This window comes from Charadrius vociferus, unplaced genomic scaffold (genome assembly GCF_000708025.1).
Source record: "Charadrius vociferus isolate BGI_N301 unplaced genomic scaffold, ASM70802v2 scaffold337, whole genome shotgun sequence".
Taxonomy (NCBI): Eukaryota; Metazoa; Chordata; class Aves; order Charadriiformes; family Charadriidae; genus Charadrius; species Charadrius vociferus.
In genome coordinates this window covers 457,016-526,970 of record NW_009649049.1, presented here as the reverse complement: position 1 = coordinate 526,970, position 69,955 = coordinate 457,016, and the positions used below count along the sequence as shown (strand labels likewise).

Below are 69,955 nucleotides of genomic sequence, written 5' to 3'. Positions count from 1 at the left end.
GCTGCTGCCCGGGCGAGAGGTGCGATGTGTGAGTACCGGGGGTGGCGGCGGGGGTGGGGAGGGAGCAGAGGGCCGGGGGAGCTCTGTGTTGGCTGTGGGGTTGATGGGGGGTCGCTCCGGCTCTGGCAGAGGGGGCCGCCTAGGGAGGGGAGTGGGGCAGGCCCGGCCTAGAGGGGTTGTAGCCCGGTGTCTTGCCTTGGGGCAGGCATATATTTTGGTTTGCGTTGTGAGCATCCTTTATTGCTGGAATGATACCTGAACTTTGTTATCCCGCTAAATTCAAGCTTTGTTAGAGCAGGTGCTCTGTTGCAGATATGTAGCTATCGCGCTGTCTCTGTATGCCTGCCAGAAGCATTTGCAGTGCTGAAGTGTGGCTTTGGGTACAGAGTTGCTTGGTTACCTTCCTTATAACATACAGCTAGAAACTGTCCTAGTGAGAGCATGCATGAATGTGGCGATAAACGTTTGGTAGCCTAAAAAGAGTGGGACTGATAGTGTGAAACAAGTCTTAACAGTACAATGAAATATGAGGTATTTAAAAGTAAACATTCATCATTACAAGCAGGGTAGTTCACATGCAAACAAATTATATTAAGAACTGTTCAGTGGTGCTTACTAACTTCAACTTGAAAAAGTTTATGAACTTTAGATAAAAGTGGCATTGATGATTAAAGCTTATATTTCAATACACTTTATTGATAGGGGTTTGATAACAATGGTCTCATTAGAGTAAGAAATTTTCCTTTTCACCTTCTGTCCCACCACTTCTGAAGTGCAGCTTTAAAGAGTTTTGTAGAACAGATGAGTTCTGGGGAGTGGCCTGTGAGAGAAGAAGATTGAAGTTTGATGGACTTTGTTTTCAGCATGAGTTCCTGGGGCTGCTTTTCTTACATCTCTGCTGGTTATTTCTGTTCTTTTGTCATTTGTTACTTCTTTCAGTCAAGCCTCAATTACTATATTAAGCTAACTGACTGTTTCGCTGAAATGATAGATCCTAGTCTAAATAACACTTAAGACTTAAAAAAATTGTTTAGTAGTTTTGCTGAACTTTGAAATTATCTCACCAGTTAGTACTGCAATATTTGGAATGAATATTGCAGGTTCTTCGGGGCAATGCAGAGTGGCTTTGTAACTTCTTACCTTGGAAAACAGATTGCTATCCTGAAGTCTCTCCTGTTAAAGGCAACTGTATTTTTTTTTTTAGTCCTTGCTTTACCTCAGTTGAACTAGCAGTAAAAGGCAACTGCATTTGCATCACCACATGTGTTTCACTATTCACTGATTTTTTTGTGTGTGTGTGTGTGTAAATTTTGTTAAATAGGCACTACGTTCTAGCATTGTCAATTTGGAACAAGTAATTGGTTTTATCCAAACTAGGTTAGTCTGTTACCTGAGTCACTGTGACCAAGCTTCAGGTAACTTCTAGCCCATATGTCCAAGAATGTCACATGCTTGAAGAGATGTCAGGTAATGTTTGAAGAGATGTCAGGTAATGTTTGAAGAGATGTCAGGTAATGCTTGAAGAGATGTCAGGTAATGCTTGAAGAGATGTCAGGTAATGCATCTTAATTTATGCAGGGCTGTGATATCCAGTACAAAGAATAACAATGGCCGCTATCCTATAAATACATCTCCAAGTTGTGTACAGGGTTACTAAGACTTGTAGTTAACTTTATCTAGGTAAAATTAAGGTATTTTTCCACTTTATTGCATAAAGACAAAATTCATAAGATATCTAGAATCAGATTTAAATTTGGTCGGATTCAACTTAAATTGATAGAATTCTTTTTAACATCTGGTAATCATCTTCCCTGAACTCTGCCACCAGATGGTGTCATAAGATTTGAGATGTCATCTGACTCAACCTGATTATAGCAAATAGAGGATACTATGCATTACAAATAACTTCTTTGTTTTTGTAAAAATGTTTTTCATATTTGTAGTGTAAGGGATTTTTCTCATTTAGTCCTAGACTATTTAACATTTTAATCCCAAGTTGACAGAGCCCCTAAAGTTCGGCCCTGGGACAAACTGCCTGTCTTACAGAGGTATAAGAATTCATACAGACCCCTGTATTTCTATTGCCTGGTCATTAATGACTGGTGCCTTAATGTTTGGGATCCTTAATTTGAATTTACTTGGCATCAAAGCTCCGAATACTGACATGTGACCTGACTACCTTGGTTTGAGTGCCTCAAATCACTCTCCAGTGATTGTTAATGCTCTGTAGTGACTGTATAAATAGAAAAACCCTGATGACTGAATGCTCTCCTACGTGCTCTCTTGCATCTACGTAGATCCTTCTTTGGGAATCTGCGTCATCTTGCCAAGGCCAGATACCTGCTTCTGTGGAACTGCAGTAGATGGGATGTATAGAGTAGTCTGTTTTGTTTTGGTTTCTGAGTTGTTCTTAACTTCCAATAAAGAGACATAGTATGCATACCTGTGAAGGGTATTATGAGCTTAAATACCCTAGGAAGGGGAAAAAAGTTACAGCCAAATTTTACAGAAAAAAGTGTAAAATTAAGTGGGGGGGATTTCTGTCGTTCTTATAAGGGTCTGTTTGTTGAAGGGTCTGTTTGTTAAAGTGACACAAGGTTATCAGGATGACCTGACGTGAATTCTTTTCTAAGTCACACAGAAATGTCTAAATTGGGTAGGTTATCTGTCCCACATATTGTGGATTACTATGTTGCTTCTTAATAACACTTAATTGTCTTAAGACTTTGTAAGTCTTAATGAGACTTATTTAATGACTTAATAAGTCTCAATCACTAGCAATTATGTTTGAGGCTGTAACAGTAGAGGAGCACCCCTCTCCAAAGGGTGCTGATAGGTATCTTAGTTGGAGTACTGTGTCCAGTTTTGGACATTTTTTTAAGAGCATTGTGAGCAATTTGTAAAGAGGAACGGGAATTTTGAGGAAAACATCCAAAGAAAGAGTTTGCATATGTCTAAAACCAAACTGGGAATATAGGGGAAAACAAAAGCTTTCCAGGTGTGTGGATTTTAGGTGTCTTAAATGACAGCATACAGCTATGGTGCTGAGCTGAGCTGTAACTCCATTCCAACTAGGACAGTGTATATTCCTGAATATTCCGGTGCATAAAAAGCTATTACAAGCAAGATAACAATAAGGCATTTACTTTCACTAGGGAGGAATTATCATCTCGGTTTACAGTAAGGAAAACTTAGTTTGGATATTAGGAAATTATTAGCATTGCTTATGTATAGGGAATTAGAAGATGCAGTTTGATTGTGACTTAAGGTGTATATATTATTCTGGTCTGTACCCCATTCTTAGACTTACTTGCAGTAAAAATAGATATCAATGAAAAGTCTGTGTTCATGCCAGGTGTTCCTGTGCCTGCACTGGTCTGTTTGTTTAAGGTATTTCTCTACAGTCTCCTTATCTCCAATATACCTTCCCTGTATATTGTAAAAAGCCATCTGTACTCATGGGATAGCATGCAAACAGTTTCTGCAAGATGTCTTCTAGGCTAGTTAGTGGAGTTAACTTTATTGCTTTTAACAGGAACTTAAAGAACTTTGATCTATGAAAAAACTCTTCTCCTCTTCTGGCTCAATGTCAAAATAGTTGAGCACTAATGAAAGTGAAAAAGGCATTTGCTGCACAGTTATAACATTTGCTGCGCAGTGGTGCCCTTTCAGTGCTGAGGGGTCTGGAATACTCAGTCTGTCATGAGGATGAAGTTAAATCTTGGAAAGCAGGGAGGAATTTACCTTAAAAGTCTTACTTCTGGTACAAGTATTTTAAATATTGGGCTGTAATACAGTTATCTCCTTTGCTATGTTAAAAAAAACCCCTGTGACTACAAAGTAGTTTGTACACTGCATGGTAGTATGCTACAGGACAATAGTGCTGTTAGTCATGACTTAACTTTAGTAAGTCCTTAAGTTTCTGGCTGTTGATCAAGTTAGGTTGCACAGATCAGCATCTCAGTAGAAAAGTTAAAGTGCTTCCCACATATGCCCGTAAGTAATGTTGAGGTAATTGGTGAAGTTACAGTCTAGCAAGGGGATGCATACTGAATTTGGATGTCTCAGGGGCAATGAATCTGAGAAGGAAAGATAGTCTTTGAAGGGAGGTGCTTTATTCCGCATAAATTCTGCTCGAGGTGATGAAATTTGGGCATAGGCCTCAGTCTTGTTACGATGAATTGTTTTTGTACAGCATTCTCACAGCGGTACAGGGCTTTGATGTAATACAGGGAAATGGTTTTACTATAGTCATAAAACTTTTCCCTAAGAAAATCTCGCTATTACTAGGCTTTACTAAGTCATTATTCGATTAGATTAGCAATCATTATTGCTTTGTAACATCTGTTTATCACAGCAGTTGGTTGAATACAGCTTTCAAAGGCCTATGCGGGGTTCTCCAGGTTTTCCTGTGAAAAGGCCAGGCTTCGTGGCAGATTAGCAAAATAAGATAGGCTGATAATCACACTGCTTATGGTCTAGTCTAGCAGTGGTTGTTGAAGTGCTTTCCAGGGCCAAAATACACTGCCATTCCCGATTCTTCTGAGCAAGAGGCTTTTCTCCAAGTCAAAGTGACTTTGTGTCCACCACTTCCTCCCATCAACCAACTAAAGATTTCATGAACGTACTTTGTGGTGAGTTTCTTCTTTCCTTTCTGCTCTCCTCTCCTTTCCCATGTCTGTGGCAGCTGTATTGCTGTTCTACAGCTCAACTAGGATGTGTGCAATCAGTTGCTGCAGGAGATAATTCACTAAAGCAAAAGGAATGGCATCCCTGTGAGGAGCTGAGGAACATGTTGCTGCAGAGCGTTCTGCCACAGCAAACTTCTAGACTCCCGTTCTTGTCAAGTGTAGAGTTTCCACTGCTGTCTGTAGGGATGCGCAGCATTTAGGCAGGCCTTTACACAGACCAGCACTGCTGAGCTCTTTGAGGCCTCCAGAGGATTTCTAGGCAGCTGGAATGCTGGGCTGCCCGCCCCACTGCATGGCACTTGTGGCTTTATATAGTCAGAGTGTTCAGTCACTGATCTGTAACAGATTTAACCTTGACATACATTTTTAATGTATGTTATCCGGTAAGGTTGAATAACTGTGGACAAATGGATGTTGTAGCAGGAAGTAGTCTAATGCCTTATTTTCTTTGTAGACTATTTTTACTTGTGAGAAGTGTTCTGCAAAATCTCTGTAGGAGAATTGCTTAAGTTAATTAAAACTCTGGTGTTTCCAAGCTCTGGGCAGGTGCAGCCTATGGGCAAGTTGCATTTACATCACGTACTTGTAAAATGCATCTCTTCACTTTAAAACAAAGACTAAAAATCACCCACTGAACAGTTATATTCCCTCAAAATATAAAGTTGTAACATCTTATTTGGTTTGAAGTCTTTACGTTTTGGTGTTGACATATGTTTCTCTTTTATATGGTAGTGGGTTCTTTTTGGCAAAACCTTATCTTTGCTTGCAGTTTGCTCATTTTTTTTTTTACCATTAATCCCCCATAAGAGATAATTTTCTATGCTATGCAGCAAGCTGGTGATTTCAAAAGCACAGACTGTTAAATCTGAAGGTTGTTTGGTGTTGAAACTATAGGAATTTTTTTGTTAAGAATTCAAATATGCCTGCATTTATGTAGAGAAAGCTGTGTTTCTGAAGTTTCTTGGTATGAGAGTTTTGTGATTGAACAGACCGGTGTGTGATGAAATGAAATGCTATTACTGACTGCATGCCTCAAAAGCTGTCTGGTTCTTGTCATTGTTGCATAGTGAATACCTTGAATTTATAATGCTTTTCGAAGTACTTCATGAAAGTTCTGTTAGAGTCAAATTGAAGTACTTCAATACAGTGAGCCTTGGGTTTCCTAGCAGGATTTGGGAGAAAGCTAAGGATGAAGGAAAGTGTTTTATCTCTGTGTAGGCAGTAAGTCAAGTGGTGATCTGGAAATAGAACATGTTTCTGTCTTCTCCCTGTCCCTGTATCATCTACTAAATCTCTGTTCTTCTGAGTCCTTGCCTCTAAAGGCTTCTCTCTCTGGAGGTGAAAGTTTCACTTTTCATAGTGACATCCAATAGCATTTTCATTCCATTAGTATTTTTAGTACTCTGTCATAATTAATGAGCAGTGGGTTGGGCAGTTAGCCTAAAACTCTTCCTGTAATCGTGTATAGTTACTATATGTTTTAATTAGCCAAAACAGGTGTAATGTTAGCTTTACTAGTGAGAGCTCTTTAATGTTATGTGCTAACTGGTGTGAGCAAGTCCCATACTTTACTGGCCTGCTTTTCCTGATTTAAGTCCCATGCTGCTGTTTCACTCTTGTGCAGAATGAATTCTCTAAATAGTTGAGTAATCTTGAACAAGATCCTGAACACATGTAGGGAATATTCTGCTAAACTACAAAGTAGTGCTCATGAAGAATGTTGGGGGAGTAGAGAATATTTTAATACGAAGGAAATACTGAAATTGGAGCAAGGATTAGCACCCTTGCTTTTGAGGAGTAACTTCATACTAATCACATTAAAACAACTCTCATATTGGGGAGGCATCTAAACTTTTGTCACTTGTGTATAATCATAAATAATTCTCTCGGCTCTATTGTGTTGCTGCTGCACAGATCTGTTTATAAACAGTATGTTGATGATGTGCTTCTATACTCGCCTAATAACCTACTGGAAAACCATGAGGCTGAAATATCTCATTTTCTCTCTCTACTCATAGAATCATAGAATGGTTTGGTTTGGAAGGGACCTTGAAGATCATCAGGTTCCAACTCCCCTGCCCTGGGCAGGGACACCTCCCACTAGACCAGGTTGCTCAAAGCCCCATCCAGCCTGGCCTTAAACACTTCCAGGGATGGAGCTTCCACAGCTTCTCTAGGCAACATGTTCCAGTGCCTTACCACCCTCAAAGTAAAAAAATTTCTTCCTAGTATCTAATCTAAATCTATCCTTTACCAGTTTAAAGCCATTCACCTCATCCTATCATTACATGCCCTTGTAAAAAGTCCCTCCCCAGCTCTCCTGTAGGCCTCCTTTAGATACTGGAAGGCTGCTATAAGGTCTCCCCAGAGCCTTCTCTTCTCCAGGCTGACCAAGCTCACCTGTCTCAGCCTGTCTTTATAGGAGAGGTGCTCCATCCCTCTGATCATCTTCATGGCCTTCCTCTGGACCTGCTCCAACAGGTCTGTGTCTTTCCTATGTTGGGGGCTCCAGAGCTGGATGCAGTACTCCAGGTGAGGTCTCACCAGAGTAGAGGCTAAGAATCGCCTCTCTTGAACTACTGGCCACACTTCTTCTGATGCAGCCCAGGATATGGTTGGCCTTCTGGTCTGCAATCACACATTGCTGGCTCGTGTTGAGCTTCTCATCAATCAGCACCCCCAGGTCCTTCTCCTCAGGGCTGCTCTCAATCCATTCTCTGCCGAGCCTGTATTTGTGCTTGGGATTGCCCCGACACAGATGTAGGACCTTGCAGTTGGCCTTGTTGAACTTCATGAGGTTGGCTTGGGCCACCTCTCCAGCCTGTCCAGGTCCCTCTGGGTGGCATCCCTCCCCTCCAGCATGTCTACCTCACCACACAGCTTGGTATCATTGGCAAACTTGCTGAGGGTGCACTCGACCCCACTGTCCATGTCACCAACAAAGATGTTGAACAGCACCGGTCCCAGTACTGACTGGCTTAAATTTTCCGTAGCTGCTCTCTCAGTTTAAATATGTTTAAAAATAAGTTATACTCTTTATATATGGTTTCAAATGATTGCAAAACACTTTGTTCCAAAACTTCTGTGTTCTGACCTTCCATGAAGGCAGGTGCTTTTGCACTTACATCACTGATATCATACAGATGTATATGCTCTGTATGACCTAAGCTAGTGCAAAGTTCTGAATGATCTTGTACCTTTGTGGGGAATGCTTTGTCAAAATAAATAGCTGTTACTAATGATTCGAGTACATCAGGTGCCCATCTGATAAAGCTAGAGAACGTGTATTTAAACAATATCAGGTATTTCTATGAGATCAAGAATGGCACCCTAGGAATGCTAGATGGGGAACGTAAGAAGATGATTGAATCTACTGTTGTGTGTTAAGTGTGTTTGTTTCAGTATGTTGATGTGGATTTTTTTAGGGAAGAAACTAAAGGCGAATGGGCTATTGCAGCTCTCAGTTCCTTCCCCGTTAGGCTGGACAGATGCTGGTGCATATGTTAACTGTAAATGGACATGCAAATCTGGAGGAAAAGAGTTATTGTCAAAAAAACACATTTTGGAAATAGAGCAGGTGTGGTTATAAGTGTTTATTTTTGTTTGTTTACAGTTGGACAGTGTTATGGCTTGAAGAACCCACAACAATTTATTGGCAGTCGGACAATTATTCTATCACCAGATGACCTCTCCTCACCCAGGAAGGGGAATGGGGAAAAAACAAGGAAACCTGAGGGTTGAAATATAAACAGATTTAATAGAATAAGACTAAATAATTGACATTAATAATACTAAGGAACCAATATTGACTGCGATACCAATATAAAATATACAAGGATTATACTTGGCCAATTCTATCAGTAGGAAGCTGTGTACTCCCGGCAGCGGACATCAAATGTCCGACACTGCGAGCACTACGGCTTTGGGAGGAAGGGAGGCCTTGGGGGTCCGGCACCGGGGCAAGAAGTTCTCTGGATTGCACCTGTCATAGAAGAGAAGAGAAACTCTGCAGCAAAGGTTCTAATTTATATTGAATGTGATGTTCATGGTAAGAAATAATCCTGTTGGCCAGCTTGGGTCAAGTGCCCAGGTCTCATTCCTCTTAATCCTTGCACCTGGCTAACTCGCAAACACTGAGACCTTGAAACCCACATACCATAGCTGTCTATAAAGTAAATATTTTCACAAATTCAGACACTATAGTCTTCTAAAAGTGCACTTCCTAGCATTAGAAGAGACCTTAGCAGAAAGTAAAATTACTGAAAGGGACATTAATCCTGTGTCACTCAAACCAGGACACACAGTACCATTGAACGTCAGAGCTGCTTTAACTCTAGGTAATCTGGACTTGGTAAAAATCCAGTTCTTGCCCTTTGCTCACAGCTTCTAGTACTGATCAGTACCAGATTTGGAGGGTTCGATGCCTCTGATACAGAAGGTTGATGGTAAATAATTAAAATTAACTTTGTAGAGTAAGCTGTGGAGATGCTCTGTTGAAGAAGGCTCGTGTAGGTTAAGTTTGATGGTATTAGCTAAGTTATCTCTGAAGCTGACTAATCTAAGATAGCGAAGCTTGGAAGGATTTGTCTTTTTGTGTGGAGATATAAAAATGCCTAGTAGTAAAAAGATACATTTCTTTCCTCTTTAGGGTAAGGAACAGCCTCTGCTGAGTCAGTAAAATGTTACTATAATGCTTGATCATTCTGCATTTTAGTGTCTTTTAAGAGAAAGAAAAGGGCAAAGATTATACTTATGCAGACATGTCTGTCTTTGTATTGTAGCCTAGACTGTTATGTACCTCTCTAATTTAATTGTTCTCCTAATGAATCTAACTATGAGAAAACACAGCATTTAATTTGACCTGCTGCTGCTTTCATTGGCTTATATGCCAATCTTAAGTAGATCAGTGTTAAAATGTCTAATCTTCCAGTGCAAAGTTTTGAATAATCTTGTACTGTTGGGAATAATTAATGAAAATTAATAGCTTTTATTAATGATTCACATACATAAGGTGCCCATGTACAGCATGGTGTTAGAGAATGTATCTTAAAATGCTGTCTAAATTGCGTATTTCAGTACATGCATATGTGCAGTTCTTACGGAGGTTAATGGGAAAAATGCTGAGTTTAAATCACCTTAGGCTTTATTTTATGGTGACTAAATGGACCAATAAACCTTGAAGACTGACAGTCTTTGTGATGAGTGGCCTTAGTTTCATTTTACGAGAGCCTTATAAATCTCTTAATTGAGCTGACCTGTATACCAACATAAAGATCTGAGTTTGCCCTGCTTGGTTTCCCCAATTTCTTCTCTCCCTCTCATCATCCTAGTTGAAAAGTATTTTGTTAATCTGATTTGAGTAGCTGAGGGAATTCCTACAAGACTCTGCTTGTAGAATGAGTGCCATGTCTCGGAGGACAAGGTAAAAAAATGAAAGAAAGGGAAGGCTACTTTTTATTATAGCTGGTTTAGATGACTATTCAAAACTACCATATCTTTTCTTGAAGAATACTGATTATGCACAAGAGGTATGTATTCTCTTAAAGAAACTCAGCACATGTGTTTTCATGAATAATAACTTACTTTCACTTTCCTTACTAAAACAGATTAATGAAAAAAAAAAAAAGTAATCCTGAATGTTGGTTCTTTATAAAATATTTTTATTTGCAGGTATGGGATAAGATCTTTCCAGAGTAATAAGCATGGTTCGAGAACGAAAATGTATATTATGTCACATTGTGTACAACTCAAAAAAGGTAAATAATTAATGCTTTACATCTATCGGTAGATACTAATATGAAATGTGTGTAAGAAATGCTTCCATTTTAAAATTGTGCAAAGTATGAGGATTTTTTCCCTCTAACAGAAATATTACTGATGTAGGTCTATCACAAATCAAATAATGTATTTGCATTTGTTTTAGAGTATCTTTCTTGAAATGAGCTGTGCAGTATGCTTGATTTCGGAATGTTAAGAATATTGAAGTCTGAGTTTTTAATGTTGTATAAAGATAATAAAGTGACAAGTGCTCAGACTCATTTGGCTATAAATTGTGCTATGTTAAGAGTACTGTAATACACATTTTTTTTATTCCTTTTGGGGCATCTGTGTTTCCGTATGGAAGGAGAATGTGGAGTTACACAGCACAGCACGTGTTTTCATGAATGCGTAAATTTGGTGTGTATCTTCTGTATGCTACATAACATGCAAAGCCTGCACCGAAACTGGGTGTTTCTTAATGGACCTTTGTATATTGCTTAGCCACATGGCACATGGATATCTTGCGAATACCAATGTGTTAATTCACACAACTCTTCAAGGTTGATGTTGCTTTCCCTTCGCAGATGGGATTGCGAGGACTGAGGAGGATAGTGATTAGTATCTGTTCTTTGAAGATTTTCAAATGCTTTGGCTCAAACACCAAAAGACAGTTAAATCTTCTGAACTGCTTCCTTTTGCTGAATTATGAACATTCTTTCTATTCCAGCAGCTGTCTTTCATTAGCAATTGATTACAGTACCTCTGCTGTTCATGGATCAAGGTTGCTGTAAACAACAAACTGACATGTTATGTACATCTCAGTTGCTGAAGTGCATCTGTAGCAGAGTAAAATAGTATGCGGTGATGAAATTACAGCTGTGTCATAATACAAATACAGAGGGACTGCTCAGATTAAACAGGAAAACAGTGTTTTAAGTACAGTGATTCTGGAAAGTGGTATCAATGAGACTTTTAATAAAAATTATGATCAACAGTAATTTGTCAGAAATCAGTCTAAAGCTTTGCTACATGCACTCCTGTTTGTCTGTCTCCTGGAGTTCTGCTCCCCTACTGTTGAATTCTACTGACTTGTGTGTGTCCTTTCTCAGGAAAGGTAATGTTATATGGCTTCCTGAGTGTGTGACTACTTGTGCTTTCATGGTCATAGGAACAGGAATTGCAACTGCTACAGCCCTACAGGAGTAGAGTACACCTTCCTGCAAGGCAGGAGAGTTCTCAGAAGTTAGCTTTTCGAATATGTTACACTATTTTTGTTTTGTTTTGACCAATTCTACTTTTTTCCCCATGTTGAAGGAGATGGAAGAACACATGAGAAGCATGCTTCACCACAGAGAACTTGAAAACCTGAAAGGAAGGTATGAGAACAATCTTGCGTCCTTCCTCTCTGTGCAGTTTGTATTTCACTCTCTGGAAGAACTCATGTCCTATTTCCCATACAAACTGAATTGCGCAATTTAGTTTTATGCATCACTTAGTTGCATGCCTCGTGATAAAGCTCGCAATGAACATGTTCTCTTAATGTCCGACTCAGGAGGCAAACAGTGATGTGGAAGAAAGCTCTCCTGTATTTCTTGGACTGCAGCAAAATAAAATCAAAAAACATGTTTTTGAGGTCTTGGCAGTTTTAGACTTGGTTTTTTGGAAGTACTAGAATTCTGCCTTTGGCAGAATTATGAACACTGATATTTTCCTATTTGAAATGTTTTTTTTTTAAAAAGTTCTCAATGATGTAGAAACATTTGTTGATCTTTTAAACCACTGTGAGAATACTGATACCTTGGATGTAAAGTCTGCATCTGCTTGAGTGACTGCCTTGTCCTCTGGCCACCTTAGTCCAGTTGTTTGGTTAAGGGACCTAACTGTGGTGGATGGTGTTTTCCTTCTGGTTTCCTTGGTTTTATTTGCAACCTTTGAATACCCCTTAACTCCCTCCTCCTGCTTTCCAAATATCATTCTCATAATATGGAATCAGGGTGTAACCAGAGTGCACTTAGAAGTGCTTTTAGGTGTATGGGTTTTGAGGTAGCCAGAGAGATCAGGTAGTCTGCACTTAAGTATTTGACCTACAGACTAATTTTTAATCATCTTGCCGCACAAACTTTTTATGGAAATAGGAAATCTCTTTTAAACATCTTTTAAAGGACTAAGAAGTGATCCTCTTTCAACTCAATCAATGTGGGATACTATTGCCAATGTAGTTAAGTTGTGCCAGGTTGAATTCTAGTAAAACTCTTAAACTGATTTAATTTATAGTGTTTCAAACCTAGAGGAACTTTGCAATTTATTTCTCTTCAGTAACTTTTTATATGCAAAGCATACATATAGCTGCAGAAAAGTGTCTGCATTTGGAGTAGAAGCTTCTATTACATGTGCCACAGCTGAAGACATTTGTTTGAGCCAGCTGTATAGTATTTTATACTACTGTTGTGTACAATTGCGAAGTATTGCTGTAGTTCATCTAAATCAGCAACCTAAATAAGCTTTTAGGTTAAGACTTCCAGAAAATCTGTAGCATATGTGTATGCTCACTTACCTCTGCTAACATTTCAAATTGTCCCTCTAAAATAGAAAATAACCCTTATTGCAGGACAATAAGTAAAAATATACTGCTTACCTCAAAGTGCATATTAACTGTCAGTAAATAACCTCTGTTGTCTGATTTCTACTTCCATTTAATATTTGATTAATTTGTCTGGGGCTTCACAACAGGTTAGTAATCTGGGATAAGAACTTCTGCTTTCAGAATCTCTGTCATCAGCCTATCTTTAGGCAGCAGCTGTGTGGACTGTTGAAGTGTTAAAATATATTGGAAAGAAAATTCAATAATCTTTCCCTCTTGAAATTAAATTTGTTTTAGTGGGATTCAGAAAATCTTCAAATTATCCAGATTAACAAAGTTGTTGTGTTACATTGAGAAAATGTATGAAAGCAGCTTCTTGGAAGCTATTTCATTTTTTTCAAATAAAAATTGCTTTGTGGTAATGATGGAGGACATAAAAATGTTGAATTCCTCACATTCCCCACCCTCTTCTTTTTTTCCTTTACCATCACCTTCCCTTGCTCAGCCCTATGCTTCTTGGGATTTTTTTGTTGTTATTGTTGTTCTGAATTCAGCTACTTACTTGAAAAGAAAAGAAAACAAAAAACCCGCACACCATTTTGTTTTCTTCTCTGCAGTGCCCCACACAACTGGGTCTTGGGAGCTAGGAACATTCTGAAAATGCGCCCGGAATCAAGCGCATCGTGCTATTCAATATCTGTCCTGTTGGTCGTGAAAAGGATTTGTTCTGTTACTGAACAGCTGGGAAGGGATTGCTCAGAAACCAGAATGTCCTCAGCACTAGGTGCTGATTTAGGGATTCTGGTCAGCTAACTTGTAGAGCGTTCCTGTTCTGGACTTTTTTCTTCTGACAACGGTTCTGAGGTTCTTGCCATAGAAAGTGGTGAGAATTACAGCTTAAAATTTAACATATTTTGGCATCTTATGTCTGGCCTTCTAAGTTAATATTTTTTTTAGTTCATCACTCTTGAAGGTAACAGTAATTTCTAGAAGTTATATATCTGACAATTCTTGGTTTTCCATTTCCTTAAGACTGAAATGAAATTAAATTTGTTTCATCAGCATTACATGTTCTGTTATTAAGGTAACTTTCTTAATTCTTTCAAAAGAATGCATGGAAGATGTTTGTCCTCAAAATGAATAATGAACTTCATTTTTCACTGTGCATCAGCAGCCTTGTTCTCTTCCCCTGTGCTGCTTCTTCCTCCCATTTAAGTTTAGTAGAAGTCTTTTAGGAGTCTTACAGCCTTGTAAAGCAAAAGGTGCTCCAAGTTAAAAATATGAAGCACAAGCAACAGCCTTGTGAGTATGGTTGAATTCTGTAACAGAGGATAATACCACTAAAGCATGTAGTGTCAGAGTCTTACTGCCTTCAAATTTGACATCCAACTAGAAGTTACTTTTTAGACTTTCCATAGGATAGAGGTAAAGGAAATGCACACATTACTTCATACTTTTCTCCTTTTAAAGTTAAGTTATTAATCTCAAGGGCTAGAATAATTTTCTGAAACGTTTTAAGGCTCTTCTCTTCTTGAAGTCTTACTCCATGTGATATAACGAGTCAAGTACAAAGCTTTAGTGATTGTTTTTGTTTTGTGTTTTAAATTGGAAGTGAAGTATTGCTCTTGTACAAGGGACATTGAGTCTGCTATCTGAAGCACACATCCAGTAAATAAAACTCTTGGGTATTTTAATACGGAGAATACTTTTGTCCTGTTTATTTTGAACTGCTTTTGGCCTTCTTGTTGAACAACTAAGGTTGTATGGTGTTCCTGTATGGTGGGGAAATGTGTAGACATGATCAGTGTGTGTCCTGAAGCGTGCCCAGTTCTGGGTGATACTAATGAGGGTAGGGGAAAGAAAGAAGTGGAAGGAGTCAAAATTCCCTGAAGTGTAACTATGTGAACTCCCAGCTAATTAATCTTCATTTAAAGCAGTTGTTTGTATAGGAAAAAATGGTATTGTTTATTTCTTTAGGTTCTTATAGGAGCAGGACAGAGAATTGTAGTTACTACCCACTCAAGTCTTTTCTTTCCAGACTATCTGTTGGTACAAGAACCTTAGCTTAGTAACTAGTAACTCACAAGTTAGAAGTGATAGAAACAAGTTCTTTGTTCTTAGGCCAGCTGTTAACTCACTGGCTTTGTCCAAAGTAAGTAAAACTTTGCATTTATTTATTATAAAGTCTACAAATGAGGATGATGAAAGTTTCATGAAAGAACTGAAACATGAGTCTTATGAAGGATTTGGATTGTTCTCTTAAAACTTAATTAGTACCACTGAGGTACGTTTCTTGTTAAGTGTCCCTATGACTCAAGTGGAACATTATGTAAAAAGAGCACCTTTTTCAGCAAGAAGCTGGCTTCCTATTTGCAGTTTGCCTTGCATGATGACATAAGTTAAAAATAAGTTCTATTGGCAATGCATAGCTGTGCCATTTATGAATGTGGAGAGGATTCTTCTGACAGCGTTAGGAAAAATTGCTCATTGTATTTGGTTATCTTTGTTGGGTTAATGAGATAGCCAATATATAGTATCTGAGCTTTGAATATTTATTAGTGAGTGTGAAGTGTGCAAAATGAAGTACAGCCCTCTCTGGAAAACACAGGCTAAATTTGTAAGCTACTGATTTTGTAAATGAAATTAATCCAAATGTTTCATCTGAAATTAGGCTGAAAAAAAAAAGTAAAAAGTGTAATTTTTATGAATTACTCTGTTTAAAATAAAACCTTCTCTACCTGTGCCTGAATGACTGTATTGGTTAAATATGTCAACTATGGTAGTAGGAAACCCACAGATTTCCACTGAGCACTCCAGTAAGGATGTTGGCATAATGTCTTGAGTGAAGGTGCATCTTTTGATCTTTTTCTTGTTTAATTTTTAACTTTTTCTAAAGAACAGGGATTCATGTTTGCCTTTTTCCTTTATGGATCCCATTTTTTTGACCCCAGTCATGAACTGTGTGTTGGTATTATAATGCTGCTGTTACAAGACTTTGGTCTCAAGTGCGCCACGGGGGTATGCAGATCTGCTTTTATGAATTAAATGGCAAAATTGAAGAAAGCCTTATGGAGGCAGGCAGTGAGTCCTAACTTGGTCCCGCTGAGTTATTTGCAGTGGACTATGCTCCCATTAAGTTTTTCCTCACTTTTTTTAACTGGTGAACATATTTTCCTTGTTTGTTATTAACAACATTTCATTAACAGTGGAGTATTGAAAGGATTTGTGAGGAGAACAAATAAGGTATTTTTAGAAATCTGAATTTCTTTAAAAAAAAAAAAGGTAAAAAAATGTCGTAACCTTAATCCAGTATTTGCTGAAACATGAGTAAAGCCATTTGTCTGACACAGCTGTCCACTTCCTCCAGCTGAAATAATTTCTGTATTTTTTAAGATAAGGCCTCTAAAGTAGAAAGCAGACCTCATGCACACTTGAACCAAATAAAGTGCAGTGAACTGAAGACACCCTCCCATCACTCGCTGTGCTGTGGAGTCTTCGGATTCCAGGCCGCAGTCTCAGCTGTCCCAGTTTAGGTTCTGTTGTGTCAGGATTGGCTGTATCCATGTACTGCCTCCTCCCTTTTCTAAATTTCACTGGGGGAAGGCTCAAGGCAAGGATTAAATGTAGAAGCTGTCACCAGGCTTCCCCAGTGCAGCTGGCACCATGGATGGGCTTCAGAGCAGCTCCTGCTAGCTCTGTAAGCCTTCCACTCTGCCTCCTCGCTCACTATGTTTCCTCTGAAAAGATTTTGAGTACAACAATTCAAGAAGAATTCCTCCCCCAGTTAATGCAGCTTTATTACCAAGTCTTTTACCTCTTGATTGTTGGAAAAAAATCTTTTAAAAACTGACCATCAAAAAACTAGACCTTGAAAGAAAAAGCCAGAGAATTCAAGTAACTTAAACATACTGAGCAAAACCTAGTTGCCTTGAACGCGAGCACATTCAGAGGAAACAAAGTTAAGACCAGAGATACCTGCCATGCCTGTTGGCAGAGTTGAAAGTCCACCCTCTGCCTCTCTTCCTAGGGACAGCAACCATGAATGCCAGGTGTGCAGGGTGACACTGGTGGGTTTGTCAGCATATGCCAAGCACATCTCCAGCCAGCTGCACAAAGACAATGTTGATGCCCACGACAGAAAAGAGGAAGAGAAAGAAGAGGCAGAAGAAGAATACCTTGACAAAGAACTCATTCAACTAATCAAGCAAAGGAAGGAACAGAATCGGTGAGTTTTCCTTTCTCCTCATAGTTCATAGAATTGCTTTTAACACAGTTGGGATACGCTTCTAAGGCGTAGGTACTCATGAAATGTAAACTGCCTGTAGTCAGTGTGCTTATTATGAGAACAATCTAAGACATCTATGTAGATATTGTAGTTTCAACATGTAAATGGGATTCTGCTGAACGTTCTTGTTGTGTTGATCTACTACAAGTAAGAAAGTATAACTATTCTCCATTATGGATAAAAACATTCCCCAGTGTGGAATCTTGTGTTTTGAGAGCACTAGTTTATTTTAGTATTTGATACCCATTTAACTGAAAGGCTTAATAAATGTGACAGTAGTGCTAATACTGTTTGGGGCAGGGGGTGTCTGTAGGAACCTGGCCTTTTAGAAACTATTGCTGAACATGCTTTGTTATAAAACTTTAATCCGTCTGTTTTTAAGATGAATTGGATTGTTCTGTCAATGTCACACTGATATCCCATAATCCTTGAATGAAATTTCTTACCTCTTTTATCTTACTGCTTACCGCTAGCTAAACATAATTCTAGTGAAATGGAAGGCTGCAGAGAGTAATAAGTACTGCCTTTTATCTTCCATGTGACTCTGCAAGTATGTATTGCTAATATAATGTTCCAGTTGGGAATATATTGTTTGAATATATTTATGGCATGGCAATGTTATTAAATATGCATATGATTTTTGAAAGAAGCTCTTGCTTGCTGTGGCTAGAAATTTCAGTTAGCATCTCCAACTGCACAAATCTGTGGAGATTATCTGATTTTGACACCATTCTGTCATACTAGGGTGCCCCTGTACTGCACGATTGTTGTGTTTTCACATTGGTCAACGTAGCAACAATGCCACTTTTTCTGCTTTTGAGGTAAAGGAGTGATGCTGTGAGTACAGTGGTATTCTGAGGCATCTGAAATCTTAGAAAATCTCTTTCAGCTGGATGCTGGTTTGGAAGTGAAGGAAAAAAAAAAAAAGTACATGGATTGAGTTACTAATACAGAAAATTGTTTCCGTTAGATCATAATCTAGTTGAGTCAGCTCATAGAACTTACAGTATCACTTGGACGTTGTTTCTTTGAATTCTTGTCTTAAGCTCACTTTGTCTTACGCAGGAGGCCATTTCCCATTAGAGAGTAATTATTTGTGCATTCTTTAGCAAAACTGGAATGTGTTGAAAACTTAAAGGGTGGTACAATATGAATTTTCAATTTACTCAAATCAATTTTTTTTGAGCAGTAGTGTGAAAGTTTCCTGTCTTGCTTGCCCGGGGATCTAAACTGAATGTATTCCTGTAATGTCAGAAAGAAGCATTTCTGTAATCAGTTTTTGGGAAAACTTTTATTAAAACTCATTTGGTAGAATAAATACTTAAAACATTTAGACTGCTGACCGTGGGAATAGCTGTCGGTGTTAAGGTAGCATTTATCTTTAAATGTACATGCGGTAATTTACCACGTGTTCGTGATTAGTTGCCAAGCGCAAGTACTATCCAAAGGGCAGTAGATAGTGCTTCTGAGAGGCTCATACAGACTCAGCATTGCATGCTGTGGATTGTTGGAATCTGTTGGTTAAAATAAGATAAAATATTTTTGTATTCGAGGTACAACTTCTGTGGATCTTTTACATCTGTGTTTTAACTTAAGCTTTATAAACTGAGACATGATCTCAGTTGTTTTCTCCGATAAGTAGAATAACCATCTAACACCAAAAGAATAGTCTTCAGAAAAAATAATTATCTGTCTATTAATGAATTTTTCATCTATTAAGATCACTCAAATTACAAAGATTATACAACAGAAAGAAGCTTTCTTTTCATTTATTTCTTATTAGGCCAAAAACTAGTAAATAGAAAGGAATATTCTTTTCTGAGTTAAACAGAAATTTTTAAGAATTAGTCTATTGAACTGTCCCTGCACCAAATCAGTTGTTCTTGTAAGAGCCATTTTGAAATATCATATTTAAGTAAAGGTACAATATTAGTTTTGAAAGTCAAACACTACAGAAGCCTGAACAGTGAAGCAGCTAAATAAGTTATCTCTATTTCTTTTTATTTAAAAAAATAAATGTTTTCTTCCCAATGCAAATAAAATGCATGAGGCTTGCGTGCTGTTTGATTTCAGCAGATTGGCATCAGAATCTAGGTTTTTCTCAATTGTTTTATAGGCAAGCTGAACCAAGCTGTGTAAATCAAGAATTAGAATGTGATGATAGGAGATCACAGAGAAGGAGAGAAGAAAGAGCTACTTACAAAGAAAGAGAAGCTTATGACCAGTCATCGTGGCATCATCATAATGCATCACAAAGGGACTGGAAGTGGGAAAAGGATGATTATATTAGTCCTAGACAAGGCAAATTTTCACACTCTCAGAGGAACCTTAATATAAACAGACATTCAGGTGGCCCAAGGGGACGCTCTGGATGGCACCAAAATGTTTCAGGAGGCTCTTCAAATCGTCATAACTATGGGAATTCTGGAAATGTTTGGCATCCAAGTGGGCGGGGAGGAGGAACGTCAAATTGGCATCACAGTGCCAGGGAGAGAAATTCTACTTGGCACTCAGAAGGAACAGGTCATTTTTCCAGCTGGAATTCCAAGAGTTACGGAGGAAACTGGAAATCTGGTCCTCATGGTACAAATGGCTGGAATTTTGGAAGCTCAGGAGATACATATTCGTTAGAGCCAATTAAATATAATAAGGAAAGATATGCATGGCAGCGGCAAGAGAAAGACATTGATGTTCTGCCATACAGAGATCGAAAAAATAGGAGTGACTCACTTGATTTTACTAGTGATAAACTTCCTTCTGAGGGGGCATTGGATTTTTGTACATCAAAGCAACCAGAAAGCAAACCTTCAAGAGCCAGTGGAAAAAGTGGCAGTCCTTCCAGAGATAAAATATATCGCTGGACTCCCTACCCATCCCAGAAAGCTGTAGAGCAGCAGCCGCGGTCTGAAGATAAAGTTTCTAAAACTCCAGATAAAGTGGATTTTGTATTTATGCCTCTTACTGATTCATCAATGAAAGGAAAAACTTGTGAACCCCATGTTAGCCTTTCAAAACTTAAAAAACAGGAATCATCTTCCCCTTCTAATGTAACCTCAGATCACCTTGATTCTTGCAAGGTAATGAAAGATTGTTCCAGAGGTGAAAAGCCCGACAAAGATGATGGCAGAAGTAGTAGGATGCCATCACTGAAATCCCCTCTTCTGAATATCACTGATAGGAAGTTATCTTCCCCAAAGCAAGACACAAACAGTCTCTTAAAAAATGTCAAGCTGCTTTTATCCTCAACTAGTGGTAAAGAGCAGAATTATTTGAATGCACTGAACTTGGAAACAAACAGTTTCTCCTCCTATTCATCAAAGCTGCATGGTGCATGTGCTGGTAACTTACAAGACAACAAAGATGTGCTTGGTAGCAGTCTTGGAGAGCCTGTTAATAACTTAAGTGAAGCAGAGCAAAACCCCAAAGATGTTCAATCCAACCATTCCTTGCAAAATGCTCCCTTGAGATCTTGCAAGGACAGAAGTGACCAGAATAAGGAAGAAACTGGGAAAGCATTGCCAAAGAACGAGTTTAGATTAGATTCATTAGAAGATGTGAGTGATGATGATTTAACGGAAAGTGAGAAGTCAGAAGCAAAAGCTGAAAAGTTGGGTTCTTCTATTAGTTCTTGTTTACGCTGTGACACTCCAGAAGGTAAACCTGCCACCTCTGAAAAGGAAGATGCTGAAAAGCCAGCTGCTTCAAGTACTGCTTCTGCTGATCTAAAAGATTACGCATTTCAGAGGGAATCTGCAGTTTCTCCATCGAGCAGCCAGGACCATTTGCATGTGGATTTGAAAACCTCCTCACAGGATGGAGAAGGGGATGAAGAGCATGTCAAGTCACATGACCACTTTGAAATGGAAGGTTTTGAAAATCCTTCAGATCATGAGCTGCAAAAAGGAGGAAGCCAGTCACTAGGCCTCCTTCTTCCTGATTTAAGCAAACTTGGCCTCCCTGCCTCTCTGCAAAGAGACCTGACAAGACATATTAGTCTGAAGAGCAAAGTTGGGACACAGCTTCCAGAGCCCAATCTCAATAATGCACGGCGCATTCGGAATGTGAGCGGCCATCGGAGAAGTGAGACTGAGAAGGAGTCGGGGCTTAAACCCACCCTCAGGCAGATTCTTAGTGCTTCCCGGCGAAATGTAAACTGGGATCAAGTCATCCAGCAGGTAACCAAGAAGAAACAGGAACTTGGCAAAGGTTTACCAAGGTTGGTAGCTTTCAGATCTAACCATACCTCTGTGTGTGTGTGTTGAGGGCGGAGGGTGTTTTTCTCCATATCTAAGTGAATTCCAGAATCCTGAAACTGAGACTTCAGAACGAAGCTTGCTATAACACGATCCTTTGCGTATATAAAGAACTTTGAGGTTTTATGATTGCTTGCTGCTGTGGATGTCTATCCATAGATAAGTAATAGTAGTCTGCTGCTCAGAAAATATTCTAATCAATTCATAATCGTTGCTCAATATCTGAATATGAATGCTAGCAATATATTTGCTTTTCAAGTTCTAGTAAGTGGAAGAATGTAAAAGTGCAATCAGGATGTGAACAAAGCTGTAACAGTTGCTTATTTCTTCATTTATTCAGGACTACAAGAAATGATTGCATTGCTGCAAGCAGCATACATGCTCCCTCTTCATTTGTTAGTCTTTTAATCTGGTACAGAGTTTAGTTTTGTGTTTAGAGGAAGAAAATACTTCACTTTTGAAATTTTCTTTAAACCTGAAGTTTTTGAAATGTCTTGAGAAGATGTTGTATTTTCTTACTCCAAGCTTGGTTTGGAATAATTATAATGACATGGTTTCTGACTTGGAAATCATGCTATCAGTTCTTAGCCACTAAATCTCATTTTGTGATACAGAAAAGATATTCCATTGCCAGATGAGACAGAAAGCACAAAATACCAGGGGAACAAGTTGCCAGATCTCTTAAAACAGTAATGTGCAGTTGGGGAAGGGGGAGGCTTTTTTTCTAGATTTAGCCGGCTTGTTACATGTGTATTTATTTTTCTTTTTATCTTGTTAAAGGTTTGGCATAGAAATGGTGCCTCTTGTTCAAAATGAGCAAGAGGGTCTAGAACTCGGTGGAGAATCTGATCTGTCTGCTCTGGAAGGATTCCAGTGGGAAGGGATTTCCTTAGCAGTGCCTGGCTCAGCCAGAAAACGTAGCTTTTCTGAAAGCAGTGTCATTGCAGACAGAAATCCTTCTGCTTATAGCTTCTTCAGTGAACAAGCCAAAACAAAAGAAAGTGGGCAAAGGCAAATAATTGCAGCCAGCCACTTGCATCACATAACATCTGGGTGTGAGGCAAGTACTGACATTGAGGTTGACTTGAAACAGAAGACGTCTTCTCTTCCTTTGTCACCATTTATGTCTGAAAGAACTGAGACTAGTGGAAGGAGACCCAGTCTACAGGGCACCTCTGAGGTCACAGGCCTCACAAAACAAGACCAGGAGAGCTCAGAGAAGAGAACACCTCTTCTTGAAAAACAAAACGTACTAGAAATCTCAGAAGAAAATCGTCCAGCTTCAAATAATGCTTCACTTCTTGCAGTAGCTAATAATATAGATGCAGCTACAGACAGTAGCTGCACATCTGGTACTGAGCAGAATGACAGCCAAGGAATTGGAAAGAAACGAAGAGCAACGGGAGTAAGTGTGCAATTTTGTCCAGCTTTGGTGTACTAAAAAATGTTTTGTTTTTTTTCCCCGTCAGTAGCCATTCAACCTTCAATGATCTCTGCAAAGAGGACTTTCTCTGTTTGATTGTCTTGTACATTGATAGCCTCAAACTAATTTGCTTGTTTGACTTAGTTTTCTTTAAGAATCTTTTCCATTTCTGCCTTCCTAGTGCAGGACTTCTGCTTAATCTTTTTTTAATTAGTAGGAATGGCAGATGCTCTTTAATTTTGATTTGGCTACTGTCATGGTAGTTTACTGTCTCATGGTAAATGAGAGCTATTAAAATATTTCCGTGGAAGTACTTAGTGTTGTAGCAATGATCTTGGTTTTTCAAAACCTAAAGGTAAGGTAGGCTGTAGCAGAAATTTGTTTTCCTTAAGTGTTCCTGGGTTTATGGTCAAGCAAGGAAAGGCAACCCTTTTTATAAAATTATATACTTAAAATTATATACTTAAATGTGAATTTGTTTCACTGTCCTGTTTTGGACTTACCCAAAGGAGAAAAAAAAATGTTTCTGATCAAAGTCCTCAAAATGGTTTTGTTATATGCAGAAAGTGATAGTTTTAAGTCCTCGTTGATTTAATCCTCTAGACCTTCAACTAAAGCCATAGAGCATAAAATCTGACCCAAGTTTGGTCTTAAACATCTAAGCAAGTAGAAGGCTGTTGACTTATTTAATATTTCTTCCTAGTTGAGATGAAAACATGGTAATAGCTTTGTTGCACTCCCTCTTTTAAGGGCAGAGGGAAGGACAAGTTATACAAGAATGTGCAAAGTTATTTGAATATTCTTCTCTGGGGGTACAAGTAATGCTTGAAAAGACAGCGGATGTTTGACTTTTCGATTTAGGCAAAATTGCTTTTGTAACTTTTGTTAATAAATGATTTTACTTGCAGGAAGGCTCTTCTCCTGAAATCCCTAGTCTGGAAAGAAAGAATAAAAGAAGAAAAATCAAAGGTAAAAAAGGTAAGTGTGTATCATACATATGTGCATCTGGTATAGAGGTTATAAATACCTAGTCGTATTTTGACTTGGCTAAAATGGTAGTTCCTTAATGCTACTTTGGTGCTCCTTGGGCTCTTATTGAAGGTCATGGGGTGGACTGCTCTCAGGTCTGCAACACATTCTTCTCTGAAGAATCCCATTTAATTTGTCAGAAGTTATTTCTAAGAGAAGACTTTGTGCCTCCTTTCTGCCTGCAGTTCATGTTCCCAGTTGCACAGATGGGGCCTTTGCTTTCCCCTGCTCAGGGAGGAGAGGTTTGTTGCCTCTTCGGATGAAGTTCTGAAGGGAGAAGCACCCATCACTCCCTTCTAATTCAGCCATGCAGCTTTCCCTTTCTACTTCGGAGTGGTCTTACCAGAAAACTTGTAGTCTGCATAGCTTGGGCTGTGTTCTGTTTTTGACATCTCCAGCAATACTTTTTATTTTTTGACTCCTCCTTCCCTGTCCTTAATGGAAGTAAATGTGGAACGCCTCATTCCTTCCTGCTCCTGACCAAAGAAAACTTTTATTCTGGCATTAGACAGGTCCTTTTCAAACATGTCTAACACATTCGCATCACCGCCCATCACAATTAACCATCTGTGTTTTAGGGAGAATGTTTTCTTTGTGAACTAAATCATTACATCACTGTCTGGGAGCTTTGGGGTCCAGAAGATAGCTTTCAAACGTTCAATTTCTCCTTTTTAAATTACTTATTTATATTAAGAGTAGTTTGGAATGCAGGGAAATTAATATGGATCTTCTTGTGGGAACTAATATTTCACTACTTGAAAAGGTGGGCTTTTTTATCAGCTTCTGTCTTCAATGACTAGTTTCTGTTATGGAGAATAGTGGAGAATAGTGGAATACGGAGTTCAACTTAGTAAAATCTCTCTTTCCCATTACTTTGCTTCTGCAGCATTGTTATTGTAGTAAATCTACTAAAGTAAACTATAACCTGAATGAAACTAAGCAGTGCTCAATCTGAAACTTAATTTGCTTGGAGAATATCCCTCTGTAATGCCACAAGGCTTTAGTATAGGAGTATAGGAGGATTACTGAGTGCAGTGCTCAGACTCTTTCTCAAGAGATAACAAACATGAGTCTCACGGCCCAAAATCATCCTGGATAGTAAATGATTTTTTATCATTGGGTTCTTTTTCTCTGAAGCTGCCTTTCCTTGGCCTCTGGATTAACTGAATAATTTAAATCTTGTTTAGCTTAAATTTCCTTTTGCCTTTTTGATTACATTAATGTAAAGTGTGTATTTGTACTTCATGTACATGTGTACTTCAACAAAAGATCTTTGTGGAAGAGAATGACTTTGTTCAACTAAATTAAATTAGTTCTGGCAAAGCTATGATGTAAAACAGGTTACTAGAGTCAAGGTTGAGATCCTGTAAAGAGGAAAGCTTGACTTTTCTTTCAAGCAGATGTGACTATTCCTGTGCATAGCTATTCCTTTTCAGCTTCTCGTATGACTATTGATGCTTGACTTAATTTATGTGATTTTTACATTCTGAGGTGGTAGTATTTATTGATATATTATGTGTAATGTATTTTAATGTATTGTCAAGTACAATTATACTCTACATTTTGTTTCTTTATCAGAACAATCTCAGGTAGACCAGTTGCTGGCTATTTCGCTGAGGGAAGAAGAGTTAAGCAAGTCCCTGCACAGTGTGGACAGCAGTCTCTTGCAGGCTAGGGCTGCCCTGCAGGCTGCGTATGTTGAAGTTCAACGGTTCCTTGTGTTAAAGCAACAGGTAACAGTGGGATTTTAAGACTATCTGAACTTAAAATTCAGAAATTAGCAGCCTGAAAAGCTACCTTAAGTAGGACTGATTTAAATCGCAACTGTTTTGCAGATAACCATGGAAATGAGTACATTGAGAAGTCAGAGAATCCAGATCTTGCAGGGGCTACAAGGTATGAGATACCATAAAACTACAACAGCAGAATGCTGGCTCATATTCTTTGAACTCAGCATCTTGTAAAAATAGCATTTAACTCGAATTTGGTAATTTAAAATGTGCAATAAAATTGTAGGCTTTCAATATTGAAGTCTTTATTGTTCAAGTGTGATCTGTTGTCTTTGCTAGTGCCATCTAGTGGCTTTTTTACGAATTTTTCTCTTCCTTGTCTGCATCCACAAAAAATGAGCTCTTGGCACACTTAAATTTTATTGTAAAATGTGAACATTTTTCTTCTGTAATTTTTTTTCTCTCCTCTTTTGTCATTAGAAACGTATGAACCTTCTGAACTGTCAGAGCAACTTTCCTGCAGTGTCCTAAATGAGAGAAGAAATAACAAATCTCAGATGGCAGCTGACTTAATTCCTGCAGGCTCCTTCCTGCCCCTTCTGGACACTTTGTCTTCTTCTGTAGCTCCACTGGGAGCTTCTGTTCATGTAAATACACGGTCACCATTCCAGTCTTCTGGCATCACACCTACTGCTCCTTCTGACTCCTCAGTACAAGTTAAACGAGAACCTGTGTCTCCAAAAGGCTCAGAAAATGTGAATTCTGTACTCCAGAGCCCTCCATGTGCTTCACAAGCAGACGAGGTGGAGCAGAAGAGTGGTATGTGTGGCTTCTCTTTGTTTTAAGAGAACTAGCTTTAAGAAAATAAGCAGATTTTTTTTTCTGGAAGAATGTAAACCGGGTCTCACACCCCTGCCTGTTGTGCAGGGGTGAACTCCCATTAACTTCTGTAGGACTTTGTCAACTTAATAGTCTTAGAAACTGGGACTTTCCTTACAATACATCTAAATGGATTCCACATTTTTGAAATTGTTAAGCACATGTAAACTGTGGTCATGTGCACCCACAGGTTTCTAGTTTACTTTAAATATAGAACAAACACGGATTCCCAGGTTACATCCTCTCAGAATAATTCAGTTAAGGTTTGGGTGTTGCTTTTTTTTTTTTTTTTATTAAAATCTCCCGTGTAATTTTTGTCTTCTACTCTGCATCATTTAATGGGCATTGGTAGCTGAAAACCTGCCTGCAAAGGAAAAATGCATGCCTGAAGATCTTTTTAAAAAGATTAAGACCAACTACATTAAGAGTATTCTGTGGTCTTCTTGGGTCCTGCTGGATAAACACAAAGAATATAATTTGTGGCATTAAAAATAACAATCCGTCTTCTACCCCTCTCCATCTCTCAAATCCCACTGTTTTGGAGATGCTGGTTAAATTTAATAACCTCATTCAAAGTTTGTGTAGTCTTATTTGTGATTTCAGTAAACAATTTGCTGTAAGAAGGACATCAGGCACTGTTCACTAATGTGAGGGGAGTGAGTAGGGGAGGGCTACCAGTGAAGGTATGTGTTCACTTTTGTATGGAGGAGAAAACCGCTGAATTAACTGAGCTACTGATGTGAGAGCTACTGCTTCAGAAAAATGAGATCTTAATGGCTGTAGCTGAAATTGCTAACTCTTAATTTAGACAGTTTGAAACCCCTAAAACTCATGTACTGTGGTCCACGGTCAAAGGCTTAAATGCTGTTGGTACTTTCCACTGCAACTTGCTACTGTAACTGAAGGTACAAAGCGAAAGTTAAAAGCTCAATCATCCTTTACTTTCCTAAGAGTGTGGGGTCAAGCAGGGCGACTCTAGTGACGGTTGTTTGTCTGCCATAACTCTGTCATTTACCCAAACCCTTAACTTAGATCACTTGAGATAAAGGTTCATAAGTAAGATCCTTAAATTTTTTTTCCTTCAACTGAAGTGGAAAATACTATTGGAAAAAGCCGTGCTGTTCTACTTTTATAAGTATATGTTTTCCTCAAGCACAGGGTAAGTGTTGGCTGAATTGAAGCTTAGACCTGTAAATACAAGAATTTGAAGGGTTTTTTACCTTTTTTCAGTTTGCTTCAGATACAGAATTCTGTATAAATAGCTTTTTGTGCTTTTTTAGGCACCATTGCATTTCCTGTATTCCACTGTGTTACGTTACATTAATACAGTATTCTGAATTTTGCTTCATTTCTTTTTGGAGGATTTGATGAGAATTATGAAGCTCTAGGGGTAAAGTAAACTCGAGGAGGAGTCAGGTTGAAGAATCAACTTTTGTGTTTGTTTGCATTGTTAAGACTGAGCTTGTAGGAAGCCACTACCTTTCCCTTGCTTTCCTTTTTTTATTGGCATATGCCATTCTGTTATATTTAAACATTAATGAAGAGAGGTGCCTTTTGTCATTTTTCTTTAATGTTAGAGTTGGAGAATTCAGAATAAAGATTTAGTGATCACTGGCTGCAGTGGCATAGCGTCTTGCTTGCAGAATCTTCAGACTTCATTGTCTGTGCGGGTGTGACAGAAAAAGAGATTTTTTTAGTTTTTTTTCTCATAACAACCTTCAATGTATAGCTGTATTTATTAGTTAAATAATTACTTTAAAAATGTCATCATCACATTAGCATATTTTTCAGTTTCCTACAAACTTATTTTTGACATACTAAAAGCAAGAATGTTCTCTTGATGTATGTTTGTCAAATTAATGTGGTTTTCATATCGATCAGGTTCTATATGTGCTACATTTAAAATGAGTGTCTGCCATCAAATGAATTTTGTAATTTGAGGGGAAAATTAGCATTTACCATCAGGTAAATTCTGTAATTTGGCAGAGAGGAATTCTCTCTGAGGGCAGGCTATCTGCTTTTTGGGGGTTGAACATCTGTGGTCAGCTCAGCCTTGCTTTGAAGGAGCTGAGTGCATTTGGTTTCCCCTAACAGCAACCTCTCCCACCTGCAGAATCGAGCAATTCTGTTTTCTTGTGATATCCTGGTGATTTCCTGCTTCCTTTTTTAACACCTGAGTACTCCAAACCCTAAGAATTAATACATTTTGGGTTTAGAAATTTCAGTTTAAGTTGCCGTTTACCCTTTTTTTCATGTTTTATTTTTAAGTGACCAAGTTCCTTCCCTCCCCCTTCCTGTGGGAAATGAGGGATGCATGATGTTAGAGGTGTATTCAGAATTTAAGGGTTTGTGTGCCTTCTCCCCAGTATAATTCAACACAGTAACTATTTAAACCTCATCTAAGCATTAATTTCTTCTGTATTAAGGGTTTTCTAACAGGTTGCATCTGTGTATGACAGTTATGGGTCAGAGGAATCCATTGATTTACTTTAAATATGATATACCCTATACTGTCAGCATGGTTTTAATTTTGTCTTGGAACTTCCCATCTGAGGAAGGTGTGGGGTGAGATGTTCACATTTAAGCTGTCTCTAGTTGGATGTGTAATTCTGAAGCATCAGATTTGTACTTTGATGTGTTAAACAGTCCAACAGCTTCGTCTAAGCATTGCTGGTTTCTAAGAGACTGAAGCAGGGAAGTGTTTCAAATTCAGCCAGCTTCCTATTCGCATTGAGGGATCCCACCCAATAAATGCAGTGAACTTGAAACATCCTGTTCTGGATTATAGTTATTGCAAATGCAACCGGGGAATTTTTGGGTGTGGGAAACACAGCTGTGAAGTGCTGGCTGTGCTCTTAGCCTGTCTCCGTTGAGAGGTTGGACTCATTTGTTCATATTGGCTTCAAATTAAAATGACAGGGAGAGTGTGTTTTCCCTATCACTTAGTCCCCCACAAATGAACTAAAAAGCTTACCCTGATGGCTTACAGTGCTGCCATTCCCAGGACAGAAGGTACAATACTGCAGAGTGTGTTGTGCAGGACTCATCTACCTTGAGTTAGGTCTAAGTAACTTGGTAGAAATAACTAATGTAGATGGGTTAAGCACAAGGTCTTCAAACTATGTCACTGAGCAGCTGAGATGTATTAGGCATGCATTGCTTAATACCACTCCTACAGCAGTGGTGACAGCTGGTAAGGGAACACACAGTGAAGGCTGGTAGCATCTCAAGCCAACAATCTAGGATTCACCAAAGGTTGTTTGTCAGAACTTTAAAATCGTGTAGTCAGCCAGCAACTTGAATGATCGCAGATTCACAGAACGGTAGGGCTTGGAAGGGACCTTCAGAGATCATCTAGTCCAACCCCCCTGCCAAAGCAGGTTCACCTAGAGCGTGTTGGACAGGAATGCATCCAGGCGGGTTTTGAGTATCTCCAGAGAAGGAAACTCCACAACCTCTCCGGGCATCCTGTTCTAGTGCTCTGTCACCCTCAAAGGAAAGAAGTTTTTTGTCATGTTGAGATGGAATTTCCTGTGTTCCAGCTTGTGCCCATTGCCCTTTGTCCTGTTGCCAGGCACCACTGAAATGAGTCTGGCCCCATCCTCTTGACACCTACCCTTTAGAAATTTATAAGCATTGATGAGATCCCCTCTCAGTCATCATTTCTCCAGGCTAAACTGACCCAGCTTTCTCAGCTTTTCCTCATAAGAGAGTTGCTGCATTCCCTTGATCATCTTTGTAGCCCTCTGCTGGACTCTCCAGTAGTTCCCTGTCCTTCTTCAGCTGGGGGGCCCAGAACTGGACACAGTACTCCAGATGCGGCCTCACCAGGGCAGAGTAGAGGGGAGGATGAAACTTCATTATGTTCCTCTCTGCCCCGCTCTCCAGCCTGTCCAGGTGTCGGTGTATGGCGGCACAGCCTCCTGGTGTGTCAGCCACTCCTCCCGGTTTCGTGTCACCAGCAAACTTGCTGAGGGTAGACTCTGTCCCCACATCAAGGTCATTGATGAATATGTTGAACAAGACTGGACTCAGTACTGACCCCTGGGGAACATCGCTAGTTACAGGCCTCCAACTAGACTGCACAACTGATAACAACCCTCTGAGCTCTGCCATTCAGCCAGTTCTTAATCCACCCCACTGTCCAGTTATCTAACCCACACTTCCTAAGCTTACCTATGTGGATTTTATAGGAGACTGTGTCAGAAGCCTTGCCAAAGTCGAGGTAGACAACATCCACTGCTGTCCCCTCATCCACCCAGCCAGTCATTTCATCATAGGAGGTTATTGGATTGGTCAAACATGCTTTCCCTTTGGTGAATACATGTTGACCACTCTTGATAACCTTCTTTTCCTCTACATGCTTAGAGATGATATCCAGGATGAGCTGTTCCATCACCTTTCCAGGGATGGAGGTGAGGGTGACTGGCCTGTAGTTTCCTGGGTTCTCCTTGTTGGCCTTTTTGAAGGCGGGTGTGACTTTAGCTTTCCTTCAGTCCTCAGGCAGCTCTCCTGTTCTCTGTGACCTTTCAAAGATGATGGATGCATCAAAAATGGTTTGCCCCATACCTTTGCTTCTGGGTACACAGGTAAATATTTTATTCCCCGGCTGTGTTTTTTAAAGTATAGCTGACTGAAATAGCAGATCTGCATGTGCACATAGCTTTCAACATGCAGGTATATGTACTTTATTTGCATAATTAAGTATAAACTAAAAATGCAGGGAAGGCAATTTTACATAAATATTTTTTGCTGTACAGATTGAATATAACACTAGTCTGTTTTCTTCAGAAGAGACCATCCAGAAAGCTCCAGTGTATCCAGTTATCTCTGCAACCATATCCCTATCAGAGCTGGCAGCTTGTTTCCAACACACTAATCAAGATGTTCGCAAGCCTGCTGCGGACAGGGGAAAGGCTGGACTTCCTGAGAACCCTTCTCCTCATTCACTGTCTGTTTTCAGCAACAGAGAAGCAAACGATACAGTGACTGAATGCTTTTTACTGGATCACTGTAGCACCTCTCTTGCAAAGCATTCAGTCTTTCTAGAAATGCCAATGGATAAAACCCCCAAATTGTCAGCAGAACTGTCTGAGCAACAGACGGCAACCACTGTAGTTCCAGCAGAAAAAGGAAACAGGAAGAGGAGAAAGTTAAGGAAGAAGAAAACTCTGAGGGCAGCCCGTGTGCCAGAGAACAGTGATACAGAACAGGATATAATTGACTCTAAGCCTGTCCGGAAAGTCAAGGGTGGAAAGGTTCCTAAAGGAGAAAAAGTTACTACATCCACTTCTCCAAGACAGGAGAATGGAGCTACTGCTCTAACAGCAAGAAACAAAGATGAGAATGACAGTGATGCTTCACTGGAACTAGTGGAAGTTCCTGCGCCCCAGTGTGAGGTCGTTGACATTGGTTCATCAGAGTCAGGAGATGAGAAACCAGACAGTCCATCAAAGAGGGAGTCGTGCAGCTCTGTGGATCAAGCAGTCCTAGAGGCATCTTGCTCTGGTTATGATGAAGTGAGCTCTACCAGTGAGATTGGCACAAATTATAGGAATGATGGGAAAAGAAGGTGAGATTGTGGTAGGTCTCTCAAAAGTAAAAGCATTAAACACTATTCGTAAGAGGACTCTCTTTTTTATTATTATTTTCCTATTCAGAAAGTCTTAAAACATCAGTAACTTTTAATTTCATTCAGGAGTGAAATAAGAGGGAAAAAGAAAATTGAATTTTCTTTTTTGGTCCAACAAATGAACGTGTCTTGTTAAGTACTAATTTTGCTAGTACAAGAACAAGGCTGCCCTCCAAGGAAAGTTTGTTTATAAGCTTATCTATTACAGCCTATTTTCTACTAAGTGCAGTGTCTTGTATTCTGGAGTATTACTTACACCAGTATTTTGTCTGAAAATGAACATGCAAAGTCCAATCTCACTACTCTTTATTTCTGTATTGCAGCGTGGCTGAGACGCAGACTTCCATATCATCACTAAGAGGATCAAAGAACTCGTCAGGTATATCTTTTAAGCTTTTCTTCTGATACTTTGTGTATAGTATCTTGCAGGACATTGAGTTAAGTCTCGATCAGACTGCTTCCAGAGGGGAATTTTGCCCTGAAGATAAAATTCTGCACTGAAAACTGAAGTGGGAAGTGATGCATACTCACTTAGGTCTTCCCTCATTGAATGCTTTGTGCCTTGATCCCCCCACATCCCCCGCCCCCTCCCACACAAACACTTACGCTCCACAGTCTCTGTAGCGCTGTAGGACAAACAATAGTACAGTCCTTTTTCTATTTGAAAGATCTTTCTGGACTTAACATCATATAAAGGTCTTCCTGGCATTTTGTATTGCCTTCTGCCATGTACAGGCTCCAGCTGGCACCCAGAATGAAATCTGACTTTAAGGTGCTGAGCTCACAAAATAGTTCTGCTCTTTGGTGATACAAACAACAGTAGCGTGTTTGCTTGAGCGTGTTCACATAATCAAAGTACGTGTGTCTCTGTCCTACAGAAGTGTCTTCGGAGCCAGGTGAGGATGAAGAACCGACAGAGGGAAACTTTGAGGGACACCTAGCTGCAGTGAATGCTATTCAGATTTTTGGGAATTTGTTGTATACCTGCTCAGCAGACAAAACTGTTTGTGCCTACAATCTGGTTGTAAGTAAGGTTGTGGGAATGGTGTTCCATTAATTGTAGTCACAAGGTTGCAGTTCTGTTTTTGTGAAGGCTTACTGTGTAGTTAAGGAAGCAGCTGCTTTTTCAAGCACTCGATTTTGGTTTTCTTCTATTCTTTCCTTCGAACCTCTCTTCTCCCCCTCCCCAACCCCTTCTTCCTATGAGATGGGTAAGGGGAGATAGATTGCTCTATATGTCCTGCTTTTTTTTAGCTGTCCTATCCTACTGTGTCAGGCACAGATCCCAAGAGACATTATGGGCCTTTATGTTGACAGAGTCTATGCTTTCCTTTTTAGAGCAGGAAGTGTGTGGCCATCTTTGAAGGACATACTTCAAAAGTGAACTGCCTCCTGGTCACGCAGACAAATGGGAAGAACGCTGCACTCTACACTGGCTCAAGCGACCACACAATCAACTGTTACAACATCAAGGTACACCAGCTCTGTGTTGGTTAACGTGTACTGCTTTTTGATGCGAATGTTTCTTTGCAAATATAAATGAAAAGAGCCTTTTAAACTCATATAAGCTGGACATGAGCCCCACTTTATACCTTATTAGAGTGGAGCAGGAAAAAAACTCAGCCAAATAGCAAACCGTGAAGTCATTTACTACCCTGATCTTTTGGCTAGCTTGTCAGCAGAGGTTTTGCCAGAACAGGATGACGGGATCCTGAATGCTGGGAACATCAAAGTGTGGGATGGTTGTCTGGCCACGGATACTGTATTTGTCTTGCTGTATTTCTAACTGCATTGCTTATGGAAGGCACTGCTTTCTTTGTAGAGCAGCTATAGAGGAACAGGTGTTTATTATTCTGAGGGCAGGTAGAAGAGCAGACTGAGACTTCCAAAGCTGGACTTCTAAGGATAAATGACAGGAAGGCTTGTCCAATCTGTGGCTTGATGGACTAGAAAGCGAGTATCTGCTTCAAGGGGCAAACTGCCAGAGGTTTTTGACTCAAGCTGATGATTCATGGCATTTCCCTTTGGGGGGACTTCATGGGGATTCCTCGAACAAAAGCATGTAACAGGGTGTTTTTCATATATACACATAGTCTGTAGTCTAAACTTATGTATACATTAGAGGTTGTGACATGAATAAAGCTTTTAGGTTTATAACTGGTTACTGAAGTACAGTAAAGCCTCAAAGATGGGAGCAAGTTGATTAAAACCAGAGCCAAACTGCCATGTGATACCAGACTTTCAGCTGTTTTTCTCCAGCTCTGTTGGTTCAGAAAATGCAAGTTGTAGGTAGAAATCATCATTCACTTCAGGCTTTTTTCCCTGAATTGTTTTCAGTTAATGAAAAGCTTTAAATACTTCTTTCTGTTGCCAGACCAGAGAGTGCATGGTACAGTTTAAATTGGAAGATCGAGTGCTCTGTTTACACAGTCGATGGCGGATCCTTTATGCAGGCCTTGCAAATGGCACTGTGGTTACTTTCAGCATAAAGGTTAGTTTGTTCAAATATTGGAACCTAAAAGCCTGTTGCGATGTTCTTTCTCCCCACTTTGTGTTTCTTTCCATTCTTTCTCTTGAGTAGTGAGTGTATTTGTAATTTAAGTATTTTGGTATAAATAGTCACTGTTAGCCCCTTTTGGTCTTTTATTTTGTCAGTGCACGAAGCTGTCTCATCTCCCCTTTCCTCCAGTTACCTTTCTCTTAATTGCTGCATTGTTGTCACGTTTTTCCTTAAGGTTCCACCTGGCCTACCACTCATGTGTCATGAGACCTTTTTGACATAGTTGATTATTCGTGAATCCTCCTTTTTTGCTCATCAGAGTACTGGGAGAGACTTAAATGCGTTGCTGGTTTTGCCTGCTCCATTTGCAGTTACAGAAGAGACTCATTCACGTGGTTTTCTGACAAAGAGGTTTAATCAGCAGTTCCCATGATATTTAAAAATGAATAAAAGTCATTATTTAAATAAATTATTTTTCTGATTATTCTTTTCATTGATCCTAGACTAATTTCTCAAATTTATCCTTACAAATTTATTCTGTTTTGCATTGTTCTCGTAACACTATTCCCTCTCATTGTTCTAACTCAGAAGAAGGATTTACTGGACCTTTGCTAAATAACGAATTTTTTTTTTAAAAGATAGAAAATTGAAGCCAAACATAAGGAGTTATTTCCCTGATTTGGAAAGTTAGTTGTTAAGATTCAACTCTTACACACTGCTGAAATGGTGTGTTACTAAACTGAAATCAGATGCTATAACAAGTACAACACAAAAAGGACTCAGTGGTCTAGTCAGTGTCATAGCAATTTTTTAGTTTTTAAAAACCATTTTTTCCTCCCCTAACAGAACAACAAGCAGGTTGATACCTTTGAGTGCCATGGCCCTAGAGCAGTGAGCTGTCTAGCCACAGCTCAGGAGGGGGCACGCAAGTTGTTGGTAGTGGGCTCCTACGACTGCACCATCAGCGTGCGAGATGCACGGAACGGGTTGCTTCTCAGAACCCTGGAAGGTCACAGCAAGACTATACTCTGCATGAAGGCAAGTTTCTCTGAAAATACAGTTTTCACAAAGAATGCTTAAAATGGTGTGTTTTTTCTTCTACTTCCTCATCTAATAGTGAGCAGATTGTGGTAGGAAGCAGAGGATTTCTTGACTTTTAATGATAAAGACTGAGTAATTTGGTAGGAAAATTGTCTCTGGCTGGCTGCCTTATCTCATGTTCCCAGCAGAACTGTTGGGGGTGTGTATGTAGGAAGCATGTTTATTTCATGTGGTTAGAAGATTCAGAGAATCTTGAAATGTGAGTTTGCCAACAGAGGGAAAGTTGGGGAAAAGATGAAACTAGTCTTCACATACACAGATTGTACAAACCTCAGAGGAAACGGGAACAAATTTAAGTCTAGAGAAGTATTCTTTTTCTTTTCTTTTTTTTTTTTTAATAGAAGAATCACTACCGCTTATTTACAGGTTTCTGGCTGCTGAGATTACAAGGTGGAACGTATGCTTGTCTGACAGCTTTGCTGTGACCACTATCATGTAACAGATAGGGGGTGACTTCCATAAGTTGTATGTGTCACTTTAGCTATTATGGTGCAGTGGCACAGCCTTCTTTGCTCTGTGGACTATCCTAGTCCTACTTGCGTGGCAGCATACTGTGGTCCCTTCTTGATCCGTGATGGATCTGTTGAGCTTCCTTTCTAGATTAGTACTTATCAAGAGCACCATTTTTCTCACATCACCAGAATATAAATGCACAGTGCATCCAATATTTCCAGGAAACAGCGGACTTGCTGTGCATGTGTAAAGCAGCACTCTGCATTCAGTTTGCTTGGTCCCTGATCTGCTGCTGAGCTGCCCCTGAGAATAGTCCATAGGTAGGATGAGTTAGCCCAGTGGGCTGCAAGTTAACAGCTTCTAATGTCAATTGTGAAGTGTCAAAAGTCATCATTAGGATAGCATAGTACATTTTCTAGCTCTTATCTGAAGAACTCAACATGTGATTTTTTTCATACTCTCCATTGATTTTAAGACTGTCAAATTTAGGAAGTATTACAGTACAACTTTAAACTCAACTGTGTCTTAATATTTTGCTTGCCCATTTCCATATCTGTTACAAAAATAAAACTAATCTTTGGTGTTTTGGGGTTTTTTTGGTGTTTTTCTTTTCGTAAGGTTGTGAACGATCTGGTATTCAGCGGCTCCAGTGATCAGTCTGTCCATGCCCACAACATTCATGTAAGTCTTATATGTAAAGTTGGAACAGCTTTTGCTATTAAGGCAGTGAATTCCAGTGCTATAAAGTCAGTATTTCCAGAATTTTTGACTGACTGGTAGGGCAGAATAGCTTCCAGAAAAGGAAGTCACATGACTTTGTTAATGTGACTATGCACTGTAGCTAACTAAGGAGGGATGCAGAGGATAAAATACCTTGGGAAACAAAAACATGCTCACTCTAGTAATATGATGTGCCGTGCCTTTTTATCTGGGAGTCTTGCTTTTGCAAATATTACTACAGTGCTAATAATGTGTAAAGGATTCAGAACAAATCCATGTGAGAGATTCTGCTGGAGGAAGAGTTTCTTTATTACAAGAAAAAGCTGAGGAACACAAACAGCGTTCTAAACTAGCTAGTTGAAAAGCTGTTATACTGTTGTGAAAGCTTTGTCTCTAGCCTGCCACAGTCTTCCTCTTTTACACTATCTTTCCCTTGTGCTAGCAGAAGCATTCATGTAGCTATTCAGTAAGTTAGGTTAAGAAACTTATCAGGGGTAAGTTTTAATTGACCAAAAAATTGTATATTTCTGTGTATTTAACTAAATTTGCTCACTGATCTTTGTGGCTACATAAATACTGCTAGTACTACTAGCACGGTACTAGTTGCTGGATAGGGGGGCACGTGTAACTAATGATGGGAAGAAGAGAAGTAGGCACTTTCCATAGTGGCATGTATTTCTACTGTACTGGAATGGCTCTGTGTTAACATGGGCAAAGAAAAGGATAAGTAATATTTGATTGTAATCTAGAAGTGCCTTCACAGGAAATGGGTGTTTCCATTTTTTGAGTTGTGAGCACTGAAACTAATTACCTTACCTAGGTTAGATAAAACTGTTTTGTTTTGTTGTTTTTAAAAAACAAACAGCAACCAAACACCTATTTGCCTTTGCTTTTTCTTGGCACAGACTGGAGAGCTGGTACGGATCTATAAAGGCCATAACCATGCAGTAACAGTTGTGAACATTCTTGGGAAAGTGATGGTGACAGCATGCCTGGATAAATTTGTTCGTGTTTATGAACTACAGGTAAGAAATTCGATGGTTACTAATGACATTTATCTAATATGTGTTAATTAATGATTTTGAATTCAAGTAGAAGTAATCTTTGTGCTTACTGGTTTCTGGCCCATCTCTCTCTTTCCTGTTGTTCAGAATATATAGTTGTCTCACCAGCCAAAATACATAAGTTTTAAAGAATATCACCTAAAATGTTTCTTTAGAACCTGGGTTATCCTAAGATAAAGACAGCTGATAAAAGCAGGGAAATACTAGTTTTGTCTGCTTGAAAAAAGAAGTGCTTAGTTGGACAGAAAGACTCACAGAAGTAATGTAAACAAAAGTGAGCTTTCATGGTGGCTACGAAGTTTGGAATCCACCAGGGGAGTTTAGTTGCTACCCAGGAAACTGCTCTTGGAAGCATTGTCATTTGCATGTTTGTGAAAAATGGCTACTGACTGTCATGCTATTAAATGTCTTTTCTTTTTCTTTCAAGTCGCACGACCGCTTGCAAGTCTATGGAGGCCACACAGATATGATCATGTGTATGACCATCCATAAGAGCATGGTAACTTCCTTCTTTTCACGGGTCTCAAAGAGATGGTTATAATTTGCACAAGCACATACAAGACATTTTTTAGATAATGAAATCAACCTGCTGACCAACTAAGGCAGAGGAACTTGGAAACTTCAGCCAAAAAATCAAGTTGCTATAACCGTTTTGTATTTATGTAATATTATTGTCTGGGCAAAAATTATCTTCTAGGTTATTGTAGTCTTAAAACAACAGTTTTGTTTACAGTCATGATTGCGATGAAGAGTACAGAAATAGTAAAAAATATTCCCTCTTGTCAAGCATCAATCCTGTTTGAATTTTGCTCAAGCCAGTCACACAAATACTAGAGGTTTGACTGTGGGTGAAGTTTTCTCAAGCAACCTTTGATAGACCCTCAACAAAAGTATGCAGTTGATTTAGGCGCACAGATTTCTTCATGCATCTGCCCTACACGATAGGTTTCAAAAGCACTTCTGGATAAATAACTTGCTCAAAATAGTCATTATAAACACTTATTTGTCTGCACGTGTAGGAATTTGTGTGCAAACTTTCTTTCAGATTGTAAAATAAGAGGTATAGAGATATAGTAATGTCTGTGATAACAGAAGAATCATGTCTAACAGAACTGATCTCCTACTAACTGGAATACATACTGCCCGAGCTTCACTTCCCATGCGAGTGAGGTGGAGAGCTAAGTGCACTCAGGCTTTGTGCTTACAGTCTGAGGCTTGAACTGTCTCCAGCAATAGTCTGCTTTGGGTATTCTCAAATCAAAGAAGTGTTCAAATGAGAAGCTTAGCGTGGAGTGAAAGATTGTAATTTTCTGTAGTAGTCTTTAGTAAGGTGTAGTCTTTTACACAAAGCAGATTAGCTGTTATATCCAAGTGATGAATTTCCAAGAGACAGAAAGGCTTGATGTCACAGTTTGGGCCAGACTGGGCAATGAATAACAAATGAAATCTTCAGATTGCAGATTTTTCTGTATTATGCGAGGACTTTTTTAATAATGAGTGTTCTTTGTGGAATTACGAGTGTCTGATACACTTTTCTTTCCAAAACACGATTTTGTGCGGAGTATTTGCCTAGCAAAAGTCTTTTTTTAAGATGTCATTTTGCCTACTTTCTCAGGAGCTGCATCAGTCTTCTCTTTCTGAAATTTTGATCTTCTTCCTCACCCTTCTTCTCCATCCCTTTTTGATATACATATAACTGGTTAAATCCTGGAAATATATTCAACTTAACATTTACACCTAATTTTTTTTTTTTTTTCACTTCAGTGGATAGTAACATTATATTTTAAAGTTTTCTGAACTCCTCCACACATGACAGTATCAACAGTAGGAGTTATGGAAATACTTCTTATTCATTAGTAGTTTTTTGTAAACTGTGAATGCAAACCTTAAAAGAATTAGCTCAGACCCGTTTTTTAAATTTGAAGCCTTGCATGTTGGTATCTTACTGTTGTTCATCTAATATACTCTATGCTGAAGCCTCTTTCAAAGTTACTATTCCCACCTCGCTTATCCATAAATGTTTCATTTACAGATCTACACTGGATGTTATGATGGCAGTGTCAGAGCTGTGAGGCTTAATCTGATGCAGAATTATCGTTGCTGGGTAATGAGCAAAATGTTTCTAGTATTCCTTTGTTACAGGTTATAGAGTGATTTTTCTGGGGGTGGTCACTTCTCAGTCTTGGGTAGCTTGATCTTTAATTTTTAATAATTTAATTATATTTTTTAAATGTATATGTAAATTTTAAATGCAAGCATATATCGCTAGTTCCCTTTCTCATGGTCTTTAGTATGTGTGTATGCTTTGGGGCAAGTCGGTAGTAGCATCCTAAATTATTTTTTTTCCTGGCAATTTTTAGAAAGTGACATTTAACTGTTTAAAACCAAAAACTTCAGCTGAGTGATGTACAAAAGCAGATTTACTCTGCTAAATAAGTTTAATTAAATTCCTAATGACTGTCTTGGGTAAGCTTAAATCTTGTAAAGGCTTAGTTCCTCTCTTCTTCTTGCTATTATTGCTGATGGTCTAGGCTTGTCTAGAGGCAGGAAAAATATCTGCAACACTGTGATTAAAGGGTTAGAGACCACTGAGAATGGAAATGAGATAAGAAGGTTAAAAAAAACTTACAGGAGGTGGCATGCGTGTGAACAGTCTTGGGACAATATTGTTAAGTTGCACAAATAAAGGCATTAGCTAAAATTCTTTTTCCCTGGCTTATTCTGGCATGGTTTTTCTCCCAGTGGCACGGATGTTCACTGATCTTTGGAGTTGTGGATCATCTGAAACAACACTTGCTAACTGACCACACCAACCCAAATTTTCAGACCCTAAAATGTCGTTGGAAGAACTGTGATGCTTTCTTTACTTCCAGAAAAGGTTCCAAGCAGGTATGTGGTTGAACTAACGTGTTTGTATTTGGTAGTATAAGGTACATACTATAACCCCAATTATGGGACTTGATCCTATTTTTCTTAAAAATCGTTCAGTTCTTCCAGTCTTAACAGGCTTAACTGCATAGAGTTACAGTCATACAAGGCTAACAGGGTTTCAGCCTGCGACAGATGAAGAGTGCAGCTAAGTATGATAACTTGAGATATGGTCCATTCAAAACAGTTTGGTCCTAAAATGGTAAATTTCTTGAAATATTAGAAGAAATTCTGGAAACTATACTCAAGATGTTATTAAGTTTTTGTAGGAAACAATTATTTTTAAGGTGAACAAACATTAGTCTTGAAACAGATTTTTATCTGAATTTTTAACCATCACTACCCCCCTTCGTTGGTCTAGATGCTGATGCTGTTTATTTTTCACACAGGATTGGTTTTGCTTACAGTCTTCAAAGAAGTATAATGCATAAATTTCTGAATAGATGTTAGCACAGATGGGGGGGAGGGGAAATGAAGAAGGCGTAAGAGTTAGATGCCAGTTGGGATTAAGTGATGTGGAAAGGGTTGGGGAGTGGGTGGAAGGAGGGTTTTTACCTGTAGACTGATTGGTAAAATCCACATTTTACTCCTTGGCAATATAAACTACGTTCCTGTTGAACACTTCAAAATACATAATGGAAGGAGGTTTCTTTGAGAACTAGGAAACAGAAATAGAATCCTTAATTTCTCTTTAAGCACTGGCTTCGTATATGATGTGTTTATTTGATACATCCTTCCAGTCAGAAAGGAAGCTGGTTTTTATTTGCCTTGAATTATGTGGTATGTCAGACACTATATATGTGATTTAATAGCTTGGCATTGATTTTTTTTATTCTTATTATTATCATTATTTTTAAAACTTTTTTAGCAGCTTTAAGCCAAAAAATGTATATTATCCAGAATACCGCTTTCACTGAGTCTTCAGGAGTCTTTTGCAAAGTTTTTTTGTGATGATGATGATTATTATCTGACTTCTCTGGTTCTTTTCTAGGATGCTGTAGGACACATTGAAAGACATGCTGAGGATGACAGCAGGATTGACTCATGAAGCTTTTCACCTCCCACATTGGGAAGCAATTTTATATGTCAGAATTATTCCAAATAGCATCAATTTCTTACTCCAGTCTTTCCTCTTTCTTTTCCCACTACAAATGTAAAAATGGAGTGGGGCTGAAATGCCTTGCTACAGAGATTGCAGGTTGTGTTGCACTCTGTAGAAATAAGGCTGGTGAATTAAGACTTGGCCCAAATGGAAGATTCTTGCAAGTTTTTAATTCATTGACAGTTAAGAATATTCCCTCCTCTTGTCTGCCTTGGGTTTTTTGTTGTTTGTTTTTTTTCTGTTTGTTCGGGTTTTTGTTTTTGGTTTTGTGGGTTGTTTTTTTTTTTGTTTGTTTGTTGGGTTGTTTTTTTTTTTGTAAGAAGCATAGCCTGAGAGTCTGTGGAAAGTCCAGAGGGGTGTTGAGAACTTAAATTACAATAGGTGCTGGTGTTTGCAAACTCAGCTTGAAGCCTGTGAAGTGTCTAAGACATGTCTGGTTTTATGTTGTATTCAATTTTTTATCTGATTTTAATAAAAATCTGCAAACCAGAATATCACAAATTCTAATAGTGTAACCTGAATATCCCATGTACATTTTGACTTTCTTCATAAAAAGAAAAGGTATTTTGTGGAGAACTGGAATAAATTAATTTTTTTAATGTTAATTGTAACTTATTTTTTATTCCTTGTGTAAAAATTGCTGCAACTGGCACAATATATACAGTGACATACTGCCCTAAATACTATACCTCCTGAAGTATTTTGTTTATTTAGAGGAAAGCAGTTGTTTCTTGAGAAGTATGCCAGTAGCAGCAAAACAACCAGAACGGTGGCTCCACTCACGTGCTTTGCAATCTTAGTCTTTTTAAATATAGGCCCTTTTGTACAGGAAAGAAGTAAGTGGTGTTGGCATTTGTTTTAACTAAGTACCAGCATAACCACTGCTGTCTTGATACAACCCCATAGTTGGATTCCTGGTTTTAGTTGGAATCTTAGTGACTGAGCCTTGCTGTCCTGTATCTTCATGGCATAGCAAAATAAGAGAAATGCAAAGGTGCTGGCGAAGCGCATCGACTTAGGTACTGTTTTGTTTCTGTGGTGAACTGGCTTAATTGGCTTGGGCTATATCAAGGTTGTAAAGACTCAACTGGAAAGGGTGGAGCAGGATTTTAAAGCATTTTAAAGTCTAAAGTTCTCAAGCAGAAGCTGAGGATACTAAATGCATGTTGCGTGTAAAAGTCTTGTTTCTACTAATGCACAGAAGGTACCACAGAGAAGCCAGTGCAGAGGGGAATACTTTCTACTTGTCAGAAAATGAACAATTTTACCCATTGAGTTCAGTGAAATGTTCTTCTTGCGTTTGCGATCCTCTCACCCATAACGACACTGTTATGGTCATTATGAGACGACCATGGTCGTTAAGAGAGCAAAGAGCTCTCTTAAACAATGAGACTAATCTAGCAACGAGCTTTGTGTTCTCTTTTGCCTAACTTGATGCTCAGGGTAAAAAAAGGAAGAGGTTTCCTTAAGCTGTAACAGAAGGTAAAGACAGCCCGGTGTCAAAACTGAGCTGCTTATAAATGAACCCAGCGCTTTTCAAACAAATGGAACGTACTGGTTTTACTGGGCGTGTCTTTCACCACTACCTTGAGGCTTGGTATGCCAACCATAGACCAAATAAGTTTTATTGCCTCATTCTTTGACTATGAAGAAGCCTTTTTAGGCCAAGAAAATTACTGAGGAAAGCCCGTGGATGTTCCACTGCCATCAAATCAAGGAACACCAGGGCCTTCTCTGAAGTACATTATTTTTGTATTGTCTTAGCGTGTTATTTCAATGTAGTTGCTTGACGTTGATGGTTTTTTTTGTGAGAGACAGGAGTGAAATAGGAATGAGGTGCAGTAGCATCCTACTTCAGAGACATGGGAATCTCTGAGGTTCCAGTGCTTTTGTGGTGATGTGTTTGGGGTTTTTTTTATTAAGCTGTTTGTGGACAGGAAAAAAAACCACAATATATGGCTCAGACCCCAGGCTGTTTTGAGGGTGTTTTGGGTTTTGGGGTGTGTTTTTTGTGGTTTTGGTTTTTCTTTTCCCTTTCTTTCTGTGGATGGAGGAATCAAGAGAGAATCAAGTTCAGGGAAGTCTCTGAACAGTGTAAATGTTTTCTGAGGCAGGCTCTATTGTTCTAGAGCCTCTGAGAGTATTTGGGTTTTTTTCATCATCTAAAAGCAGAAGACTGTGTAATACTTGAACCGTTTCCAAAATTATCGATGTTCAAGAGTTTTTCTGAGGTTTTTCTGAACCGCAATGAGGGAGTGTGGAAAAGCGTGGGATAAACAATGTGGATATCTCAAGCTGTCCTTCATGGACGGTGCTTGAAGGGAAGGTGTGGAGGTGTGTGTCCTGAGGACAAGCATGCGGAGTGATTGTAGCATTCTGAAAAATGGTGTGTTAAGAGTAGATTTTGGTACTTCTTCCTTGTGATTCTTCACGTTCTTTCAGCTGTTTTCAGGAACGTGTAAAGATCTTTCTCACTAGGTGTTGCAACAAACACAGTTATTACACTTTAATTGCATTCCTGATTGCTTGTTGGGTTTATCTTTTCTAATTGGTGGAAGCAGACTTCCTTTTCTCATAGTCCATGGTATTTCCTTATCCGTCCTTGAAAACAGTCCTCCTGAAAAGTCTGAAATCCAGCTTTAGCAGTGGTGTCTTTTGCTACTTTATAGGTCACTTCAGATATATTGTAAGAATCTTAAAATGGGTAAGAGGCAGGAAAATAGCAGAGCTACGTGAATGTTTATAAAATTTTGCTTCATAAATTAAAAAAAAAAATATTAGAAGTTGCTCTGGGGTTCAGAGGAAAACGCTGTGCTGCGTTGTCCTGAGGATATCCTAAGAGGACTTGCTATGAAGTTGTTTTGCAGCTGTGGAAATCCCCTGGTTTCTCTGGCGTCCTTTGGGGAGGTTTCCTACTTGTTCAGCTGGTATTTGGTGCAGCTTTTGCTGTTGGCTGTTCACTTCTTCCGGAGGCGATTGCAGAAGAGAGATGCCAAATTAATGTATTGGCCTGCTAGCCATTAATGAGATCCTCGCCGGTCTTGCAGCTTAGGGTTTTGACTCCTCATACACCTCCAGTTGAAGAGTGTGACAACTTTGGAAGGCGGACTATTTGTGAAATTTAATGGACTAATATTTGCGTGAAAAGCAGTACTGCACACCTGAAGCCTGTTTCAGGACTAATTTTGTTTTCAGTTTGTTTTTTATGCAAGTAAAAAGTTGTGGGTGGAAGAATGCGTCAAGTGAGGGTTTATTTTGTGGTTAGCTGCGTTTATTTTATTAGTCCAATGTTAAATAATGAGCTCTGGTCATGCTATACGGCTCACCACGTACGGCAGGCCCTCCGGAGGGCAAGCCATCATCTTCGTTTTAGCAGGACTGACATTGTGCCTGTTAAGCTATGAGCCTCCTCAGCGGACAGAAAGTGCTCAGAGGCATTGTGCGCTTTTGTGATAGAAAGAATGGGTCAGGAGCTACTGAAACCACTTATTCTCTTCAAAAGGATGAGAATTTGTTGCACCATAGGCATACCAAGCCCTGCCCCAGCTGCAAAAGGAGGGCGTGAGTAGCCTAAAATCATCACTTGAAGTTCACATACGCAGCAAAACTCAACCCCAGTAGCCTCACATGTATTGGTCTATATTTGTTGCTCCTTTTTCCTTCAAAACACAGGGGAAAATACCACCTAACTGGCAGTGCAAAATACTCTGTGGCCCTAACGCTGCTGCTTCTGTATGTGGAAGGAGCCAGAGGGAAAACCGCTGCATCTGTTGTTACGAAGATGCATTAAATATCCCAGCTTCTGCTTGCCTTGTGTCACCTACTTGTGTGGATTGCAGACTTTAAATGTATTATCAGCACGGGAGCTGACATCTGCAAAACAGCGGGAGTTTGGCTGTGCAGTGTGTTTGAAGTAGTGCAGTTCTTAATGCACATTTTCAAACTGTACAATAATGCCAGACCAAGGGAAACGATAACTGAAAACTTGTGATAAACTGTAGCTTCCCAGAAACAAAAGCGTGGTGTTGAGAAAATACTTTTCCCTCCTTTTTGAATTAAAACATAGGTACAAGTGAATTTTGGGTTTGAGGCTTGTATGGTACTATCATTCAAATGGCCTAAGTTGTCCAGAGTTGCAGAATATACGAGGAAGGATAAGGAAATGGTTTCAGCTACTGTTTGTAAAATATTTAATAGTGAAAGTAAAGAGCAAACTGTGTAGGTATATATTCTGTTATATGCGCCTGCCAGCTTCTCTAATTTCATTTTGCTGTAAGAGTTAAACAGACTTTTTGAAGAATGGAAGTGGAATAAAACAACATGATTGAAAATTTAGTAATTTAAGCTGTGTAGAACATGCGCACAGATTGACCTTGGTTTTCTTCTTTCACTTTGGTACAAAGCTGTGAGCGTAATAAGGAGACTTTACACAGCAAAAGAAGAAAAAAGAAAAAAAAATAAAAATAAAAGTTCTTTATATTGTTATGGTTTGTCAGTCTGATTCTTCTTTGTTTTGAACAGAATGATTATTTCACAGGATTCGGGAGAACTTGACTTTGTTCTGGATTTTTTTCCTTTAAAGAGGGCTAGTTAAAATCAGACAGGCCACTTCGAAGCTCCAGCACTGGCAGGAATGTTGCAAGTTTTTGCCCCCAACGGGCAGGAATCTCAGACCTAGGTGTTTGGCTGGGAAAATGGAAACTGTCCACCCAGCTGGTGCCGCAAAGATGATGCACTGAGTCCCTTGCTCCATGGCCTGTTGCAAAGGGCAGTTCTCTAGAGCTTGGGTAGTTCACTCACCAGGACTTTAAGGATTGGTTTCAAGTTGCCAATCAAAAATCCTGATTTTGATCTTTTGACTGATAGATTTTGTTTTTCTCTGAACACCCTAACCAAGAGCATCTCTGCCGTCTTTTTGTATGGAAAATAATAGCTTAGTGGAGAGAACACATGGCTGGAACCCAGGGCTCCTACTGTTCCAGTCATCTTAAAAATTTGATTTGGGTTAGAACAAAAATTGCACTTAAAGGACAATAACTCTTCTTTAGATGAACCGTAGATTTTCTTACTCTTTCAGAGTAAGTTATAGTGCAGTTAAATGTGCTACTTACCAGAATAACTTGTGGATGCTACAATTTGTTTTTACAATTTTGCTTTACAGTACTGGATTGCTTTGTTACTTTTCACCAGTAGAAAACTAATTGAAAGTTTCTCCTGATGAAGTCTGGTCTCTTCATATCTCTTCTTGCACATTTTCTGTCCATTTTTATATTGATCAACAGTTCACTGGTTCTGAAAAGCTGTCATCCTTAAAGCTGGTAACAATGGAGCTCTCAAGCTCAAGTGCCTTTTTATTTTTAGTGCATTCAAGGAACAAACTGGCAAATGTTTGAGGTATTAACCTAATTTCACACTTGCCCTAAAACTCCAAAAGCTGCTGTATATTCAGGAGAATGACAGAAGTGTGCTCAGTGTTTCATCCTCCTCTGTTTTTTTTGTTTTTTTTTTTTGTAAAAACAAAAACCGGCTCTAAACATTAGGCCAAAATCCAGTTGATTTTATTTTTGGTTCAATTAAACTAATTGTACTTACACATTCTAATAATCTTCCCAAAGTGGTCATGCTAACATAGTGTCCCATTTCTGCTACGAGTCACCTCTTACAATAAAGAAATACACAATACTTTCAGAAAACAGGATCCGGGGCAGGGGGGAAGTGTGTGTGTAAATATATATATATATTTGTATGTAGAAGAGGTTTTCTGTCTCGAATGGCGAACAATTTTCTCAATGTTACAGAAAATGCAGTTACAATTTAAAAAAAAATTAAAATGTCCAATGTGTAACTAAGATACTGAGACCAAATTGTTCAGTTCTGCTACTTTTGCCGAGGCACTAGACTAAGCTGTACCTAAGTCCTGCGGTCTGTTGTGCCTTACTTCCACATTTCTGGCATAGCAGAGAACCAACCTGCACAGCCACGTTTATGACAATGTAAGTGACCGGGATGCATGATATTAATGGAATCTAGCACAATCATCTCATGTGAAATACTCAGTCAATACTATGAAGAGGCTGAAATGATAGTATCAAAAGCAGGACACAGAGTTAATGACTGAATAGAAGGTGGTAGTAAACACCTCTGACTTTCACAGTTCAAATACAGTCCCAGTTTTGCCTGACTTGAGGGAAGAGTTCTCCAGCTGTCAGCATAAGCAGAATAAGGATGTCTTTACCACGCAGAAAAAGCTTAATTCGGTCATCAATAAATTAATCCTTGTTGCGCAAAGGAAAATGTTAGGAAGTTATAAAAGTAGTTACAGAATACGCGCAGTGGTCTGCCTACTGGAGTATGGTTGTCTCTTTTTCCAAGGGATTTTTCCCATGTGCTGTTTATCTCGTTGAGTGAAGCACGTAGTTAAGAAATGCTCTCGTTTGCACTTGGGGATGAATGGAGCTGATTACTCAAAACAGACGTCTTGAGCCTTTCCTTGCTGAAGGTGAGTGCTGGCTCTGGTGTTACGCGTACATCGTGAGCTGCAGCCACTGAAAGAAGAGTAAGAATTAAATGATGAAAGACTCGTCAGCATCCTCCAACAAACTGTATTGAGACACCACCATCTCCGTAGCAGGAAGGCAGCTGCTTGCTGGTACTCAGCATGAAGCATACTGGCAGAGGGGAACCTTGTCTTAGGCTTCTTGCTTCTATTCCTCCTTCCCGTGCAAAAAGTGAAGGGTGTGGGGTTTTTTGGGGGGTCACCCTGGCAGAAGGCATGCTTTTAAGTTGAAACTTTCTAAGTCTTCTTAATAAGATTTGAAAAAAAGGTAAAGAACTACGTTAAACCCCATTATCAGTTAACACCTTTAAACTAAAGTACGTTTGATTTTAATTGCCTCATAAAAAAACCTTCAAAGGTTTTTTGAAACACTTTAGAGATGCTATGAAGAGTCTGCAGCTGTGCTCTTCAGCAGCAACTGGAGTCTTACAGAGCAGCTGTTGCTGGCAAATCATGGATATGGTGTTTTCTGTGTAAAATAGGTAGCAAAATTTTTAGGATGTTTTGTGGACTCTTACTACTTGGATGACAATTTCAGACCAACTCTCATAGGCTCCCTTGACAACGTGTGCAATGAATAACACAAATAAAATTTCATATTGTGACTGTGTTAGAAATACTGGCATAAACCAGTTTACCTCCAGGACATTGAGCTTAATGATGCCATCTCCATCTTTATCAAAGGCGTGGAATGCTCCTAAAGCAAGGAAACAAAAGTGTACAGAGCAGATTAAATTACTGTGTCTGTAAAGGTGATCCCAGATAGGAAACCACATTGTGCCCCTTCTGTGTTGTGCAAACTTGTGCAGATATTTACTTAGGTGGTCAGCAAGTATTTCTGCCATGTCTTTCCTTATCGAGCTGGATTGATGGGCCGAGGCCAATGGTGTGAGATTCAACAAGGCCAAGGGCCGGGTCCTGCACTTGGGTCACAACAACCCCATGCAGTGCTACAGGCTTGGGGAAGAGTGGCTCGAAAGCTGTCCTGCAGAAAAGGACCTGGGGGTATTGGTGGACAGCTGGCTGAGTATGAGCCAGCAGCGTGCCCAGGTGGCCAAGGCGGCCAACAGCATCAGGAATAGAGTGGCCAGCAGGACTAGGGAGGTGATCATCCCTCTGTACTCGGCATTGGTTAGGCTGACCCTCAAATACTGTATTCCGTTTTGGGCCCCTCACTACAAGAAAGACATTGAGATTCTGGAGGGTGTCCAAAGAAGGGCAACGAAGTCTTCTGAGGAGCGGCTGAGGGGACTGAGGGTGTTTAGTCTGGAGAAGAGGAGACTGAGGGGAGGCCTTATCACTCTACAACTACCTGAAAGGAGGTTGTAGCGAGGTGGCGGTTGGTGTCTCCTCCCAAATAACAAGCAATAAGACAAGAGGAAATGGCGTCAAGTTGCACCAGGGGAGGTTTAGAATGGATATTAGGAGAAATTTCTTCACCAAAAGAGTTTTCAAGCATTGGAACAGGCTGCCCAGGGAAGTGATTGAGTCACCATCCCTGGAGATATTTAAAAGATGTGTAGATGTGGTGCTTAGGGATGTGGTTTAGTGGTGGGTTTGGGATTCTGTCAGTGTTAGGGTAATGGTTGGACTCAATGATCTTAAAGGTCCCTTCCAACCTAGACGATTCTATGATTCTATTCTATAACACAAAGAGAAATGCAATGGCTTATTTTCTTTTGTGTTCGTATGGGACGGCTGTCATATTTTAGATTCCCTAAGCACATAAATTATTAAAACTATGTGTAGGCAGTAGTGCCTTGAGTATGGCAGTGCATCTCGGGGGTGAGGAGGGGAGGCAGCGCAGTAAAACCAGGGCAGCCACTCACTGAACATGGCGTCCAGGCGCACGAAGCAGCAGATGAAGCTGTCAAAGTCGATGTTCATGTTCTTGTCGGCATAGCGCATGGTAATGATGTCGTAGAGCTGGTTGTTCAGCCGAAACCCTGCAGAGGACCAGAAATGGGTCACAGCTGGGCTGTGGCTGGGGGGAAGCACTGGTGCTGGTCAGGCCTCCTGTTTGGCCATAGGCGCTTCCCGGGCCCAGCCGAGGAAGCTGCGGCCGCTAAATAAAATGACATAAAGCTGGAAGGAGCTTCCCTGTGTCCAGCTGCTTTCTTAAAAGAGGAGTAACATTCTGAAATTATGATTTGGGAGGGCCAATAGCACACGCATTACTGCATGCTGTAAGTGTGAAGAGGAGAGGTCTACACCAAAGATTTTGCAACTTAGCTGAGCCTGATGAGAGCAAAGCAGCAAAATCTGGGCGACAAATATAGGAGGAAGTTGCTATGAAAACACAATTACACAATGGTCAAAAAATAGATAAGGAGGTAATTTCTCGGTGTGGTGTTGCCGAACTGCAGCACTGACTGCTGCAGCGTGTGCCCGTGCTTTGCAAAGGGTCTGTCGTAATTTGGGTGCTGCTGGTCATTGGCTAAATGCAAGGTCAGGCCCAGCCTACGTGCTCTAAGACTGAGACATTTTTATTGCAAAATGCATTCTTAGTTCTAATGTCAGGGCAGGAGGTATTTAAATAATTATTTTTTTTACATTGATAAATTTCCTGGTGAGAATGGAAACCTGAAAAATAAAAATGACCCACATTTCTACTGCAGCGGGAGTCCAACTTCAGGTGTAGGTTTGTCCTTAGCAAAGGATTGAATCACTGATGTTTTGTAAAGTGCAAGACAGCCATCTGCTTCTGTTCCTTCATGAACTGATAACTGAGGCACCAAAATACTACTGAAGATAAAGTCACTGAAACCATCACGTTCAGGTTCATAGTGATGCTACAGATTTTCTGATTAAAGAAGCCATCTTGCTCCCTTAGAGAAACAGCAGCTGGTAAAGACATTTGCAGGGGCAGGACTGCACACCAATGTGCTTGAGACAAAAAGCAAGAAAAGTCAAAAGCCTCTCTTTGCAGGACGAGTTTCATTAACTGCAACTTTTGCAAAAATGCTTTCTTCTTGCTGCGCAGGTAGAAGAGGAGACTGAGCCCGCAGTAGCTTAGTGCCACTAAGAAACATGAGCAGGACTCAAGAAATGTCCATCCAATTGCCTCTGATGCAAACTGGGACATTAACCTGCTCTGCCTCGGCTTCAGTGCCTGTACACTTGGGTTGAACGTTTTCAACTTGCTTACACAAATGTAAAGAATCCACAGCTTAAATGAAATCAAATGTCTTCAGTGCTGCCTGGTACCCCTGAAGAGCAGGACCCCGTGTGGGACATCCTTAAGACAGCAGAGCATCATTCATTGTAAAGTTTAAAGAGCTGAAGAGATCTGTTTGGTTAGCAAGACATACAAGACTTGCCGTTTGGATATTTGAGAAACTCTGTTGGGGAAAAAAAGGAATTCTGAATTTCTGTAGTGTCCCTTTTTAAAAGGCTGCACTGTGTTCCCGATTTCACCCTGTGATAGACCAACCAAAATAAGGTTTCTTTGGCTGTCGGGCATTGAACACTGGGCAAAGTACCTGCATCATTGACTGCGTTGCGCATCTCGTAGCTGTTAATGGTTCCCGAATGATCCGTGTCATAACGCTTGAAAATTTTCTGGGAGAAACAAAAAAAACAAAAATAAATACACAACAGAAATAAAAGCTGATACTTGAATGCTCCCACTGAGTGGGTATGGGATGTGTGCCTCAGACCCTTGGAGGCTTTGCCCTTTGCCATTTGCCTTACATTGCTGCTGCTGCTGCAGCTGGGCAGTCTGGGTTCCTTACCACAGAGCTCCTCTCACTCACAAAGTAGAATAATTTAGATCCATGCTGTGAGAAGCAAAAAGCTCTCCTCTAGAGACTCTCCTTGTTTGACTTGAGTTTACCCTGTTAATCCTCTCTCTTGATTGTCCTAATTAAGCTATTTGCCACACCTTATTCTAGTTCCCATCACCCTCCTCCAATTTGTATGCCTCCATGCTATTCTCATGGGGGAAGTCCTTACATGCGTGCTGGAGCTGCAGAGATTCAGGCTATTTGCTTAGGCTGTGAGTAGGATGAGGAGAGGCGATACTTTTCTTTTTAGAAGCTAATTTGCAATATTTTAGCTTTTCTTTTTGTTGTAGTGTGTGTAGAGAGGTCTGGTTTTCCTTCACAAGCTTTTCTGCTGCAGAAGCTGTGATGAGCAGTGCTGCGGATACCAGCAATACCTGCCAGCTTTTGATCTTGTCCCAGAGGTGTCGAAACTCATCAAAGTTTATCTTCCCTGAGCCGTCTGTCTGTGATGCAAACATTCAGGTAAAAAAAACCCACAATATTTTTAAGAGAAAATAATTAAGTCTGCAGCTACTGAATGTGAAATTGAGTTCAGGATCTCCTCAGCATTAAGAGCTGGCCAAGCTGCGCAGTAAAATATTTGTGACTATTTTGGTTATTGTGTATAGTATTTTCTTTCAGGAGTGTGAAGTACTATTTGTACTTTGTGTAGAAGCAAACATCTGGTACGGGAGAGAGGCTTGCTCCCGGAGCTATTATAGAGTACACGAGCAGGATGGTTTAGTGGGCTTTTTCCAAATACCTCCAAATGTGAAGCTTACTCAACACGTTTAAGACAGCTGAACTTTATCCCAGAATGAAGCTCTTTCTACCTTGCTTAAAATGATTTGAGAACTAAGCAAAATTAGAACTAAGCAAAGCTATTTACAAAAATGTGTTTAGGCTCCAACTATCATGGCTTTGGGTTGTAGTTACAATTTTGTTCTGGTTGTGTTTGAGCGTGATTACGTTCTCTCAAAATCATGTGTTACGTCAAATAGGAAAACTGAGTGTTGTTGTATCAGAGATAATCCCACATGGTGTCTCGTAGTGTGTTTGATTATACTTGCTGTGAGACAATTTCTGTATGTGTTGTATGCTAAGCAGAGAGTGGAATCTATAATACATATAAACTTAAAGATATGAGAGAAATACAGTAAATTTTTTGGCAATAACTGTAGTTATGTTGAGTTGGTTTGAAAAAAAAAAAAAAAAATGTTTTAGTACATGAACTGGCCGGTCACTGTTACCTAAGGAAGGATGTCATACTGACTGACTTATTCTGTAGTTTTCTGGTTTGGGATATTTTCATCTACCAACTATGCTACTGTTGCAATGACTACAGTTAAGATGTGCCAAACCAGGAATGCTGTGTTATCTGACTACAGACTACAATGTCCTGTTCTGCTTCCCTGGCTTACTAAGTTGTGTGGATGTAGCGGTGGGAAATACAACCCAAGTGGACTAGTGTAGTATCAAGTACTCCTCTTTCACCAAAAAGGATACATCCATTAAAGCAATCATGCTGCGGCAGGATTCCAGTTCAAATCCTTCTGTCTTTAGGTCCTTATCTGAAATAAATGATCCCAGGTGAAAACAGATCATGCAAGTCAGCAAGTGCTTCTTCCTCTTAGGTGGAACTCTACTCAAAGTAGAAGCCCAACCTACTCCCTTCATCCAGTAAGAAATGAATAGTAAAGAAATCTGAAAAGACTCTAATGTTATTGCTTGTGAATTAGAGATTACTTTTCTTGACCTGTTATATACAATAAAAACCTCTGGAAAACTTTACACTAACTTCCAGGTAACTAAGCAAGCCCGGAGTCTGTAGGCTAAAGTTTTCTAAACGGGGAGAAGAGCCAGCCTCTCCAGTAGATTTTTTTTTTTTAAGGGCATTTGCAGACTGCTAGGAATGCTATATTATCCCGTGTGGTGCTTCCAATGAACTTCTGCTCATTTCTGCCTTATCGGTACTTGATCGCACCTAGAGAGCATCTCTATGAAAAATTCAGCTCGCTGAAGTCTCGTATGCAAAGTCTGTGGAAGTGTAACTAGGAAATTTGTGAGTTTGAAAGCATAAATAATTTTTAGAGTGCAACTCAGGGGTGGAGGGTTGTATTATATCGCAGATTTCTTTGTCCAGGGTTACTGAGAAACATGCTCAAACTCACGTTTTTTGACGACGTTATTGAGAACATTCCTAAGCTCTTCAGCATTGATCTCCATGTCCTGGTGGGAAATGTGGTGAGAATATAATTAAGTACAACATGCTTTATTAAGCAGATTGCTTTATGGATGGATATGCTAGAAGTATGAAGCCTTTTCAGTATGGCATATATATGCTTCAAGCTAGAACACACTCGAGTTAATATAAACATTGGTCAAAATCTTTCTTGAGGCTGGAGTATAGGATAGGTCTAAAGTTACCATATAGTGCTTATTAAACTACACCTAGAATAACGACCAGGAATTTCAAGCCACTGTATAAGCAAAAAAGCAAAATGCAAAAATCCCTGTAACCCATTTACAGCCTCTTGATTTATGCCGTTGTTTGGTCTGTTTTTACTTTTAACTTCTCTCGTGAAGCCTATACTGGAGAGCATTGTATTTCTAACTTGTTTATACATGCTGTGCAAAACAGCATCACGTAGAAGTAAAAGCCTGAATTTAAATAAGGCTCCCTTGTACACAATGGGAATAGCTTGTATATGAGGATAGCTGTACACTTAATTGGATTTTGATTTGGTTTTGCATAGCTTCAGATCTCAAAGGAAATTTGATGGAAGAAAATTCAAAGGAAATCTTAAAATTCAGTGTTTTGAATTTGTGAAGCAGTTGATTTAGGTGCTGTTGTGGCAAGGCTGCTTTAATGGCAGAGACAGGGATCGGTTGCATACTCACATCCCCTGCAATCTGTCGGAAAATATTCCTGAACTGTTTTTCCTCTTCACTCCCGTCACGAGCTTTTGCTGAAGGACGCTGAAAAGAGACAAGGAAAGAAGAGACAGAACCTCAGCTGGGAAGGGGAGGGGAGGGGAGGGGGCTGTGAGGCTTCACCTGCCCTCATGCAAAGGAGCCTCTTACTGAATCTGGAGGTCTTTGGAGGAACAGGTCATCCTCCTGGTCCTTTCCCTTTTTTTGGTTAACCATTTTCCTTGGCAAAACTTTTTAGTATTCAACTTCATCCCGTTGCTCTCCTTTCTTTTGGAAGGAGCCTAAATTATTACTTTCACTCATAGATGTTTATCTTTGTAATGTTTTGAAACAAAAAATAAGAAGAAGTTTGGAGCAGAAGAGGCATATCTGCTCCACGGCCCCCCTGCAGGCTATGGATTGACCAGAGGGACTCGGGCTTGAGAGCTGTTTGTAATGTGGGGGCCCCCTCGCTGAGGACAAGTAGCACATGAGACAGCTTCACTTTCATCGTTTTCCTCTGTCTCGGACACATGCAAAGAGCAAGCCTGATCTGTGAGGCTGATGCTGGAAAAGGAAGCTATATTTTACTCCCCCCCCAGTAATTATTAAATTACAGGAATTATGTGTAAGAAAGTAAAGTGAATTCCTAGGCTTAGTTCTTACTTTTGTTTGTCTAAATGGCTCCCACTTTGCCACCTGCATGCTCTGGCAGTCACACAGCAGATCAGCACGCTCCCTGTAAGCAGACACTCAAGCCATGCCTCCAGGCCCAGCCAGCCTGGGGGCAGGATCTGGCTGTCGCATCTCATGTCCCTCACCCATCTGCCGAGAGAAACTCCGGATTCACTACCCTGTTTTCATCCTCTACGGCAGTGAGAGAAAGGAGGAGCTTCTGGGTTTGCTCGTCCTTTTCCCCTATGACCATGGGGACTGGTATAGGGATGTGTAATTTGTAACAGGGAGAGGCTGTGATTGTGTCCAGGAGCTCCTGAAGCCCCTCGGGTGCAATTTGCACATGTGCCCTGTGTCAAGCGGGTACTGCTTCAGGGGGCAGAGCAAGAGTGGATGGAAGTGTGCTGGGTGGGGAAGGGATCTCCCACAGGCAGGATCCCTGTATGCGAGCGCAACCCAGAGATGTTTTCAAGCAACAGGTGTTAAATAACTGCAAAATAGTCTCTGTTCACTCACGCTCATTAGATCCACGTAAACCGGAGGCAAGTTATGCTAAGATCTGATGAAAAGCTGTTAAGTATCTTTGCCCCATTCCTGTGCTCTCCCCAGCTACTCTCTCATGCTAGCCAGACCAAACCCTATTCTCCCCCCTTTCCACTTGCTGCAGAAACCTTTTTCTCATCTACGTGGGTTTTTTCACCATCTTTGCCAGCATCTTCATCTGCTGTCAGCTCCTTATTGCTGTTCGCTCTGTCGGAAACAAAGATGATAGGCTAGAAGAAGAAGAAGGAAGACAGCAAAAGAGAAGTGGAAATTACACAAGAAATAGTGGAAATGAAAATATTTGGTGACAACCATTCTGTGGTAAAGCGCATGCAGCAATGGCTCCCGCCCGTGAGAGCATGACTGGAGAAGCTAGAGCCGGGAATGAAAGAAAAGAAGAAGGGGAGGGAGGGGGGGGGAACACAAACTTCTGAAGTTACTGCTCTCCTCATGCTAAAAAGCAAGCTGCAAAAGTCTTTTGTAAAAAGAGTGCGATCTCTGGCTTCTAGCTTTCCTGTTCAGAAAGACAGTAACAGTTTAAATGTAAGGGTTTTTTTCTTCTTTTTTAAGCAAAATAAGCCTCCCAGATTCTCAATTTTCAGTTAACCTGATGAGCTTGCCCCGCTCTATGAAGGAGAGTAGCAATGAAAACAAAATCTGAAACCTATACAGAAAAGGAGTATTTGTGTAGGAGCTTGTTAATTATGCAAAGTGAAAGTTCTTTCTCTGTATTAATTGTTGAAGCATTCAGCTGTAAGCAGCCACATGCGATTGTTCTGTTTTAGTTTATTTAAAAGAAGGAAAGCTGCTACAAGATGTGAATGTGTTACCCTAGAGTACCAATTGCAGTCAGCCTGTCTCGAGATTAAAATGCCTGATTACATTTTCAAGGTCCTAAATGTGTTGTGTAGAGTCGAAAGGAGAATCCTGGACTTTGGTGAGCAGAAACTTCGGGAAAGAGGAGTAGCTGCATTAGGCAATAGAAAGCCAATGGGAGGGCACGTGTCCGGAGAGGGGGTGCTCTGCACTAGAAAGGGGTGTCAGGCTGCCTGCAGAGGGGCAGGAAGGATGGGCAGTTTGAGCAACCCAGAGGATCGAGCTTTTGAAGCTGAAAAGTTTCTGGTACCCTTTTGCCACCCCCTTGAATGAGAGGGGTATATGATGCTAATGCTATTTCGTTAGATTGTAGGGCAGGAAGACAATCTTTGCTGCCTGCAAATGGCCTCTTTTCCTGTGCCCTTCATTAACTAGATCAGTCTCCAGACGCAGAGAAATCATAATGATATGAAGGAATGCGGCTCCTGCTGCATGCATTGCACATGCTCTTTGCCTTGGTGGCACTCAGCACATTGCACAAGTACCCACCTTGCCCTTTTTCTTCTTCTGTATAAAAAGTGGCAAAATTTAAAAAAAAAAAAAAAAAAAAAGTGTTTTTAAACAGAATTATAGATTTTACCCAGATTATGCAGAGCTGATGGTACAGTTTGGGTTTTTTCTCTTGCCCTTTCTCACATTTATTTTTCTCATTCCTACATTCATAAAACTTTTTCCCATTTCTTATATTCATACAGTTTTCAAATCTCCAAAAATGAGGGAAAAAGCACCCACCAAGAAATTGCATACTAAAGGACAGAAATTGCACAAACCATAGCAAAACAGTGTCCTATCTTATCTGGGACTTTGTCTGCTTGAATAAAATCTCTGTTGTACCTTTAGCTTTGACTATTCCTTTTCTTTTTCCCAATCCTTCAGTGTAGTGGAGATCAGATTTCTGTACCCACAGACCAATGTTATCTGAAGTGGCAATTAAATTCCACCAGATCTGGACAGATATTTTGTTACGGTGGCAGCAAACACAAGGGGAACACTTCTGAGCAAGGTTTGATGGAGCTCAATTCTGTGCATTTCCACTGATTTTTATTTTCAAGACTAATTGTATTGTTAGCTCTAGTATATTCCCACAAAGATGTGTAAAACCTCAGGCTGACGAGCTACAGCTTATCACGGATGATAGTTTGAATCAGAGTATCATTAGGATCCCTTTCCGGAAAGCATGTACCTCAAAATAAGGTAATTTATCAGGTGAGATGCCAATTTCACAAACAAAATATCTTGGAGCACAGAGCTAGGCCTCCCTTGGTAAATGAATAATCTCCACTGATGGAGGCAAAGGCGATGCTTAGCATCCAGCTTCTTTATGCCAGGAGCAGATTTCAGATCTGGCAAAAGATGCTGGTCTGGCCAAATCAGAAAGTAGTGTATATAAAGCAAGTGTTAATAAAAGTATCTTGATGAGAAAATGTGGGAATTTATAATAAAGGAACTGTCACGTGGCTGCAAATGGTTTCCTGCTGTAGGTTTCCCTAGATGTGATGCTCCTCCTCTCCCTGCCCCTATTCATGTACAAAAGAGGCCCAGGACAGTACTTACCGATGGACGCTCTGCCTCAATCATGTTTTCAACCTCCCTAGAAGAAAGCAAATAAATCAGGAAAGTGACTGTTCCCAACAGTGCTTGTTTCTGTAGCTGGTTTGTAAGCAGCCACTTGAACTTTCCAAACAGCCAGCGGTGCGGGCTGGCTTCCAAGAATTACAGCTGCGGGTTCAAGACATAGCTTTTTTCCCCAGTTTGAGCCGAGCATCTCGGGTACCACTTGCAGGAGGGCTGCTGCCTGGTTAACCCCTCTAAAGAGCCTTTGATAACACTGAACTTTGGCAGCTGCGAGTAAAACAGATGCTGTTTGGCCTAAGTGGAGTGACACTAGCTGCAATTTGTTGAGCTCTGGGAAACCAGTTGAATGGCAGGATGGAAAAGAAATAACTACCTACTTCCGTGTTTCATTCATGACTGACATTAGATGTGGTTCAACGATCTATCTGGCCAAAACTTCAGCTGGTGGCATATAGCAATAAAAACCAAACAGGTTCATTTTCATTATTAAAAATGGCTAATGGTATGATTACAAAGGATATGCTGCAAGTAGTAAGTTTCTGCAAAGACAATTCAAAGCAGACTTTTGTTAGACTACGTGGGAATCTCAGGGAAACGAGTTTTCAGCTTGGATTTTCTAATGAGGTTAAGAAAATTAAAAGCAGGGTGCAGCAAACTGGGAATGTGACTAAAGCAGAGTAGCGAGCTCACCTCCACCCTATGGCCAGATAAATGGATCTGTGACTTACTCTGAAAGACTTCTTTTCTCTGAGAAGACCCTCAGGATGAATTCTCCCTCCTGGTGGGGTTCGTATGTTGATGGGATAACCACGTACTCGCTGGGAGGCAACCGGAAGCGCTCAGAGATTTCTCGCATGTTTATATAGGTCTTACTTCTAGCTTTGGAGGCATTGTAGAGGAAAAAATCCTTTTGCAAGTGGTGCTTAGTACCATGCATCTGCAGAACAAATGAGTCAATTTGTCTTCAGGGATGTCTTACCCATTCCCCAGGTGGCTTGTCATGAGGTTAGCATGTAGTTGGGACAGAAAACACAAATGAAGCAGCAGCTTAGCAAAGGAAGGAGCTGACGAGGGATGCTAGCTGGTAACAGATACAGTCTGTCACCTTTAAGTTGCTACTGGCTGGGTCTAGTTGGCTTCTGAGGGATGCTCCAGAGCCCACCTGCAGCGTTGGCTGACTTCTGCTGTGCAGGCACTTTTATCTGACTCTTTTGTTGGATGCTGAAGTTGTGTGTAACCAAAGTACAGCTACTTTCCTTGGAGGGTGGCATGGGAAGGAGTGGTATATGCAAACTCCTACATGCAGTGTGGTAAGGTGGAGGTGCTTTCAGCAGAAACATGTCCTTGCCTGGACAAAACATGAATTCTGTATCAGCTAAAGAAACATGATAATCAAATGTTGCATTGGTTCAAATATGAACATTAACTCAAGAATTGTGTGCTAAGAACACTTGCAGGCTGTTTGCTGCAGAAATAACCACCTGTAAAATAGTCAGCAAAGACAACGTTTAGACTTTCATCTTCATGTTTTCCAGGTAAGGCAGCCTTCCGGTGAGCTTGTTTGTAAAACCTGTGATGCCAATGATTCAGCTACCGGCAGGCTCAGAAAAACTCAATCGGTGTAGTTTTAATACATTTTATTCAATGGCTGAAAATACCATTGATTTTTCCAAACAAATTCTAAGACTATAGAGAAAACTGCAGCTGCAGGATATAGGCCATTGGCAGTATTTGCAGGAGGAAATGGAAGTGGTTTAGGGTGGTTCTGCATGGAATGTGATGGCAAAATGCTTGCTGGTGCTGCTTCCTGCAGCCCAGGCTCACTGATGGACTGTGCAGCCGTGGCCAGGTCTCATCCAGAATAGAAGAGCAGGACTGAGGAAAAGGTGCAAGTGAAAACGGGGTGCGTGTGAGAAGGAACTAAAAACTATTCGGCAAAATGTTACTAAAAAACAGTCAAAGCGGAAAGGTTAGCAGTTTCACTTCTGTTACATCCCTGAAAACAACTCAACTAGACAGTTTCCTGCTGCCTCCCTGAAAACAACTCAACTAGACAGTTTCCTGCTGACTTACAAACAGGCACAACAGTAACACTAGCTGTGAGTATACACCAAGATGTCACTCTGCCTCCTTTCTGCTCATACCTCTTTGGGGACCTTAGGGAGAAACAAAGAGAAGAAACAGTCAGAGCTGCTAGGTGAGTCCACTTGTTTATAGATCACACAGAAGAGTGTTCACATAGATTTCTGGGGACACAGCTAGTAATTAAATGCCCCAAGTTGCATAAATATTCTAAGTAATTTCTCTCCCCCTTTCTATATTGCTTGGGGTCTACATGAGATCCACCAAGATCTGAACTAAATGTGTTTGTGCAAGGGACTGAGTAAATTGACTTCTTCATGAAGTCGATAGCAGGGAGAGGTTAATCGCTATGTATGCATCTCGGATGTCTGTTTCCTTTCTTTACATGACTCTAACAATGCAATGTTTAGTCTCAGCAAGAATGAAAGGGAGTTTGAAGAATATATGGGAAAGAATATATTAAAGTCTGGCACTACAAAAGCCTAAAGAGTGTGTTACTTCTAGATGGGGTAAACCCTGAGGTTACTATGGTCTGAATGGTTACAAAGCCTTGAATTTCCTTCTTCTCTTCCCTGAGTTCCTTGCAAAGTAAAAATTGCAGTTCAGGTAATCAGGCTGATTGATTCAGTGACTCTCTTGGTAAATGTATACTGTCAGAATTTGCAACTGTGGTGCAAAGAACAAAGTCTGGTACCTCATAGATGGCAAAGCCAATGGTGTACAGGTTGGCTCCCAGCTTGCGTTCTTTCCTCCTATTTTTCTGCATCAGTGCAACGAGGAAGCTGCAGATAACCTCTTCATCCTCAGGGTCATCATCTTCCTCCAGGAGCTTCAAGCGATACTGGGGATTGGTCCAAAATGTATCTGTGAAATCCCACCAACAACCCAAAGCAAATGTGAAAAGCTTCAGTTTTCTAACGATACTCATGATCAAAGAGAACTTTTAAGCTCCCTGCCTGTGGCTCATGAAGGAAGGTTAAAATTGGGTTAATATGCATATATTGGTTTTTTACTTTTTTTTTTTACATAGTTTTAAGAAGACTGCACAGCAAAGGAAGATATAAAATGAAGAATTGGCATCTGACAAACTTCCAATGTACTTAAACCACTTGTCTCCCACATCATCCTCACAGGAAAGCTTAGGAAGTGTGGCTTAGATGAATGGACAGTGAGGTGGATTGAGAACTGGCTTACAGATAGAGCTCAGAGGGTTGTGGTTAGTGGCGCAGAGTCTAGTTGGAGGTTAGTAACAAGTGGTGTCCCTCAGGGGTCAGTACTGGGCCCAGTTTTGTTCAACATATTCATCAATGATCTGGATGAAGGGATAGAGTGTACCATCAGCAAGTTTGCTGATGACACAAAACTGGGAGGAGTGGCTGACACGCCAGAAGGCTGTGCTGCCTTACAGCGTGACCTCGCCAGGCTGGAGAGTTGGGCAGAAAGAAACCTTATGAAGTTCAACAAGGGTAAGTGTAGGGTACTGCACCTGGGGAGGAATAACCCCATGCACCAGTACAGGTTGGGGGCTGACCTCCTGGAGAGCAGCTCTGTGGAGAGGGACCTGGGAGTCCTGGTGGACAACAGGATGACCATGAGCCAGCAATGTGCCCTGGCGGCCAAGAAGGCGAATGGCATCCTGGGGTGCATCAAGAAGAGTGTGGCCAGCAGGTCGAGGGAGGTCATCCTCCCCCTCTACTCTGCCCTGGTGAGACCGCATCTGGAGTACTGTGTCCAGTTCTGGGCTCCCCAGTTCAAGAAAGACAGGGAACTGCTGGAGAGGGTCCAGCAAAGGGCAACAAAGATGATTAGGGGACTGGAGCACCTTTCTTATGAGGAAAGGCTGAGGGACTTGGGTCTCTTTAGTCTAGAGAAAAGAAGATTGAGGGGGGATCTTATTAATACATACAAATACTTAATGGGAGGATGCCAGGGGGATGGGAGTAGTCTTTTTTCAGTGGCACCCAGTGATAGGACGAGGGGTAATGGGCATAAACTTGAACATAGGAAGTTCCATCTTAACATGAGAAGGAACTTCTTTACTTTGAGGGTAGTGGAGCACTGGAACAGGCTGCCCAGAGAGGTGGTGGAGTCTCCCACTCTGGAGACATTCAAAACCCGCCTGGACGCTGTCCTGTGTAACGTGCTGTAGGTGACCCTGCTCTGGCAGGAGGGTTGGACTAGATGATCTCCAGAGGTCCCTTCCAACCCTGTGAATTCTGTGAATTCTGTGAATTCTGTGAATTCTGTGAATTCTGTGAATTCTGTGAATTCTGTGAATTCTGTGAATTCTGTGAATTCTGTGAATTCTGTGAATTCTGTGAATTCTGTGAATTCTGTGAATTCTGTGAATTCTGTGAATTCTGTGAATTCTGTGAATTCTGTGAATTCTGTGAATTCTGTGAATTCTGTGAATTCTGTGAATTCTGTGAATTCTGTGAATTCTGTGAATTCTGTGAATTCTGTGAATTCTGTGAATTCTGTGAATTCTGTGAATTCTGTGAATTCTGTGAATTCTGTGAATTCTGTGAATTCTGTGAATTCTGTGAATTCTGTGAATTCTGTGAATTCTGTGAATTCTGTGAATTCTGTGAATTCTGTGAATTCTGTGAATTCTGTGAATTCTGTGAATTCTGTGAATTCTGTGAATTCTGTGAATTCTGTGAATTCTGTGAATCCTTCCAACCCTAACAATTCTGTGAATTCTGTGAATTCTGTGAATTCTGTGAATTCTGTGAATTCTGTGAATTCTGTGAATTCTGTGAATTCTGTGAATTCTGTGAAACCTACCAGAAAGTGGATTTCCCAAGTGAAATCTAACACAGTGAAACTGATTTTTATTTTTTTTTTTTTCCCCCTCTTACTTGGGGCACTGGGAAGTATTTGAACAATGACTGATCTTTGCCAGGCCTGCCTTTGGGGCTTACAAGGTCCTTTCACAAACATAGTGACAGAAGATTTCCAGCTACAAAATCACATGCCTCATCCACAGAGGAAGCAAGGCTTTTGCTGTGGCTGAGCACTGATCAGGCGGTGGTATGACTTAGCCTGTAGGATCTAATACGGTCCCCATCAGAGAGGCTGTATCTCTCTTAAAACCCATTGCTCACCTGGATAATTGCGGCAACCTCCAGCTGAGCAGCCTCTCACCCAGCGCCCTTCATTGACTGACACAGTCCAGGTCTGGAGTTTATCTGCTTCCAGAGTATCGGGTGTGAGGTTACAGATCTCAAGTTTTGTGAAGTGCCTCATGAAATCTTCAAATGATATCCTGGAGGAATTGAGGGGAAACTGAACCCAAATAGATTTACATGCTGGGTAGTGGTCTGAAAGATCCTGGTGAGGTGGAGGGTGACCCATGCTACTGCCACTATTAGGACAAGTTTGCAGGGGGAGCACCATGATTTCCTAATGCATTTGGCCTGCTGGTTGGTCAATTAACACAGGTACAGCTCCAAATTGGGGGAAACTGGGCTGAGAGGATGGTACATAGGTGATGGAGAGCTTGTGGAAGTGTGGCATAATTAGAAGGACTGTGCTGGTGTCATTCAGTAACCCTGGTGGGAGAATAAGGGGATTGCAGGGCAGGGCTTATAGGGAATATGAAAGGGAACAGGGACTGCTGCAACAGTTTTAGCTGATTTAGGTAGTACAGTGTGATTCATTTTTGCTATAGTTGTGTATCTGCTAAAGAAACGCAGGTTTTTGACTGATTCTCACCAGAACTCCCCATCCTCCACGATCTTGTGCTGCAGGCGGATTTTCTCTGCTTCGTTAATGAAATTCCACTCCTCTGACCTTCAAAGGAGTAAACAAGTTGGATTAAAATTTGCAGTACAGTTTTCATTAAAATGTCTAATTTTTGCTGTAAGCCTTGTAAAGTCAAAAGTCATCTTGCTACATCCATATAATTTTTCCTTTGTCAGCCTTGCAACCATTTGTTCTCAATGCTACCCTTCTCTCCACATGCCCAAATCAGAAAGCCATTGCCCTACTCCTCTCTGCCTTCTCTTCAGACATCCTCTTAGCAGCTCTCAAAAAATCTGCTGAACTATGTTCATGTTATTTATCTTGAAGACTAAAGTGTTTGCAGACCCTCATTGCTGGAGTAGCCATTGAAATTCCTTTCAGTAAAAGGTAATGAGAAGCTTTATCCAAACTTGCTTAGGTACTCACCTCTTGCTTCATCCAGTTCTTCCATAACTTAAAAGATTTTTCTACTGTCACACCATTTTTTGAAAATGGACATTGCTGAACTTGCTAGACAGTAAAATCAGATTGACTGTGCCATTAGACTGGGCACTCTCTTAATTTCCATTGATTGAAGCCCCTCTTAACATCTTTTCTAGATACTATTTTCTTTTTACAGCTTCAACTAAGCACTCAAATATGATCAACTTCAAAACTCATGTGTCAAAATAACAGCAAAGACAATTCAGATACCTCATGAAACGGTAGGGTCATGCACAAACTGCATAAGGGCAAATAAAGCTGCAATTATTTTTTTTTTCAATTCACATGAAGCTCCTTTTTACTCACTTGTCGCTCCAAGGTCCATTCCATTCCACCTGCCCCCAGGGGTTTCTTAGCCTTACCAGACGTATTTTTTCCCCTTTAAATGTTGTCTAATTGAAAAAGAAGGCAACAAGAACAGACTGAGAGTAGATTCAAAAGGAAACGTTCTGCCTGTCAAATCACTGATACCAGCTCCTCCAGTGATGGTGCTTTTCTGGGCCATCACCCAGCCTGACCTGCTTGGGGTGAGTGAGGGAAGGCTGTAAGACCAGGAGGTGGCCGGCTGTGGCCACCTTTGCTGAGCCAGAACATGGTGGAATATCATTTTCCCCAGAAAGCCAGCACCTGGACAGGTTTGATTCTCCACAAAGCTTTAATTTATTTAAATATAACGTTTATTCTCTTAGCTCATAATTTTTTTTTTTCATAGCTTGGCTGACATCCATGACCCTAGCTCCCCATAGCTGGAGGAAAGGGATTGTACGTACCTCTTCCACGGCAGTGACAGAGTAGGCATGACCTTTGACCAGCCCGCAAGACATCCGTGTTTCATACTGCATTGGCACTATGGTCTGTTAAACACAAGATAAAAACTTGTAAGAGTCATGCAAAGCTCAGCCATCTGCTGTGAGGCAGGTATTGCCACCCGGGGCTTTCGGAGGGAGGAGGACACTGTTCAGGTGACAGGAGTTTTTGTCTTTTTCTCTTCTTTGTGTTTGCCAAGGTGGCCAAGCTTAGTGCCCACAGATTTTATGTTGTTGGTTAGAAAGGAGTGAAGCATGAACTAAAAAAGCAAAACAATAATATCAATAGGAACGGACATTTTGTGACTTACTTTTTGTGTAGGTTACTGCTTTTTGCACTCAGAACATGCTTTATATATATTATATAGATATATATAATGCTTAATCAAAATATCATGCTTAATCAAAATAATTAGATTTTCTATTAGTAGGACTATTCAGCCCTTTCTGGGACAGTATGTTCTTGTATGGCTCAGTGAGGTTATTCCATATTAACTGGCAACATCAGAGCAGATCAACACCTAGAAGAATGCTTCCACCTTTACACATTGCTGAAATCTTACCACAATGATATTAAAACACCCTATTTAATACACTGTTACTACTAACTTCACTTTTTTTTTTTTAATTTCCTGTGGAGATGTAAATTTTATTCCATAATTGTTAAAATCCTCATGTTTGAATTTTTTTCCAGCTGACATTCAGGAAGGGCATAGTTTTCTTTAGCAATGTGTTGCTCAGGTGTACATACATTTGCTGTCTTGGTAATCAACTGTTAGTTTGTCTGATATATTTTTATTTGTAAACCTCAGAATGGTCTTTATCTGGGAGATAAATAATTGAGAGGGAGATGGTAGGTGCACACAGTCCGCTGTGTTTGTAGGAGAGATCACCGGGAACGGTGGGAAGGGAAGGCCCCTCTATGCACACGTGGACCATGTGTGAAACTTCCCCTCCTCCATTGTGTCTGTCACTGAGAGATGACCGCAAGGCACTGCCAGTAACTCTGCCATCCCTTTTTTGAGGGCATGAGAAAGACAGGGCTGGAAATGAAGAATTAGTAAGGTCACACAGATACATTCTCAGCTTGCACAGGGGGGATCTCATCCAAATATTTCCTGGCTACCTCAATTATTTTCCATTATTTCCCTTCTGCTCTTGTTTCTTCTTTTTCTTGCTCCTGTTTTCATACTTTTTATGTTTATAACCTCATATATCTTTTCTTTTTTCTTCATTTCTACTCATGTTGTCGCCATTCTTACTTATCAGAACCCCTTGCTCTCTTTTCTATTTAAGAATATTAACTTCTGCTGGTGCCCTGGGCCACTTCTCTAAAGTGCTTCTGAAGTCTGCACTATCTGCCTTTTTCCATCAGGAATCATAATTTTCTTTTCTGGTGATGGCCAGCAGCAAAATGGCTGCAGGAGCAGCAACTACAGAGAGTTTTCCAAACTTCTTTGAGTAAGCAGTCACTGGGGAGGAAATTCGCCCCCAAAAGATGAGTGATTTGGGCAGCCACGCTTGCAATACAAGGCAGTCATGCTGGGCTTTCCCAAAGAATTACACCATTTCAGTCTTTTAGGAAGACTAAATATGGATGTCAAAAGTGGAAAAATCAGCTATTTCTGCTGCAAATGCAGAAGACAGTTTGCGCAACCAAAAGTTTTAGGTGATGTAATTGGGGTGGGTGTTGGGTTTTTTTCTCTCTATAAAATGAGAGATATAATTTCATTGTCATGGAAATGCAGGTCCCTAAAGGGCAAGGTATGGCAGCTGTCCCTCTACAGATTTGGAAGCTTTTAAGTTTCCCAGTATGGGATTTTCCTTTCATGGTTTTAACATCCCCCTCTCTCTTTTGCTAGATACTTAGGTATGCTGGAGTTACTTTGTATTTTATCACTCAGGTAAAGCTCCACACATTTTTCATTTTCCTTGTTATGCATTTTAAATGAGGAACTTAAAGGCAGTAATCTAACAGGAGCATCTGGAGAGCAGATTCCCCTTCATTGGTGGGGTGAGCCCCATAGCACCCTCTGTCTCAAAATAAGTTCACCAAGAGCCTTTGTACCTGGAGTGACAGCTGTGCGCAGCTTGCTTTTTCTTTCTTTCACACCCTCTCCATGCTTGGGGATCTTGTTCTGTTCTAGTGTTTTAATTTTCTCGCTCTCTCCATCCTTTGCAAGTGAGGTACTTTATAAAAATCCACTAATCGTATCTGGTTCCCAAATTCAATAACCCATGTGCCACTTTCACATAGTTGATGTGATTTTGCTCTCCATTTCTGCTGTACAGGTAATCCCTGGAAATTATAAGCCTTTGCCACAAGCCAACAGCCCTTTGCCTCAGTATCAGCAAAGCCCTCTAGTATCAGTCGCTGCGTTTGAAAGGACTGAAATCCCTTAATACATATGTCAAATAGCATCCATAAGAGCAGGTCTTTAGTGTTGGGATAACTTAGTAAATCCAAACAAGGATTTAAAAGCACATGTCATATGTTTCTGTAACTGTTCTGTCCGTAAATAAAAGCCCTGTGAAGCAAACTGCTTTTGGAAACATACGAACCCAGGCTGGCCTCTCATCTGTGCCTTGGTAGTCTACAGTGGAGTGAGTCATCTGCGCGTTTTCTAGATTCTTCACCATTCGAGCAATCAGTTCCCCAATGTCGCTCCGAGGAGCTGATCCGTAGGAAAAGCCTAGGTTATCCTGGTACAGAGAATGGGAGAAAAGTGTCATGCAGAAAGATGAGGCAGGGAGAGAGAAGAGAAACGATACAAGAAAGATGAGTAGTAAAAGATAGCCTAGATAACTTCTCTCTCACTCCACACTAAATGATCCATACTTATCTATAGTGGTTGATAGCACTGCTTGTTCTTCTGCCTTTGCTGCAACTTCATACTCCATAATGGTTATTGAAGCTAGTTTTTGTACTTTCACTTTTAAAATAACCGCAGTAAATGAAGACAACTGAGGGGTTGATTTCCCAAGTATTTGCATGCTTAACACGTTTGACGTGAGGATTTGTGTCTTAATAGAGTTGTGGCACCCCCCTACTAACCTCATTTTACTGGGCAAGGGCACTGAGGGTGGGACACACTGGTTTTGCTGTTCCCACCCCTTCTCCCCACCTCCATGCTCTACTTCTGTTCGTTTCCCCTTTGGCGCTTGCTATTTGCTAATAGGTGGTGTCTAATGGAGATTACTGCATCTCCTAGAAATGTATGTTCGCTATATGGACTAAACCAAGCAGTTCCAAAAGGTGGCATACAGATGGAGGGGTCCCTCTCCTCTATCATTTCTTATGGCTCATCTGCAAAGTTCATGTGGACTCACATCAATGGAGCTGGCCATGAGGGATCCTCTGTCAATAGCATGTTTCATGATTTTATAGATATCTTTGGGGGCATCCTTGATCTCATAGAACTCTGTGACTCCTCCAGTGAAGTCCTCCATGGCTTCAGTGGTGTTGCCTCCTTTCAAAGCTTCATATGACCCATGGAGTCTTGGAAAGAGAAAAGGAAAATAAGATTATCTTTTACACAGACAAAGATACTTAGCTATATATTTATATTTATATTGTGTGTGTGTGTGTGTGTGTATAAATAGGTATGTAAACACACATACTTAAAAATCCACAAACCATCTGTTTGGTAACCCTCAAGTTAAAAGTTTTAAAACATGCCACCTGCACATATTAAAAAAAAAAAAACGTGGTGAGAATCAAATGTAAGACCTCTGAACGAGTAGCAAAACCCCCTAGAAAATATGCTTTACCCCATCCCCGATTCTGAGGCATGAGAATCTATG

General features: G+C 40.2%; 2 protein-coding genes across 6 annotated transcripts in view; one reads left to right on the top strand and one right to left on the bottom strand.

The window, feature by feature from the left end:
• Positions 1-10,365: 10,365 nt before the first annotated feature.
• Positions 10,366-42,619, top strand: ZNF106 (zinc finger protein 106). The gene is made up of 22 exons (XM_009887966.1): positions 10,366-10,447; positions 11,766-11,827; positions 17,060-17,257; positions 19,434-21,533; positions 22,351-22,975; positions 23,902-23,971; positions 25,601-25,755; positions 25,858-25,918; positions 26,233-26,568; positions 31,423-32,203; positions 32,587-32,642; positions 33,142-33,287; positions 33,602-33,736; positions 34,638-34,754; positions 35,610-35,801; positions 36,936-36,998; positions 37,943-38,062; positions 38,529-38,600; positions 40,134-40,205; positions 40,844-40,990; positions 42,021-42,360; positions 42,460-42,619. Exons 1-21 carry the CDS (start codon positions 10,394-10,396, stop codon positions 42,075-42,077), a joined length of 5,619 nt encoding a protein of 1,872 aa, XP_009886268.1. The 5' UTR covers positions 10,366-10,393; the 3' UTR covers positions 42,078-42,360; positions 42,460-42,619.
• A 5,752-nt stretch (positions 42,620-48,371) lies between these two features.
• Positions 48,372-69,955, bottom strand: part of CAPN3 (calpain 3, (p94)) — a 32,476-nt gene continuing 10,892 nt past the window's right edge. The window contains exons 5-24 of one of the 5 annotated variants that reach the window (XM_009887963.1): positions 69,482-69,650; positions 68,714-68,854; positions 66,116-66,199; positions 65,652-65,737; positions 64,833-64,910; positions 64,223-64,383; positions 61,810-61,979; positions 61,178-61,189; positions 59,762-59,970; positions 59,013-59,049; positions 57,948-57,965; positions 56,711-56,812; positions 55,353-55,430; positions 54,623-54,680; positions 53,958-54,022; positions 52,847-52,915; positions 52,170-52,248; positions 50,517-50,633; positions 49,326-49,384; positions 48,372-48,676 (exon numbers count right to left, since the gene is read on the bottom strand). In XM_009887963.1, the coding sequence (XP_009886265.1) occupies positions 48,650-48,676; positions 49,326-49,384; positions 50,517-50,633; positions 52,170-52,248; positions 52,847-52,915; positions 53,958-54,022; positions 54,623-54,680; positions 55,353-55,430; positions 56,711-56,812; positions 57,948-57,965; positions 59,013-59,049; positions 59,762-59,970; positions 61,178-61,189; positions 61,810-61,979; positions 64,223-64,383; positions 64,833-64,910; positions 65,652-65,737; positions 66,116-66,199; positions 68,714-68,854; positions 69,482-69,650 (1,819 nt within the window). In that variant the 3' untranslated portion in view covers positions 48,372-48,649. Of the gene's footprint in view, positions 48,677-49,325; positions 49,385-50,516; positions 50,634-52,169; positions 52,249-52,846; positions 52,916-53,957; positions 54,023-54,622; positions 54,681-55,352; positions 55,431-56,701; positions 56,813-57,947; positions 57,966-59,012; positions 59,050-59,761; positions 59,971-61,177; positions 61,190-61,797; positions 61,980-64,222; positions 64,384-64,832; positions 64,911-65,651; positions 65,738-66,115; positions 66,200-68,713; positions 68,855-69,481; positions 69,651-69,955 lie in introns of all 5 variants that reach the window. The other 4 variants (XM_009887961.1, XM_009887962.1, XM_009887964.1 and 1 more) reach the window with 4 other exon arrangements.

Bases quoted from the DNA above. Each gene is read 5' to 3' on its own strand.
- ZNF106 (XM_009887966.1), top strand. From the start codon at position 10,394: ATGGTTCGAGAACGAAAATGTATATTATGTCACATTGTGTACAACTCA. The intron at 33,737-34,637 runs GTACACCAGCTC...TTCTGTTGCCAG, and splicing joins TCAACTGTTACAACATCAAG to ACCAGAGAGTGCATGGTACA. The intron at 38,601-40,133 runs GTAACTTCCTTC...TTTCATTTACAG, and splicing joins TGACCATCCATAAGAGCATG to ATCTACACTGGATGTTATGA.